Source organism: Chenopodium album, chromosome 10 (genome assembly GCF_948465745.1).
Source record: "Chenopodium album chromosome 10, dcCheAlbu1.1, whole genome shotgun sequence".
NCBI lineage: Eukaryota > Viridiplantae > Streptophyta > Magnoliopsida > Caryophyllales > Amaranthaceae > Chenopodium > Chenopodium album.
Window position 1 is genome coordinate 25,295,038 of NC_137843.1, and position 72,089 is coordinate 25,367,126.

General features: G+C 39.7%; 1 protein-coding gene, 1 non-coding gene and 1 pseudogene across 3 annotated transcripts; 2 read left to right on the top strand and 1 right to left on the bottom strand.

The window, feature by feature from the left end:
- Positions 1–16,465: 16,465 nt before the first annotated feature.
- LOC145563833 (uncharacterized) lies at positions 16,466–21,848 on the top strand. 2 transcript variants are annotated; one of them, XM_081624252.1, is made up of 4 exons: positions 16,466–16,959; positions 17,082–17,140; positions 17,258–17,956; positions 21,480–21,848. In XM_081624252.1, exons 2-4 carry the CDS (start codon positions 17,083–17,085, stop codon positions 21,500–21,502), a joined length of 780 nt encoding a protein of 259 aa, XP_081480378.1. In that variant the 5' UTR covers positions 16,466–16,959; position 17,082; the 3' UTR covers positions 21,503–21,848. The 2 variants fall into 2 exon arrangements, with proteins under 2 accessions (XP_081480378.1, XP_081480379.1); XM_081624253.1 differs by having other exon boundaries at positions 16,467–16,959; positions 17,317–17,956.
- A 607-nt stretch (positions 21,849–22,455) lies between these two features.
- LOC145562371 (photosystem II repair protein PSB27-H1, chloroplastic pseudogene) lies at positions 22,456–23,225 on the top strand (annotated as a pseudogene).
- A 17,498-nt stretch (positions 23,226–40,723) lies between these two features.
- On the bottom strand, positions 40,724–40,829 carry LOC145565826 (small nucleolar RNA R71). Its single transcript, XR_014095198.1, has one exon. It is a non-coding gene; the product is annotated as a small nucleolar RNA R71 (small nucleolar RNA).
- Between the last annotated feature and the right edge of the window lie 31,260 nt (positions 40,830–72,089).

The following is a 72,089-nucleotide window of genomic DNA, read 5'->3' on the forward strand; positions in this document are numbered from 1 at the left end:
ATAATCACCAATCATCTATTCTCTTCTCTCTCTTTAAGCGAGAAGCTTATTCTCTCTCTATTCTTTTTCTAAACCATCCCTCATACAAAATTCCACATTCACAAGTTCTAGACGCACCTAGCCAAGTTCGAAGTTGCCTTCGCCCTAGATGTGAAAGGTTGATAATTTCTGAGGGTTTAGTCCCCGATATCCTATTTCAATTATTTGATTTATTTAGTTTGTTTAATATTTTCCTTGAAGTTACTAACTCGTGTATTTTGTTATTAGAAAGAGATACGAGGCATCCAAGTAAGTGATTTAATATAGAAATCATGCTTTGATTATTTTGATTCCTAGTGCCATATTAGGATGTTTTATTTCTTCTTAGTATCATGTTTAGGGTAATAACTAATATTTCTAATATCATGCATGTTTCTATGATGCTTCCTATTCTTTCTTTCTATCGTGTTAGTATCATGTTAGGGATAAAGATTTGATCTTTAATGTTTAGTGACATGCTAGGATTTGTTATTAATCTTGTTAGTATCATGCCTAGGATCTTGCTAATATTATTATACTTTATTGAGAATATTATGATGATTGTTGTTATGTTGCTTGATATTATTATGATAAAATCAAGAATAATGAAATAGGGAATCGGGAGACGTATATAACATTGGAATATTAATTGATCATCGAATTATATAAATCATGGTATATCTTAATGTCAACCAAGGAACACAAACAAACATTCGAAACTCCCCTTGATTGCAAATAAACCAAACAAGCTCTTGGAGTATTGTCTTACCAACTAATAATCTAGAACAAGCTCTCTACACTCGATTAATTAGTAGCATTAACCACAAGGAAGTAGTTAACTTAAGCCACAAATCTCACTAGCCCGGACTTGTACAACTCAAAGGATTGATAATCTTAGGTACTATGACAAGTTTTAGTCACCAATCAAACACCTAATCACTACTAATGGTATCAACTAGGAGAATTACGGATCACAAGCTAATACTCTAGTCGTCAAACTAGCAAATTATACTAAAGATGGCCGGTCTCAAATATAAGCAACCAGTTCATAATATTCAAGTGGATTATCAAACCAATTAAGAATATAAACATAATACCCAAGAATTACAACATATCAATTCTCACAATCTAATAATCCAATGCATAATTAATCTCCCTACCCCACTAATAATTTAGCCTGACATAACAAATATTGAGGTAACTATAATATAATGCATAAAAATCATAATCAAACTAATTAACAAAACAAATAAATTAAAATAGAACTAATAATTAAATTAATCTAGCAAATTGTATACTAGGTAAGCATACTGTCGCAATCAAGCAAAGATAGCAAAGTGAAAGCACTGACTTTCATTTTTATTCTCCAAAAGCAAAACTAATACTACTACTTATCCAAGATAACCAAGACTGACAATCGAATGAAAAGAAAATGAAAACATAAATACAGTACCAAATCTTCCAGTGAGAATAAGAGTAAACACAAGTTGAACCGAGTCGCCTTCTAGTCCGTCTTGCTTATTACCTGTTTGCTAGATACCGCGCAAAATTCAGATGAAGCTCATCAATTTGCTGCTCTCTGTTCGTTGCTAGATCCCCCAAAATTTCAGATATATTCCTCCATTTATTAGTGAAACCTAGCCTAGAAAAATCCCCAAAAATACGGATCTGATAACTCCCAAGAACTCTTCTCAGAAAGATAAGAAACTAGCCATCGATTCATCTCGGCAGCTCCGAGTATCTCGCTCCAATAATTATCTGATTTCATCTTTTTCTTCTCTACTCTGATTTTTGATACCCACGAAAATCGTTGGTTGTGCCTTACCCACAAGAATATTGAGATGAACTCTTAGCTACTCCTTTTTCTTTTGTGTTGGCTGAGTGACAGGTTGGTATATTTCAAGGCCCACGTGGCTAGTTGCAATCTAACATTGGGCTTACTTCACTTGGTCTCGTAAGCTTTGTTTCTTTTTCCGACCTTGGTAAAATGCATTTTAATGTCATAATCTTCCTTCCTACAAACAAATAAATGAAAATAGTAGTATCTCGTGTCTGGGAAAGAAAATTACTTAATATACTCTTAATTTGTCAAATGTCAAAATTAAATCAAGAGTTTAATATATATAAATAATATACTTTTATGACCCTATCATTGTCCAATGGAACTAGGAGAGTATATTGCAAGTGCTCATCTTACACCACTTGTCAAGCCCGGTGGTGGTATTCGTCCTATAGCTATGGGTATTATTTGGCGGCGACTGGTTTCGAAGGTAGGTGTTGTTATGGTTGGATAGTGTTTAGGAAGTTACTTTGATGGTCTTCAATTTGGAGTTGGGGTTCCTTCAGGTAGTGAGGCAATTCTTTATGCTGAGAATCGGTTGATTGATGATCGTGGTTCTGAGGTTTGTCTTTCTATGTTATTGGTGGATTTTCAAAATGCCTTCAATCTTGTTGATCGTGAGGTCATGTTGCGTGAAGTTCGTCGTCGTTGTCCGGGCATTTCGCGATGGGTTGAATTCTGCTATTTAAATCCAGCTAGATTGTATATGGGGACCAATCCTTATGGTCGTATCAGGGGGTACAACAGGGTGATCCCCTTGGTCCTCCACTTTTTGCTTTGGTTTTACAGCCCCTGATTTGTAAAATCAGAGATGCTTTTGACTTATGTCTTCAAGCGTGGTATTTGGATGACGGCACTATTATAGGTGACACTTTGGTGGTGGGGAAGGTTCTAGAGTTGATAATGGATGTAACACCCCAATAATTCTCTCTTTAAACCTGTGAGTACCCTGAACAATATCCAAGAGAATTACTGACGTGATACCGCCACGTGTTCAAACGTTAAGGCTATATCAGAAATTAGCAGCGGAAAAACTAATTCAGTTATAAATAAGTTTCAAAACCAATAAACAAAACCAAATTAAGTCTTACAACTTGGAACCACTAAGGCCCGTATTCAAAACCTAAACTAGTAAAAGTAGTATAAAATGAAACCGAGTTTAAATAAATTCAAAAGTAAGTAGCAAAATAAGTTGTGAAAAGTAACCAACACTCCACTCAAAATCCCATCACCTTAATGCGAATACTGAATATGTAAAGACCTGTGGTTAATCTGCTCCCTAATATTACAAGTGTAAAAATTGGATCGTCACAGGGTCATTGAAAGGCGAAGGCCATGACCAAAGCAAAACACACAAAAGCACGCAATCAGCAACGCTGAGTACATACAAGCTACGAAATATAATAAGAAATCCCTAGCATGCTACTAATATTCAATCATCACACACAATTAAGTTATAGATTCAACACACAACTCAACTGTCAGTTTTACTAAGACTTCACTAGTTAATAGTAGTAAAATCATTTCATTTTATTCATCGGATTAAGCAATAGACAAGGTTGTCCATCCCATGCTCCATTTGGAACATCAATAAAAGAAAAACCCCATGCCTCCTTTTGGAAACATCAATAAACATCCAATGGCCACGGGCACGACTCCGTTACCATAGCTAGTATGAGATCTCATCTAACTCCTAATCCATTTTTGAAAAGTATTTACAACAAGAGACTCGTAGATTAGACGGCCACTAGAAAAGTGCACGGCTAATACCCCGTGTACCCCAAACCCTGATTGTCATTACTCCAGATGTGCACAAATCCAGAGTTTTATTGCTCATCCATCTTGCACTTTACGTGATTTACAAGTTTAGACTTGGTAATGACTCGTATGCAAAACAACACAATCAATCCAATATCAATTCAATCAAGTAAACCAAGTTTCCAAATTCAATTCTTGATTTATTAGTGACAAGCAGTATTTATTATTGATTCCTTTAACTACCTCGGTGTATAAACACCTTGAGTGCATAAAGCACCCCAAAACCTTAACCTCGTCTTATAAGACTTAAATTCTTCCTTTACTCATTTTATATTTATAATCATGAACGAGTAATAAATAAATCATTCCACGTATTCACGTACCTTTGCCTCTAAGCGCATCTTACAAAATTAATGCATAAATAACACTTGCAAAGTAGAATAACACACAACATACGGAAATCACAATGTATAACCAAACAATTAAGCCCAGTCTTCTCTATACATGATACTAAGTTCTCGATACATCCCTAAACATGCTTCTAAAGGCAAGGTTTTGTATCTTATACGTACCTTGAGTAAATGAATTGGTTGGCCACTTTACCAACTAAAAATCACCTTCTATTAAGTCCTCTCCTAAACCAAACAATAAGATTTCAATCAAACCCAAACAATCAAATTTACAGCTACACTAACTTACTTTAAGACCTTTAAAACCAATTAAACAACACTTTTAAACCTTCCCTTTAATTAAAATCAAAAGTTTATATATAGTTCTTTAAATTTCTTTCATAAAAACCTTAAAATACACCTTTATTCATGGAATTACAGCAAGTTTAAAACTTTATAAAAATCTGAAAATTTATTCTTAATACTAATCTTCAAAATTCAATGCTTTATACTCACAAAATACCCCCAACAATTATTTGTAGGAATTAGAATCATGAAAATATGAAATTACCACAACTAAAACCCAAAATTAAAAGTTTAGGAAATCTGAGAACTTATTTATGATCAAAATAATTGAACTTTAACACAATTTAAACATAATATGATCAAGTAACTTGATTAGCACATTTTAAACCCTAACACCATGAAAAATCAAGTTTTAAACCCTTGTTTTCTAAATTACATAAATGTGAAAATTTATTCAATAGTGTAAGCATAATATAACTCATAAAAATTTAGTCTTTTAGAGTGATTAAACACTATTAAACAACAATAATAACAATTCGAAAACCAAATTAAATAAAGAATAAAGCTTGGAATACTTTTAATCAAAAGAAAAGGAAAGAAGGAAAGAGAGAGATAGCAGTAAACGGTGGGCTGGCTAGGCGGTGGACGACGGCGGCAGCAAGGGGTCGTCGGTGGTGGTGCGGTGGCAGCAGCTTTAATAATTTTTTTTTTTTTTTTGGTTGAGTGCGTGAAACAGGGGAGTAGTAGCAACAATATTTTGGGAGGAGGAATGTATCTACGTGAGTAAAAAAAAGGGGAATAAGGTGCAAGGATTTTTAAATAACAATAAGCTTAAGGGTTCTTCATCCTAATGGAATTAAGATTTCTATTTGGGACACAATTGAATGGTTAAAAGAGGTAGGCTTTATTCACTTGAATTTGGGCTACTATTATTATAACACCATAACAAGTTAATTTTTTTATTTTTTAAATAGTGCTTATTAATTTAACATAGTTCAAATTAAATTTGGCATAAAATAATTTATTTAATGAAAACGAGATAAAATATCTATTTCAATAATATAGAAATATATAATAATTTATTTTAAAAATGTGGGGGATTACAATGGAGAAAGGGCCTCGTTTTGGGTTACATCTCAGTGTGGAAAAAACTGAAGTTTTCTAGCCTTCAGAGGACCCTCGAAGCAAGCTTGTGGGTGTCTTTCCGCCTAATATTGCTCGACCTTCACATGATTTTAAGTTGCTTGGTGGTCCAGCTAGTTCTGATCCCGGTTTTTGAGTGACCTTGTGATGCAGAGGGTGACCAAGACCATTGCTCTAATGGATAGGGTTGCTAAGCTCGATGATCCCCAATGTGAGTTGTTGTTGCTTAGGGCATGTACCGTAGTTTCTAAACTCTACTTTGTTTTGCGTACTTGTCCTCCTAGTACTTTTGAGGTAGCTCAACGCACTTTCAACAAGGCTTTTCGATCTTCCTTGGAGCGTATCGTTACTGCTTTCGGGGCCTGGGTTTGGCGATTGGCAATGGCGGCTTGCCACCTTACCATTTGCGTTTGGCGGACTTGGTGTTTATTCCGCAGGTGATGTTCGTCATTATGCCTTTCTTGCCTCTCGGTTACAATCTGCTGGGTTGCAGACAAAGCTTTTACGGAATGCTGGCGTTGTTGGCCTTAGTCGAGCCTTCGCGGATGCATTGCTTCTGTATAATGGAGTTGTTTAGGGTAAAAATAACCCAGGTACGTGGCCCAATCTCATAGTGACACGTGGCCCAATAAACAGGCGACACGTGGCCCTATGAGAGTGAGACACGTGTCCACTTGTCATGGTGACACCTGTCAGCCATCTCTAAATGCCCCAACGCTGCAATCAGAAAGAGGAAAGGGCCCTGATGACCTCAGGCCCAAATCCCGAGAAAACCTTGAAAGCCGTAAAACGGCGCCCCCTACGACACGTGGCGACCTCTGATTGCGCAGCCAATCATGTCACGAAATTCTAGGGCATAAACCCTAGAGGGGTACATGTTCCCACCCCTATAAATACCCCAATCATTTATGATGGGAGGGGTGGATTGTGACATAACATAAATATAGAGCATTAAAGAGCTCCAACTTCTCTCTCTTTCTCTCTCTAGCCTTTTCCGTTTCCGTTCACTAACTTGAGCGTCGGAGGCGAATATTCCGAACACCGGAATATTCGTTATTTTGCAGGTGTCCGAGTCTTTGTCAGCAGAGCGTGACCAGTATCCGAGGGAATCACAAAAAACCCCGAAACATTTGGCGCCGTCTGTGGGGATACTCGTCCGTCATGGCAATAGATGGTCAGACACCTAATTCTGGACCTCGTCCAGGCGAGGATGGATATGTAGAGGACATACATACTACCATACACTCAAGAAATCCTTTGACTGCCTCATTTGAAGAGGCCGAACAACTTCCTGTCACCCCAGCTACCCTAATGGCCGAGCTGACTAAGCTCCGCAAGGAGTTGGCGGCTACCCAGCAAAAGGGGAGAGGAGGCACTTCCAAGAAAGCCAACAACAAGACCAATGCAACTGATGCTGGTAACACCCCATTCCGTCGTCCGCACGGAAGGTCTCCCCGAGTCCCACGGACCAACTTCTCTAGCCTGCTGGCGAAAACACAGTCGGCTGGGGGGAGGGGTAGACAGCCAAAAAGAGGTGAGACTGAGCCGTCATAACGTTTCAAAGACGCAAGGGATTACATTCGGCATAGGCAAAGGGAGAGGGCCGCATACTCTGACACGGCCTCTACCCCAACCATGCCGGAGGAAGTCTCCAACCAATCTTTCTCCCAATACACCAACACGGCTGCTTCCAGCAAGAGTCATACTATTACTCCCCGTCCAATTCAGCCATTGCAGTATCAGTCCCCTCAAGTACTCAATGGGTTGATACAACCAACTCCCCAAGTTTTTGGGCAATATGGGCCGTATGGTCAGATGTTCGGCCAGACTCCTTACCTGGCTGGAACGTCCGCTTAGCCTTAGCCTATCGATTGGCAAATGCGTTTGTTGAATTTGGGAGATAAGCCGCCTCCGTTTTTGCAAGATATACTAGCATCCCCTCAACCAGCAAAAGTGAAGAGTGTATTAGTGGGTGCCTATGATGGTACGGGCAACCCAGAAGAGCATGTTACCTCGTACAGGAACTTGATGTACTTGCAAAGTGTAGATGATGCTACATGGTGTAGATGCTTCCCGGCCACTCTCAAAGGGGTGGCCCAGGACTGGTTTAACAGCCTCCCAGCCGGATGCATCAATTGCTTTACCACCCTCAGTTTGTTGTTTGTGGGAAACTTCTCATACAACATCCCACCAAGAAAGACAAGCCTCAACTTGGCTACAATTGTCCAAGGAAAGAATGAAGGACTACGCTCGTACGTCCAAAGGTTTAACCAAGAAAAAGCCCAAATTCATAATCTTCCGGACGAAATGGCTTACTCAGAATTTCTCCGGGGATTAAGGCATAATGGTTTTAAGTTTGATTTGGTAAGAAAAAAGATTCGGTCATACGCAGGTGTATTGCGGGAAGCCGAAGCCTATATTGAGGCCGCGGATTTTTGTTCGCTCGCCAAATCAGAACAGCCGGCCAAGGGGGCTGAGAAGAAACAATCTTCTCAGCAAAACTCGGCCGGTCGAAAGAAAGAAGGGAACAAAAGAAAAGAAATCTGGGTAGCTGACGACCAGCAACCCAAGTCAAAGAAAAGCAAGACATACGAGCCTCAGTATGAGTTCAACAAGGATGGTTACTCTATTTTGATGGAGATAAAAGACAAGTTTGAGTTTGAGAAGCCTCAGCCTTTGAGAGGCTCGGCCCAGTACAGAAACAAAAACAAGTATTGTCATTACCACAAGGATGTGGGTCATGACACGAACGAGTGTATCAACTTGAAGAGGCTGTTGGATAAGTTGGCCGACAAGGGTCTGCTGAAACCCTATGTGACCAAGTCCAAATTCACCTTCAAGCGGACCGACAACACGTCCGAGAAAAAGCAACAAAGTGAAAAGAAGAATGACAAGGAAGATGATGGGAATAGCACTGATTCAGGTTTTGTGGCCGTCATATCAGGAGGCTTTGCTTCAGGCGGCCCTACCATGAAAGGAATCAAGCAGGACACTCGAAACCTGTCAAATGTGATGCAAACGGATGTTGTTAAAGCCGAGCAATTTCCTGAAGTGATCATAAGTGAGGCTGACCGTGGTGAGGTCAGAGCTTTGCACAATGATCCCATGGTCTTTGTAATGAAAATAGCAAATTTGAAGGTGGGACGGATATTGATTGATACGGGCAGTTCGGCCGATATCATAAGTCTCTCTGCCTTGAGGAATTTAAGCTTCCCAGAAGATGCTCTCCAAGATATAACTCATCCCTTAGTAGGATTTGGGGGGAATATCATTCATCCAGTCGGACGGAAGGGGGAAGGAAGAGACATGTTCGTTCGTTTCCTTGTGGTAAAAGAGTTGACTGGGTACAATGTAATACTTGGCCGCCCTACTCTCAATGCAGCCAAGGCGGTCATAGTGCCCCATTTGATGTTGCTGAAGTTTGAAAGGTCGGACGGAAAAATTGGAACAATTCAAGGAAGTCAGAAAATGGCCAAGGAATGTAATCAGCTGGCCGTGAAGCCAACAGCACGCGGCCCAAAGTTGTCCGAGATTAAGGAAGAAGGAACCTCACTCCCAGCATACTAGGTCGGCCAGATGCGTAAGGCGACCAGGGCAGAGGAAGCCTAGCAACTAATGACTGTCGGCCGGCCAGATGAGTTGAGGCCCCAGCCGGCCGGCAGCCACCAGGATATAGTGCTTGACTCCAACCACCCAGAACGGATAGTTAGTGTCGGCACTATAGCCTTGGAATTGCTTGGGGATGAGTTAGTACAGCTGTTAAGAGAATTCAAAGATGTGTTTGCATTTGAAGTTGGTGAAATGCCAGGAATAAGTCCTAACCTGGCCGTGCACAAGTTGGCCGTGAATCCTTTGATAAAGCCTGTCCGCCAGAAGAAGAGAAATCACGGAGAAGAGAGGAATCAAGCGGCCGCAGCAGAGATAAAAAAGCTGCTGGACGCCGGTTTCATTCGGCAATGCTTTTACCCAGATTGGGTGGCCAATGTAGTTCTTGTGAAAAAGCCGAATGGGACTTGGAGGATGTGCGTGGATTACACGGACTTGAACAAGGCGTGTCCTAAGGATAGCTTCCCCTTGCCTAAGATCGACCGTTTGGTTGACTCTACGGCCGGACACGCCCTTATGAGCTTCATGGACGCATACTCCGGATTCCATCAAATTCCTTTGTGGGAAGAAGATCAAGAGAAAACAACGTTTGTGACCGAGCAGGGGTTGTACTGTTACAAGGTTATGCCATTCGGCCTCAAGAATGCTCCTGCTACATTTCAGAGGCTTGTTAATACAGTCTTTAGAGACCAGCTCGGCCAGAACATGGAGGCATATATTGATGACATGATTGTCAAGTCAAAAGAGCCGGCCGACCATCTCAAGGATCTACGAGAAACGTTCGCCGAACTCAGGCGGCACAAGATGATGTTAAATCCAAAGAAGTGTGTATTTGGTGTTGAGTCCGGCAAGTTTTTCGGATTTTTGATTGATCAACGTGGAATCGAGGCCAACCCTGAAAAAATTCAAGCCGTCCTTGACATGAAGTCTCCAAGAACAATCAAGGAAGTGCAAAGACTGACCGGCTGTTTAGCAGCCCTTGGAAGATTTTTGTCAAGATCAGGGGATAAGTGCCGTTACTTTTTTCAAACCATTAAGAAGAAAGCCGCGTTCGAGTGGACAGAGGAGGCCGAGGAAGCATTCGTACAGTTGAAAAATCACTTGCATACATTGCCTCGCCTCGTCAGTCCGCTCAAGAATGAGAAGCTATATATCTATCTTGCCATCTCCGAACACTCTCTAAGTGCCGTCCTTCTTGCTGAAAGGAACGGCCATCAGGTCCCGGTGTATTTTATCAGTCATGTACTTCACAATGCTGAGCTGAAGTACCCCCCAATTGAAAAATTTGGCCTGGCCTTGTACATGGCACATTCAATTGTGGTCTATACAGACTAACCCTTGAAGAAGCCGTTCTCAACTTTAGAGGCAAGTGGCCGCATGCTCAAGTGGGCCTTAGAGCTCAGAGGTTTTGATCTTGTGTTTGAACCAAGGAAGGCAATCAAGGGGCAAGCCTTTGCGGATTTTTTGGCTGAAATGACACGGCCTGATCTTCAGCCGGCCGGGGACCAATTTTGGAAAGTGTTTGTGGATGGTAGTGCAACAGCGACCGGGTGTGGCGCTGGTATTATATGTGAATCTCCTGAGGGAGACAAGTATGAGTACGCGTTGAGGTTTCAGTTCCAAGCGTCAAACAATGAAGCTGAGTACGAAGCATTGTTGGCCGGCCTAAGGATGTGTAAAGCGGCCGGGGCAACCAAAATTGAAGTATGCTCGGACTCCCGGCTAATAGTCCATCAGGTCAATGGTGGCTTTGAGGCCAAGGAGCCGGCCATGATGAAGTACATGCAGCTAGTTAAAAATGAGGCCGAAGGCCTAGAGCTTTTTTCTCTCAAGCAAGTTCCCCGTTCAGAGAATCATCAAGCGGACGCCCTCTCCAAATTGGCTTCCTCGGCGTCATGTGATACTCCAAGATCAGTGTTTTGGGAAGTAAAGGAAAAAAGGAGCATTGATGTCGAGCCCGTTCAGATAATAGATAGAAGTTCAACCTGGATGGACGGAATTACTTCCTACTTAAGGGATGGAATACTTCCGGACGATCCGAAAGAGAGTTGGCTAGTGAAGAGGAAGGCGGCCTGGTTTGAGATGAAAGATGGGGAGCTATTCAAAAGAGCCTTTGTGAAGCCTTACCTTAAATGTATAACTCCTGAAAGAGGGAATGATGTGTTGGATGACCTTCATCAGGGGCATTGTGGTTCGCATATTGGAGGCCGAGCCTTAGCTGAAAAGGCGACACAGTTGGGATATTACTGGCCGAGCCTGAAGTCGGACGCCATGAAAATGGTGAAAAAATGTGACAAGTGCCAGAGATTTTCAACCCTTATTCATCGTCCAGCAAATAGTCTATCAGCCATCAGTAGTCCGCTTCCCTTTGCCAAATGGGGCATGGACATTTTGGGACCGTATATTCCTGCATCCGGCCAGAGACGGTATGTATTAGTGGCAGTAGACTACTTCACTAAATGGGTTGAAGCTGAGGCCGTCCGGGGCATTAAATGGACGGACGTGTCAGCCTTCATTTGGAAAAGCATAATCACTCGGTATGGGGTGCCTCAGTCAATGGTGTTCGACAATGGACCCCAGTTTGAGACGCGTCAACTCAAAGAATGGTTGGGAGACCAAGGCATTACCCATTGCTTTGCCTCGGTCGGCCGACCACAAGCCAAAGGTCAAGTTGAGGCCTATAACAAGTTGATTTCAAATGGGATCAAGCGCAAGCTTGAAAAGGCAGGCGGCCTATGGGCAGACGAGCTGGTCAATGTGCTATGGTCCATACGGACAACAACAAAGAGTTCTACAGGGGAGACTCCATTCTTTTTGGTCTATGGAGCTGAGGCTGTACTCCCAATTGAAATGTACGAGCCCACTTTGCGGGTAATGCTTTATGATGAATCGGCCAATTGGGAGGCCATGAAGACCGCCCTAGATTTCCTTCCAGAAGCTAGGGGCAATGCGGCGCTTAGGCATGAAATTTATCGCTTAAGGATGACAAGGGCATATAACCGCCGAGTGTCTAAGCGGCCGCTCAAAATGGGGGATCTAGTGTTGAGAAAAATGGAAGCTGTTGGCCGTGCCAATGAGGACGGCAAGTTGACTCCAAACTGGGAGGGACCGTACAGAATCAGGGAAGAAGTCCGAGACGGCACATATCGCCTTGAGGCAATTGATGGCCGACAGATCCCACGGACATGGAACACTGATAACCTGAAGAAGTATCATGTTTGAGTTTTGTTTCTTTAAGTACTTAGCCAAAAAGCTGTTTATACAGCTAGGTCTACTGACCGAGCCTTGTAATTAAAGCCGTACGGCCACAACAATGTACTTTTGACAAAAATTAATGAAGAGTCAGGCATTGTTGAATTATTTGTTGTTTTTATGATTAAAGGCCGAATGAAATGATTTACTGAGTTGCTTCCAATATAGTAACACGGCTTATCATTCTTTTTGAATGGCCGAGTTAAAAAGGAAGCAAGGTTGCTCCCAATATAGCAACTCGGCCACAAAAAAAAAAAAAAAAAAAAGAACTGATTTAATTCAGAGATCAATGCGTCCGCCCAATTCTAGGCGGACGATTGAGGCAAGGTATTCCGAACTTGTGTAGAAAACAAGTGTCCTTTACAAATAGGGCAAGGGCATACCTAGGCATTTAGCCCGGCCAATCAAGGAATCTCTGAGTTGAGATAATACTTAGGATTTCTAGGGTACGTCCGAGCGATAGATTCAACGGACTACTCGTACAATGATAGCCGAACGGCCAATTAAATTAATTCGGTGCTTCACCTAGCCCAAGGGCAATCATTACTATGATTTGATTAACTTGCTAGCCGTCATACCCTTTTAAGGCATAAAAACTACCAAGTTAATCAAACCACTTAGAAAATGGACTAGGCGAACACCGAATAGAGGGGCATACCCCTAGGAACGTACGAAAAGGCATAATATTGAGACGTACGGAAAACTTGCAAAAAGCAGAAAATTTGCAAAAAACTGCTAAGTATGAAATAGAAGTAAAAGCCGCCAAAAAGGCGGACAAAATTTTCATTAATAAGACCGCACAAAGGCGGCCGAAATGTTTACATAACCGCTCGAACAGGCGGCCTCAGAAGAAGAACAAAAAAAGAGAAGTACAAAATAAGCTAAGTACACAGTAAGCTGAAAAGAAAAGGAAAGCTGAGCAGACGGCTGCTGGAGGACCTGAGCTCTACTTAGCCGTATTATCTGTGGCAGGCTCCTCCGCTGTCTTGGCGTCCTCGGCCGAGGCATCCTTTTCGTCCGCCTCCTCCTCCTCCTCATCCCCGTCCCCTCCGGACTCGGGGGAAGTAACTACTAGTTCTGGAGGAGGCATGCCGGCCTTCCTTGCCTCTTCTTTAAGGCAGACGTACTGAAGCCGCTTCTTGAAGCGTTCCTCGTAATAGGCGGCTTCACCTTCGTCCACCATCAAGTTGAAGGCATCAAAGAAGTATGCCTTAAGCCTGTCTTCAGCATTTTGCTCGATGCGGATGACTTCTTCAACACTGATTGGCCGAGGAGCTTTAAGTTTCTCCTCATAGTCCGCAAGGGACTTCTTTAAGGTTTCCATCTCGGCCTTCAGCGCGTCCGCCTCATCTAGCGCAGACTTAAGGTTGGCTTGGGCCAACTTCAGCTCACTCTTCAGGGCCTCGGACGCCTCGAAGCCCAACTTCCATTTTTCCTTCTCCAGGACGGCCTCGTCCCTTTCAACCCTCATGGCCTCCCTGGCCAAGGACTCCTGTTCGAGTGCCTTGCCCAGTTTGACCAGGTCCTCTGTTTGCCGCGCCGCTTTGTCGGACAGCGCGGTTATCTGGGTCTCAAAGTGTACCCTTTGGACGGCGGCCGTCCCAGTTACAGCATCCTCGGCTTTCCTGATTTCGATCCAAGCATTCTTCAACCGTTCGTTCTCCTTGTCCTTCCAATCTAGGAAGGCGTTCAAACGGAGGAAGAGCTGCGGACAGAAGGAAAGAAACTTAGTCAAAAATATGGAAAAATTGGCTAAGTGCTGGAAAGCAAAAACATAAGGAGATAGAAGTATACCTCGGCACTGCAGTTTAGCATGGGGCCGAGGAAGCCTTCGTTGATCCCCCGCAGCTTATCACGCTGCGCTTGGGGGACCGCGCGAACCATGGCCTCGCGCATGGCCTTCCTGTCCGCGCCAGTCAGTGACTGGCCGGGTACCTTCAACTGCATCTCCTCTGATATATCTGCGGACGACCGTGTAAGAAGAGTTAGCTAAATTTTACAAGTAAACAAAGACTTATAAAGAGTGAGAAAAAAGATGGCTAACCAGTGGAGAAGGTTGGAGGAGAAAGATTGGTGGGAGGAGGCGGTAAAGGAGCTTCCTCCTCCTCCGGACGGCTCCCTTCAGCGTCGCTGGACGGCGGGTTGACCAGCATCGTCCCGATCCAGCGACCGGTCATTTGTTCTGGGGTTAACCTATCCCCACCGTCCGAAGGGACGGACTCCTCACGGACCTGATCAGCAACAGGTTCTATGGGCTTGGAGGCCCCGCTTTGTGTCAGCCGGGGTTGTTCTCCTTTAGACTGCGTTGTAGCAGTCTGCGACTTTGCCGTTGCCGCTGCTTGAGAAGACGGCTTGGAAGCAACCGTCTTTCTCCTCTTGGATGCGTTCGCATCAGGAGTGGACGTGGCCGGCTGCTTCCGCCTGGCCTTCGGGGTAGAGGAGGAGGTCTGCAAAAATACCAAGTTAGAAAAATTTGATGGCGTCCGTGCGATTTGGGAAAGGAACTCCCTTCCAGCATGCGTGAACGGACATAAAGCGTCCGTGCAAACTCAGGAAGTAGGTTCCTTCCAATATAGCAGAACGGACACATTAAGGAATGAGAAATTCAAAAAATAAACTAAGTGTTTACCTCTTTGAGTTGCTCGTACATCTTGAAACGAGCCTTGTATCTGGCCAAGTCCACCTCGGACATCTCAACCTCTGCTTTTTGGGCCGAGTCAAGCATAGCGTACGCCTCCGCTGCAAAAACAAAAAGCAAAAGTGTTAGAATATTTTTCTGAAGAACTCTACGTGCGTACAAAAAAGTTTATATATCTAAGTGTCCACCTTGGGGCATGTTCTGGTACAGGCCGTACACAGACATGAAGAAAGGGTCCCTAAGCCAATTGGCAAGAGGAACCCAATGGCTAGGGACCCGTTCAGTTTTGTTGCCCCGCCTGACTCGATTAACTTTGAAGTACTCGAGCTGGTGTTCGTGGCTTGGGTGGATGGGCGGCTTGTCAGGCTTGTGGTCTCCGCGTCCGAGCTGAATAGGCTCTGGACGGCACCTGTTCATGCGAAGGTTGAACTCCGCGTCCTGAGTTTTGACACGGTAGAAGCGGTGCTTCCAGTCCCTCCACTTACTGACACGGTCGACCACGACCATGTAATCCCTGGTTGCACTCAAGATGAGCCAACCATCCACCTCCTTTTCCAGCCGGGTGAGTGAGTGCATCTCACAAAAGACCGCAAAGTATGGCGTAAATTTCTTAGCGATGCACGTCACTAAGTACCCAAAGATGTTCAACCAACTGTTTGGCGTCAGTTGGAAGAGGCCGATGTCGTACTCGTCCAGGACAGTCCGGACGAATGGGTGAAGAGGGAAGCGGAGCCCCACATCCAAGGCGGCCCTGTAGACGCAAAACGCTCGTTTGCGCGGCTTCTCCTCATCCCAGGTAGGCACAACAATGGCCTTCCTGGGGACTTGAATTTCGAATCCCTCCCCCAAATGGAGGGACTCCTTATACTTCTCAAAATCCTTCTTTAGAAACTTCAGGGCTGTCTCCCCAACTGTACAGGCGTACGGGTCCCTGAAGTTATCAATGTTGGCGACAGTTTCTTCGGCCGCCGCCTCGCCTTCGGCCGTCTCACCCACGACCTCTTTCTCAACTTCTTCCTCTTCCACTTGGTGAGAAGGGGCACTCCCAAACTCCGAAGACAGCACTCTGTCCAAATCTGTTGCCTCGGCCGAGCTTCGGCCCCTTGAGCTTAGAACGCCCATTGAAGAAGGAATGTCCTCCTCGAACATTGGACGCTTGCCTTTATCCTTGGCAGCGTCCGCCTCATTTCCCGAAGGAGGGGCGTTGCGAATAGGCAGGGCGGACGGTTCGCGGATTGAGATTCCTGTTAAGGGTCTGTCCGCCCCACCCAGTTGAGGCCGAGGTTGAGAAGAAGAGGGGACGGACGAACCAGAAGCGTCCGCCCCAGGATTGGAAGGGTTGAGATTCCTATTAAGGGAAGTAGTTCAGTTCGGCTCCAATCAATTCAGTTCAGAAATTCAATTCAATAAATCAAAACAGATCCTTATTCCTTTCTTTACTAACCATCTCTATTTTTACTCTTATTAGGGCCCACCAATAGAGTATTGTAAATTGAAGTTGATCAAAAGAAAAACACAAGTCCTAAGTTTTAAACTTTAACTCGAAAAAAAAAAAAAAAAAAAGTCTAATCTCCACATGCAAGTGAAGTTGAACTCAAAGTCGAAATCCCATCATTCATAGCCTCTGATTCCTCAGCGCGGGATTCACAGACATTCACCCACACCTAGAGAGAGAAAACTCCTACAAGAGAGAGAAAATGTTAGAGTGAGACTGTGAGAGTCATACTCTATAAGATCAACAAACACAAAAATTAGCGCTACATTTCCTGCAATTTACTCACTCAAACCCTAGAATTTCCATTCTTAGGGTTCCTCCTTTTCTTTCAATTCAATTTTGCTTTCTTCCGATCTTTTTCTCAAGTTTTTTTCAACTTTTTATTGTTGTTCGATTTCTTCGAATTAGGTCAATTCCTGCAGAATTCACATCTAGGGTTTGATTCGTTGTAAGTTAAGGTGCCTGTTTTTGAACTGCTGACCTGCAATTTAGCTCAGAATTTTGAGTTTTTCAGGTAATTTTTTGTTAATTTTGTATAGAATTGTTATTTCTAGCTTCAATTTTACCTGATTTTTTTCTACTGTAGCGCCTGATTTTTGTATACTTATTTTTTTGGGTGTAATTTTCTGGGTGAAGGATGCCTGAAAAAATGTGTAGAATGTCGGATAAAGAAAAGAGTAGAATTGCTGAAAAAAGTAAGTTATATTTCCTCTTGCTGTCATTGTTGTGATTGTTTCATTACTTTGTTATGTCAAATTTATTCCCATTTTTTTTTTTTTTTTTTTGAAGTTTTTTGTTTGATTTTGTTTCAGTGTCTGAATTCATATTGTTAATGGGGTACAATGCTGATTTTCAAGTTGTTATTGCGAAGGAACTTGGTCGGCATATATGGATGAGTTCAGAAAATCTAGGTAGAAAACAATGTAGAGAGCTTTTGTATCTTTTGTACATGGCTGATAGCGTGACATTGTTATCCTATACGGTTTCCTTGGGGAAGATTATTTGGTGTAATCATTTGAAGGCCAAAAGAAGGGCCCTCAAAAGGAAGCTTTTGGAGAAGATAAAACAGCGGGAACTCGGAAGAGAGAAGAGGAAGATGAAAGGAAGGGTGAGGTTAGTGGTAATAGTGAGCAGGGGAGGGAAGAAATGGAAAGCAGGCCCAGGATTGTGGGCTAGGATAGGATTTCACTTGAGGCCTAAATTTGTGTATAGGAATGCAAGGCGTAGGGTTGTAAAGCGCAATGTAGCGGTTGGTAGTCGGGTATACAGGCTTGCTCTTGCTATGGGTTTTCTGTCATTCCGTAATCTTTGTGTCACATCCGAGTGGGAATTTTGGGCTGTCTGCCTTGTTCAGCAAGTCTTTGGCTTTTGGAGGAGTATTGCGATTGGAGGAGGGTTGAGTAGTTCTTATACAAGTGTTGCTCATGAGTTTGGGTTGGATGTGGTTCCATGTGATGTTTTTGAGCGCCTTCAGAGCTGTTTTCGATGTTCTTCAACTACTCGCTATCCAGGTAATCAACTCTTAACAGATTTTGTGGATATATGTACTGATATAGTCAGATGCATCTATATTACGGTGCTCTTGGATCCTTTTCATTGTTATGGAATTTGTATGATGGCTTACATATGTTCATTTTGAAGTGGCTGTGTAGTGTTCTAACTCTTCTAAGCTGCATCTGTTATTTACCAAACAATTCATGCATTGACCGTATATCTCTACTGTTAGGAACTGTATTTGAAATTTTGTGTGGTCTGATGCCTCCTGCTTTGTTGTTTACTGTCATATGTTCTGTGAATCAAGTGTGCTTGCTTATGGTACTTGTTGGCCTTTTCTGTGTCTACTTTGCGAATGAATGGATATGACTTCAAACTATCCAGTGGAACGTCCTTCGGTCCTTGTTCCAAATCTCTTTTTGCATGGGAATTAGTATAAATGACTTTGTGTTATCAAATATGATTTTTATGGTATGAACTTGTTGAATATAATTAATCTCCAGAGTCTTTTTTGTTAAGTTCATGGAGAATTTTTTGGAAATCACTTATGTTTAATTACCACAACACAACAAAAGTTGTGGTAAGTTCTTAGCCTGTTCCTGCTTTAGAGATGGCAGTTGACTCTTTCTTAGTTTGTCAATATTAGAACAGCGTTCATAAATCCAGCTTTACTACCTTGGAATTACTTCTTGTTTTATGCTTTTGAAACATACCCAGCCCTTTTCAGATTGTTTGTAGTGAATAATGGAATTGACATTGCTGGCATTCTGAAAGATATTTTGTGGGCGTAGGCATTGTCCAAGTCTTGACTAATCAGATCATATGATAGATATACATATTTTAGAATTTTATTTTATGGGAAATTCTCAATGGTAGCCTTCTACTTTTGCTTATTTCCAATGGTAGCCAATTTTTTTTCGGATTCTCAATAGTAGCCTTCAACTTTTAAAAAGTTGCAACCGTAACCTTATTAAGTCTAAATCGTTAAATATCTATTAACTTAAACTGTTGTCATCCATTTTCTCTCTCTTAACCATTTTCTCTCTCCTTCCATTCATTCATCTTCCATGGCAGCCACCTCCAACCCCAAAACCCTCCACCCGCAACACCCTTCCCACTCCAACAACCACCACATCTTCGTCCCCCCTTCCACCGCAACAACCACCACATCTCCATCCCCCTTCACTCAACCGCAATAACCTCCCACAATCCCACGAAATTGGCCTCCAACCCCAAAACCCACCACAAAATCAGCCACCCACCAAAAACCCACTCACGAAAACACCCCCATGGAACTGCTGCCCACCAAAACCCCACCCAAGAAACCCGCAACACACAATGACCACCTACACCTACCAAAACCCCAACCAAGAAAACCCCACCCACCTTAACCCCTCCTAAGACACCCCAAACCCAGGAAAATCACCACCCATATATTGAAATCCCCATCCACGAAAATGAAGAACCCTAGAAATTGATTGAAAGAAAAAGGGGAGAAATAGAAGAGCACTTTAGAGAATTAAACAATTAAGAGTTTTGAGGTTGATGGACATTGACACATTTATCAAATAATGGTGATGAAGGTGGAGAGGTAAATCCTTGGAGTTTGGAGGTTGAAGAAAGAGGAGAGATAGAGTATGGAGGTTTTTTTGGGAGTTGTTTTTCTGGTTTTTTTTTTCTTTCCTTTTTTTTTTTTTTTAAATATTGGAATAATTAATTTGTTTATTACTCCGTGGACCGTAGTAAGTTAGATTTAACGGAAAATCAACATTAAGGTTACAGTTGTAAAAATTTGAAAGTTTAGGACTACCATTGGGAATCCGAAAAATAATTGGCTACCATTGAGAATAAGCAAAAGTAGAGGGCTAGCATTGAGAATTTCCCTTATTTTATTTTATTTTATTTTTTTTGTATGAAAAAGCATCTTATGCACAACCAACATTTCATCTATTTTTATAGATGATGGTGGATAAATTGAAGATGCTTTAGCCGGGACTAAATTGTGGATAGACTGTTTAATTTTGGGATGAGACCTGTGGTTCATAGGATCTGAATTTTGGCTCATTTGAGAAACCATATCTTAACCATTACTGTTGCTCAGAAATACTAGTTCTTCTGAGAGTTCAACAATCTTCATAATATCTCAGGTTAGTGAAAGATGAGGCTTCAAAAAGGGATTTTCAAAAGCTTTTCCTAACTCAGTGCTAAGCAGTAGTTTCCTGTTTCCTTTTACCGTGATTCGTGCATTTTAGATTTTCTACTTCCTAACTCTATCTAAATGAGTACGTAGCATTGGAATTAGTAAATCATTTTCTTAACTTGTTCACTTTAAATCATGAATCAGTTGATCATTAGTTCTGATAAGTTGATGACATCGCCGATTCGTCGCTGTAGTTCACAAATCTCATGTAGCCTTCATTTGGTAGTTAGTTTCTCTGTCAGTAGTCAAGATTAGCAGCCCATTGATAATTTGAGTCTTACTGTAGCAGCAAATGAACTCTGGATTTCCGTTCTGTTACTTTGGTTTCAGTGACACATGATAAGGATTGATGTATCCATGTTTTTTGAACCACAATTAATAACCACTTTTCTTCAAGACCCCTTTTCCTAAGAGTGACAAAAGGGGGTGGGGGGTCATGATCCGTGAACCAATTTTCTTCTAATTGTCAATTCCCAATACTATTTATTGTCTTGCTGCCTTTTTTCTCCAAGATATATTCCAATTGCTAACTGTAATTATGCTGAATGCTGCAAACTTCTAATACTACCTCCGATTTTTTTTAGTTGCAACATTGGGGTATTATTTGTGAGATAAAATATTCCAAAGTTGCAACCAAAAAAAATCGGAGGTAGTATTTTTTTTGATGTTCAGCATTGTCTTCAAAACTGAATTATAAGTGTCACCTGCAGATCACTTGTCTTTTCCTGCTCTGTATTCTGAACCTCTGATGTCACCTAGTTCTCTCGCTGATGCTTCAACATTTTATTTAGAGCGGTCCTGTTTCATGTCATTTCACTCTATCATTGACTCATGGCTTTTTATGTAGTTATGATACACAGAGTTGTTTCATGTACTTTGCTTTGGCAGTTTCTCCCTACCCTAACCTATATTCTTTCGTTGCATTATCAGCTATTTTTTTCCTGGACAAATTTATTGGACTCACTTACAAAGAATATGTAAATCTTACTAGTTCACTTGGACATAAATAGATTAATTAGAATTCCACCGTCTCTCTCTCTCTCTCAGTCTCTTAGTGGTTGGTTGTGTGTAATTGCTCAATTGTTGTATTTTTGTACGACTGTGCACTTTTCCATATGGAAGGGTGCATATACTTTGCTGTGAAAATCTTTTTAATTGTTGTGAATTTTGTTGTTAGCTGGAAATTTTATATAAATACAAATTGTGATATAATATGACTATTAAACATTGGCCGTGAGCAAATTGTGATTTAGTTATCTTGTAGCTCAATCATCTCGAAGGCCTGTCTGCCTTCATTCTGTTTTTTTTCCTTTATTGAAGATGATCTTGTTTAAATGCAGGGTATGGAAGAGAATTTCCATAGGGCTGGAGATATGAGCTTGTGAAGGTTTTCACTGATGTGGATGTAAAGGGGCTCCTACTGGGATGCATTAGTCGTGTTTGTGTCTGATCTGACTGGATAACTGAAGAAAGAGTTTCCTGCTTTTCATATTGAGGATGCGGCATTTTAATGGCATAACTAATGTAGGTACTGGAGAAACCCTGCGCTTTGTTGGTTAGGATTAACTGATGTAAATATGATACACAAGAATGAAGTACATGAGATTGAGATGGAAGAGCTTAGATGTGAAATTGTAAACATAATCTTACTATTCAGTCTGAATTGATACATACTGTATGAAATGCAAAGCCTGTATTAAATGTGTTCAGCTGGATGAAGATTTAGTTACTTTGTAGGTACTGCCTTTCGGTGGGAAAGTGAAATGCTGTCCTGAATCTTATGTAGGTCATTTTTGGTTCCCTTTATTTTTGTGTTGGTGAGAGAGTTCTTCTCAGGTCTTTTTCCAGGTTAGTCACTTATATGTTTACTGCAAGGGACGGGTCACATATTTTTCCATGTCAAACATGCATTGTCTACATAATATGGTCTAATTGAGATGGAATTTCCTTTTTGCATGTTGAAACTTGTAGATTTTGAGTTGATAGTTTTAGAATAAAAAATACTCCGTAAAGTCGTAGGCATAAATACGCGAAATACTGAGTTTTCAAGAATTGCGTCTATGGAGCATGGAGGGATGAGTCTTGTAATTTTTTTTCTTTTCAGACTCACTTGAGGGGGGAGAAGAAAAATTTCTTGAAGGAGCCGAGTTATGTGATTATTGGGTCAGGCTGTTTTTTCATTATAACTTACAACTGTCTCATTTTCGTAGTTTTTGGTTGGTTTTCCATGTCACTTGAAAATCCAACATGTTAACTTCTCTCATCCATAAACATCAAATCTTTTAGATAAGACGATAAGCCCACGTTGCACAAGAACTCACACACTTATGCCTTTTCCCCACTAATAATCTTCTTTCCTTCTCTTTCTCTCTCTTCTCCTTTCCTCCATACACTAGAGTTAAACCATGGCAGCTTCTACTTTGATCACCCCAACTTCCAAGCTGAAACCCCTTTCCCCAACGCCAATCAAGTCCAAGCTCACGACCTCGGTTGCCCCATCAACGTCCGCCTCCGCCTCTGCCTCTGCTCCCACTATCCTAACCCGGCGACAACTCACCATTACTGCAGTCACTGCTGCCATTCTTTCTCCTCTAATCTCACCCTCTGCGCAAGCCGCTGCAGATGAGGAATATGTGAAGGAGACCCAAGAGGTGATCAGCAAGGTTCGGACTACGCTGACTAAGGATAAAACTGACCCTGACGTGGCTGATGCTGTAGCAGACCTCAGAGCCACTTCCAACTTCTGGGTGGCTAAGTATAGGAAAGAGAAATCCCTTCTAGGCCGGCCATCTTTCCGGGATATGTATTCCGCCCTCAACGCCGTCTCCGGCCATTACATTAGTTTTGGGCCTACTTCTCCAATACCTGCAAAGAGAAGAGCTAGAATCTTGGAGGAGATGGACAGTGCAGAGAAGGCTCTACTAAGAGGAAGATGAGCTTCTTTTTCTTATTCTTTTATCCACCTCCCTTTTGTCCTTTATTTGTATTCATAATTTTACCATAATCTATGTACCGGAAATCTATATTTGAGGTTAAGGTGAGATGTGAATTGTTACGAGTAATATATGGATTCTTGCAATCGACCATATTCGTGGCACAACATTGTTAACTCTCAGCTAACTTAGCCAAGGGTAACCAGCTTCCCATGTGGACCAGTGGTAAGAGAATTAAACCTCTGAAGTCTAGGTCTAGGGTTCAAGCATTGGTACCACCTCTCTTTCTCTCTTCTCTCTAAAAAACTTAGCCAAAGGTAACACATTATTCACTTAGTAGTCTATTGGTTATACTTTTAAACATGATCTATGTCCATAACTCGCCCTGTCGCATACTGACGGACTTTGGAGAGAAATTGTTATGATGCATATTGTCAATGTTTGTGTTCCTCATGCCTTCATTTTCACTTCCACCATGGCTCGAACGTCTATGAATTCTTTTATATTTCACAATTTTGGTAAATATGTTACCCCAATTACTCTTGGTATAATTGAAAATTTGCTACTCTTAAGAGTCATTACTCTATACAATAATAGATGAGATTATATATTGAGTAGACTTATGTTGGAGTATAGTACATAGAGGAAAGGTAGTTGACCATTGCATTCTAGCCCGATCAAGCGCGGGTATAACTGCTTTTTGATATGTTTGTCCGGTCAGGCGTGAGTATAAAGTTGATGCCCGACCTGGTGCATGCTCGCCCGGTCGAGCACGTATGTAAGTTGAGATTACGTATCACTTTTCTCTAGTCGGGCACCCAATTGGGAGTAGGGGTGAAACTAATTCGGTTTAAAACCAAACCGAACCGGAAACGAACCAAATTAGAAATATGGTTTGATTTTTTTTCCTTAAGTGGTTCGGTGTGGTTTGCAAAATCCAGAAACCAAAATATTATGGTTCGGTTTCGGTTTGAGGAATTGAAAACCTGAAAAACCGAAATCGAACCGAATTTTCGGCCCAAACCCCAAATGAACCCTAAGCCCTTCTCTCACTCTCTTTCTCTCAATCTCTCATAGACTCAAACTCCACTCAGTTCCTCACTCCACCGACAACCGTCCACTGACCAAACTCCAAAGGTATGCTATTAATCTTTATAACTGCGATTCAATTGCAATTTCGCCTATTTGCCAAGCTCAATTGTTCAATTCGCCTATTAATTTATGTATGTTACTGCTTTGTCTGCTTTGCTGAGTTGCTGTATTGATTTGTGTTTTTTTTTAATATGTCCTAAACCAATGGCAACCAATGTGGAAGGTGTTCCTCACGAGCCTCAAACCGAACCCGAGACTGACCAAGTATCTCAAAATCTGAAAAAAAGAGGGAGCAAAATTTGATGCGTTTTTTTTTTTTTTTTTTTTTTTTTTTTTTTTTTTTTAAGAAAACCGAAATCTAAGTGGTTTAATTTTGTTCAGTTTCAAAGCCAAAATGGTGCGGTGTGGTTTGCAAAATCCAAAAACTGAAATTTTGTGGTTCGGTTTCGGTTTGGGCAATAAACCAAACTAAAAACCGAACTTTCACTCCTAATTGGGCACGGATGCACGTCAGCAGACCAACGACTCTTTCTCTTCCTCTTCCTTTGTACCCCCTCTTAACACCCATAATTAATGGGGTGTTTAAGAGATTGTTAAACCCCCCTCCCTTTTACTCTGATTATGGATCCATTCATTTTGGCCTCCTTTAACCTCTTGAATTTCCATGGTTGTTCATAAATTCCATGGAAAGAAATTAGATTTTACACACACAATAAAAATTAGCTAAACACATCTGGTCTTTGAGTTTACTTTAACTCCACTTTTTACTTTGACTTTAACTCCACTTTTTAATTTAAAGTGTCTTATTGTAAGAGTGATGTGTAACCTTATGGAATAATCCGACGATTATAATTGTTTACCCCGGTTGCGCTGGAATTCGTTTTCAAAGACAGTGATATGTCACACCAAACCAAATTTCCTCTATTATATTGTTCTTGTTTGTTTTTGTTGACTGTATTGGACTCCAATTTTACGACAACTGAGAGTCTACTCACAGGTCACAATGCTCATAATTCGAATATCACATCAGCATGTCCTTTAGGCTTAAAACAAACGAAAGTAATATAGAAATTGAATGTCTACTGTGAATTGCGATCTTTATCTTTTGCGCATTTTTTTACCAATAGCGGCTCTAATACCATGTTAAAGGCAAGAATATTGTGGAGAAAATGGCTTAACCTTTGTATTGATATTAATCATATATATTTACAGCACTTGGTCAAGAAAGGAAGGGCGCTTAATCAAAGACAACACTTTCGTCCAAGTCTTACTTTTTGATAAACCGTTCCGACAAAGAAGAAAAGCTAAGAATAAAATGGCAACCCAAGAAGAAGTTAATGAACTAAGGCAAAACATGGCTAGCTTGACCGAGATGTTCAAAACTCTCGCTCTTCAAGTCAATGACCCTGCGAAACAACAACAACTAGAGCGAATGGAAGAAAGCTTGAGGAAAATCTCCAATGACTACAAGTTCCAGGGGATTAGCTCACACGAGGTCTCAGTGGACAAGGAATTTCTTCCACAGAAATGCAATGCCAATGATATCCCTAGATTCAAGCCAACTACAACCCTTACTTTCATTTAAGAGCTTTCGAAACAATAATGAATATTAAGGGAATTGATAGGAAAGCTTTCCATTCGTTGTTCTCACTATCTTTAGAAACCGTTTGTCAACAATGGTTCTTCTCCCTTGATAAAGAGAAAATCTCCTCTTGGGATTCTTTAACAAACGCTTTCATTAATAGATACAAGTGCAACATTCAAGTTGAAACTGACCATAGGAACTTGAGATGTTGAACAAAAAAAAAAAGGAAGGATTCACTTCCTTCTTCAACAAAGTGGAGGGAAACTTCCGCTAAAATGGTTGAAGTTCCTACCGAAAAGGAATCTGTGAGGTTGTTCATCAAGAACCTCCAAGAAAAGTACTCAAAAAATCTCAAATACCAAAGCAATTTGAGTACTTTCAAGGCTGTCTATGACATAGGAATTGACATCGAAGACGACCTTGCAAAACAAAATGCTGGTAGCAACCCTAACAGTGGCTGGAAAGGAAAGAAGAACGCCAATCTTTCTTCTTCAAAAATTACCCACTCAAATAATGTTAGCACATTTAACCTAAACGAGGCCCTAGTTATGAACAATTAAGGACAAAAGAAGACATTTAGGAGAAACTTCACGCCTATTGGCATGAGTTATGACACCGCATTTGATCGCCTTCATGCTAAAGGTCTCATAACTCCTATTGGACCATTTGGAGATCCACCAGTCGAAAAGAGGACGGCTAGTTGGAACCCTAGGGGCCATCTCACTGAGGACTGTTGGAAGTTGAAAGAAGCAATTCAAGATCTAATCGATAGCAATAAACTTCCATTGCCTCTTGTAAGCAAGGAGCCAAGTATCTATAGCGCTCCACTTTCAGACTCCTTGACAATTTCTGACGAGGAAGGTCACGTTGACCAATTACTCCTCATCAAACCAATCGAAGAAACTCATGACATCGAAGAAGAGGAGGAAACCTTTTTCGATGCCATGAGCGATTACCCCATAGGAGAACAACCTGCCACTAAAGAGGAGGTATGGCTCCTTATAAACACAATGAGGGAAGCAATAGACCTATGTCGCGAGGCCCTCGATCATGCAAAGTCGGTTCAAAACAAGCGTGTCATTGAAGAAGTGATGCCCACAAAGATTACTAAAAGAAAGCCATTTTCTTTCAATGTAATCGAACCACCCCTAAAGAATAATAAGGAATATACACCTATTGAGACATCATATGCAAACATGTTCCAAATGCTCTCCGAGAATGGGAAGATCAAACCTCTCGAGCCAAGATCATTTGAATCGCTGAAAAGGACAGATAGGTTTTTCTGTCCATACGATCAATCAGGAGGACATACCATAGAACACTGTTTTAAATTCAAGGACTTAGTCCAAGGATTAATTGACAGTAAAAATTTGGTTCAAATTCGACCAGAGAAGGATGTTAGCATCAATTGAGTGTGGGAAAGTGATGATGAGGTTGTTTACCTCAAAGATATAGAAGAAACTCCACTTTCCTCAATTTATCCGGTCGATGATATTTGGGATAAAGAAGGCGCCTCTATCGACGTCCTCACTAGATCAGGGAGAATGCAACCTCCCATCACAACGCAACCCATTCCTACCACTCAACAAATCCCCATCCCAATTATAGAAGACAACGATGTTGCAAAACAATTGAAAAAGACTAAGGTAGAAATGAACGTATGGAAACTCATAGCTACATCCCACAAGAATAGGCTCGCAGTAATGGATTCCTTAGCTAAGGTAGGAATAGATTCAGAAACCTCACCTGAAGGTTTAGCTAACTTCCTTACCAGTGATCTTCCTAGTCCCATCGAATTGATCACCTTCTCTGACAAGGATTTACCTGCTGAAGGTGATAAGCATAATAAGGCCTTGAACCTCACAGTGGTTTGCAAAAGAATGAACGTTCCAATGACCCTCGTGGATAATGTATCGGCAATTAATTTTTTCCCACTTCGAACCGCGAGAATGTTAGGAATAAGAGATGAGGATTTGTCCCCATCAACATAAGGCATAAGAGCTTATGATAACACTCGTTGTCAAGCTCTTGGGACTGTTACTATGAATGTCACGACAGGATTTATTGAGCATGCTACCACTTTTCAAGTGGTAGATATTAAAGTCTCTTTTAACCTATTGTTGGGACGCCCTTGGCTTCACGACTTTAAGGCCGTCCTTTCATCCCTTCATCAATAAGTCAAGGCCATAGTTGAAGGAGTTCCTGTCACAATCGATGCTTCCCCTATGAGGATCAAAGCAATTGATAAACCACTCACAAATGTGGAGCATGATGAGAATGATGAAGTCTTATGGGGCTTCCATGCCGAAAAGGTCTCTTTCATCGAGGAAGATGAGAAGACCCCTCTTCGCTATGACCACCATTCGAACATGATAGTTAATGACATTCTAAGAAAACAAGGACACTTTCCTGGAATGACTCTAGGAAAAAAGAAGGGAGTAGCGACGCAAATGGGATTGTCTGGCCTTCCTAAATTAGATACTTTTGGACTTGGTTTTGAACCGACTCCGAAAGACTATAAGCAAGCTCGGGAAAAGTTCAATGCACGGAGAAATGCTCGTACCCAAAAGAAAGAAATCCCAATGGATCATTACTATAGACACCCAAATGTGTCTCCCCAAAACCAAACCCAGTGATGAATACCTTTCGCGTCATTTGATTATCGAATGAGGTGAAGGTGTGGAAAGTCTAATGATGAGGATGTTTTTATTAAAATATTTCTCTTTTTGTTTTTAAAAATATTTCTTTTCGCACTCATATTTTATGAAAAATAGTCAGTCCAATTTGGTTTGGTCCATAATAAAGGTCCAATAATAGTGTAGTTGGATTGGGCTCGAAAAGAGCTTTCCAATGATATTTTAGGCCCAATTCCGATGACTTATGAGGAAGTTATGGTTTAAATTAGATTAGGCCTAATGATTTTCAAAGGTTGCCCGATGATCTAGAGGAGGGCCTATTAACTATTATCTTAAAAAAGGATGTTTTTATTTAGAATAAAATATATTAAATCTGATTTCAAAAACTGCTCGGACGCTTAATTACCTGCAATCGGTGTTGAAGGTAATTACACGTGGAAAAGCGCGTTGACTTTTGGACCAGCGCGAGACGACAGCGTCGTCGCCAGGCCCTGACCTTCGTCGCCTGGCGTTGGCCTTCGTCGCCTGGCAACGAAGCTCGTCGTTTGGCGGTGGCTCCTGTCGTTTGCAACAGGAAGAGTTTTATTCCGAATATGATTTTATTCGATCCCATGCTATTTTTCTTATAAATAGGGGTCGTATCTCCCCGTTTTTCATCATTCACAACCATAATCTCTTTCATCTCTCTCTACAGCTAATAGCTTTCTCTCTCTTCTCTTTCTAAACCTTCCATCTCTCAAAATTCCTCATACACAAGTTCTAGACACACCTAGCCAAGTTCGAAGTTGCCTTCGCCCTAGACGTGAAAAGTTTAATATTTCTGAGGGTTTGGTCCCTAATCTCTATTTCCATTATTTAATTTAATTGTTTGATTTATTATTTTCCCTGAAGTTACTAACGTGTGTATTTTGTTATTAAAAAGAGATACGAGGCATCCAAGTAAGTACTTTAATTGTTTTATTGATCTTTTGATATAGAAATCATGCTTAGATTATTTTGTTGATTCCTAGTATCATGTTAGAATGTTATATTGCTTCCTAGTATCATGTTTAGGGCTAACTAATGTTTCTAATATCATGTATTATTATGATGCTTCCTATTTCTTTCCTAATATCATGTTAGTATCATGCTAGGAATAAAGATTTGATCTTTATTGTTTAGTGACATGCTAGGGTTTTTTATTAATCTTGTTAGTATCATGCCTAGGATCTTGCTATTATTATTATGCTTTAGTGAGATTGAGATTATGATGATGATCATTATTTATTATGTTGCTCGCTGATTATTATTGTTATTGCTTGATCACGCCTTTTATGCATGTTTAAAGGGAATTTGTACTTGTAATCACGCTTAATAAGATAATTAATAATCTTGTTAGGACTAATATGACTATAATTCAAGTGACCTCCAATAATAGTCTTATTTGCGCATTAAATTCAACCAACATAGTTAAACAGGTTTAGGTAAACCTATTGATTGTATATTAGTCAGAAAGTGCACATGAATACGAGAAGAATAAAGTAGAGGCCTATTATTAGGGCAAGTTCAATCTCTTTTAGGTTGGATTTGTACCTTCATCCCCGAACTTCCAGTCATGGTTCCAGACCTATTGGAGTTAACGATCTCCTAGATCGTTAAGGGGTGTAACCTTCACCCTGTGAACGGTTTACAAGTTTCTAAAACTTGTTGTTGACTTTTTTACTCTGGCTTCCTTCCCTTTGGACGCCACCATGCTTAAGTGTATGATCACAGTGGGGCTCAAGTGTGGGATGGCTTGAAATATTCCCTACAATTACCCTCTCACTTTAAATGGACAATTCATAAAAGAGGGGGAAAATTATCTATGCTACGAGTTTCCTGAGCCCTTTGTAAAAAATGGGGTAAGAAAACCAGGTTCGAAATCTTTTTGGATTACAACTTCCTAGATGAAATCCCAACTCCCATTCACAAGGAGAGAGCACCCCCATGCTTTGACTTTAATGTCATGGGACTCCTTTTTGGCTACGAAAAGAATGAGCCTACACGTGTTGATGAGAACTCCGCGCTTATCCAAACGGTATTACAAAGTGAAAACTTTAATCCCACGAAGCTCATTACTCCAGCAGAAGGATTAGTCTGAGGATGACGAAAGACTGTGAAGGTGACTACACCAAGGGTAAGAAAGATCTCCATAACAACAGGACAAGGACCAATGTTCGATGAGTCTGAATCGTCTAAGTCTGAGTCTGAGTCTACGTCTGAATTCAAGTCTTCTGTAGTCGAGTCTTCTAAACCTTCCGTAGTTGCGTCTCCTTCTATCCCTTCTAGTTCAAAAACCTACTCCTAGGATTGTTAGTAGTCAAGTCCCAACGGACGTTTCTTTATTTAATGTAATGATTTCCGAGTTCAATAATATGTCTTCATTTGCTTACTCTTCGTGTCATTCTCTCACCCAAGATGATGAGCATTGCTTAACTAACAATGAAAGTGATAAAGAAATAATTAAAGCAATGGAAACACTTGAAAATAAAACACCAGTAATTGAAGACACTGAAACAGTTGATATCTCAAAAGATCCCACCATTAAAAGAGAGGTTAAAATTGGTTTAACTCTTAACAAATAAGAGAGAACTGATTTAATTAATCTACTAAAATAATTCATTGATGTGTTTGCTTGGTCATATGAAGATATGCCAGGAATAAATAGAGAAATAGCTCAACACACAATACCACTAATTCCAGGAATGAAACCTGTAAAATAGAAGTTACGTCGAATGAAACCCGACGTAGCTCTTAAGATAAAAGAAGAAGTTCAAAAACAAATAACTGCAAATTTTATCAAGGCATCCAAATACCCCGAGTAGGTCGAAAACGTGGTACCAGTTCCTAAAAAAGATGGAAGGGTAAGAATGTGTGTCGACTACAAAGATCTAAATAAGGCAAGTCCAAAGGATGACTTCCCTTTACCACACATCGACATTTTAGTAGATAACACAGCGAATCACGCACTTCTCTCGTTTATGGATGGGTACGCAGGGTACAATAAGATTCTCATGGCCGAAGAAGACATGGAAAAGACTACATTCATAACACCTTGGGGCACTTACTGTTACACGGTGATGCCATTCGGTTTGAAAAACGCGGGTGCCACTTACCAAAGAGCAGCGACTGCCTTCCTCCACGACATGATGCACAAAGAGGTTGAAGTATATGTTGACAATATGATTTTAAAATCAAAAGACCGTCCATGACATCAAATAGCCTTAAGAAAATTCTTCGAAAGGCTAAGGAAATACAACATGAGGTTAAATCCAACCAAGTGTGCTTTTGGAGTCACCTCAGGAAAAATCTAAGGCTATGTCATTAGCTTTAGAGGAATAGAGATAGATCCAACAAAGATCAAAGCAATCATGTCAATGCCGCCGCCCAAGATCGAGAAACAGATTCGAGGAATTATTGGCCGGTTGCAATACATAAGTAGGTTCATATCTAAGCTAACTACAGTATGTGAACCAATATTTAAGAAACTGAAAAAGAATGTGCTAGTTATATGGGACGATGAGTGTCAAAAAGCCTTTGATAAGATTAAAGCCTATCTCTCTAATCCTCCTATATTAGCACCTGCGCTTCCAGGAATCCCTCTTCAATTGTACCTAACAATCACTAAAGAAACAATGGGAGCTATGCTTGTATAAGAAGTAGAAGGTAAAGAAAACGCCATCTACTACTTAAGTAAAAAGGTGCCCGAGTATGAAGTACGTTACACACCGCTTGAGAAATTGTGCCTCGCATTAGTGTGGGCAACAACCAAGCTAAGACACTACATGCTCGTCCATACAGTCTATGTAGTATCTCGAATGAACCCACTTAAGTATCTATTCTAGAAATCTACACTCAACGGGCGAATATCTAGATGGATAGTCAACTTAGCCCAAGTCGACGTAAGGTTTATGCATCAAAAAGCCATTAAAGGATCAGTGGTCTCGGACTTCTTAGCGGACTTTTCAATAGAAGATTCGACACCAATGCATGAGAACGATTTTCCATACAAAGATTTGATGGTTACGGAAGATGATACTTGGACATTATAATTTGACGGAGCCTCCAACCAAAAAGGATGTGGTGTAGGAGTATTATTGGTATCACCTAAAGAAGAACACGTCCCAATCTCAATAAAGTTAGATTTTGACGTTACCAACAATGCTGCGGAACATGAAGCATGCGTGGTAGGCCTCGAAATAGCTTTGGCATTGGGAGTAAAAAAACTTTGAATATTCGGAGATTCTTCCTTAATCATCAACCAGATTTCCAAAAGATGGAAAGTAAGGAATGAAAGCTTGGCTCCTTACCAAACATATCAGGAAACTCTTATCGATCAACTCGAAAAGGTAGAATACACATATCTACCAAGGGAAGAAAATCAATTTGCTAATGTCTTGGCAAGACTAGCCTCGATGGTTAGAATTCCTAAGGAAATTGAGCAAATGCCTCTAACAATAGAAAAAAGGCATAAACCAATTTACATCCAAGCTATAGAAGATGATGAGGTAATTCAAGAAGAAGAAGAGGAAGAGGAACCTTGGTACACTGACATCCTCAACTATGCCACCAAAGGAGAATATCCACTTCACGTTGACAAAAGAGCAAAACGAGCTCTAAGACTTTTGGCTTCCCAATACGTGCTCATAAATTATGAGCTACATAAAAGGGTACCTAAAGGTAGGGCTCTCCTATGTGTAGGCAAAAAGGAAGCTCAGAGGGCAATGAGGATAATCCACGAAGGAACATGTGGAACTCATATGAATGGCGAAATGCTAGTCAAAAGATAATGCGCCAAGGATATTACAAGACTACTACGAATAGGGATTGCCATCAATATGTAAAAAGATGCCCTAAATGCCAAATATACGCTACTTTGCAACATGTTCCTCCATCCCTCCTCTATACTTATACATCATCATGGCCCTTTTCAATATGGGGAATAGACATTATTGAAAAAATCACCCCTCCTAGGACAGGAAACCACGAATACATTCTTGTCGTAATTGATTACTTCAAAAAATAGGTTAAAGCAGCATCATATGCAAAACTCACCGCAAAACATGTAGCACTTTTCATCAAAAGGAACATTATATGTCGATATGGAGTCCCACATGAAATGATAAGTGACAATGGAACTCACTTTCAAGCGGAATGTGAAGAATTGCTTCAAAAATATGGCATTCAACATCATCACTCTTCCCCATATAAACCTCAAGCAAATGGCGCAGTAGAAGCAGCCAATAAGAACTTAAAAACTATTATTGAAAAATGACGGAAAACTACAAGGATTGGCCTGACAAACTCCATTTCTCTCTTTAGGGTTATCGCACGTCAATTCGTTCATCCACAGGAAATACGTCATTTTCCTTAGTCTATGGAATAGATGCCGTACAACCTGTAGAACTGGAAATACCTTCCTTACGCATCGTGTTGGAAAGTAAACTAGATGAAGTTGAATGGACTAGAGTGAGATATGAAGAGCTAATTTTACTCGATGAAAAACGACTAGAGGCTCTACACAATACTCAGTGCTATCAAATTCGCATGGCTAGACACTTTAATAAGAAGGTCAAGACAAGAAACATCAAAGTAGGAGACTTGGTGTTAAAAGCATTAAGGAAAAATGTTCTAGACCCAAGGGGCAAATTTAGGCCTAATTGGTCTGGACCATACATCGTCAAAACTATCCTATTAGGAGGTGCCGCAAAACTAACTGATATGGATGGGAATGAGTTCTCGAATATGACAAATCTTGACCAACCTAAGAAATTCTACTCATGATAACTTAGGTAGTATACTCAAAAGAGCTACGTTTGGCCTGATTCCTAAGGAAAGGATACGTAGGCAACCCTTTACGGGGTGGGGCCGCTTTAATTTTTACAAATCTCGCACTTCTGCATCAGCACGCCAGAGCAGAACGAACATCGCGCAAAATACAAGACCAGCACGCCACAACAAGGTCTATCGCCACATCACAGGATCATTGCGCCGTGATGGGTTCAAATTTCCAACGCTAGGTGCTTTTCGGCGATCTGGGAAAATTTCGGTGTATTTCGGGAATTTTTGACTTCCGTACTCGAACTATTTTCGAAATTTACTCAAGTTTTTTTCATTGCTTTAATAAAATAAATTTTTTATTTTCAATATAAAAAGTTAATTTAATTTGAAAAGCTGTAAAATTGCATTAATAATTAATGAAGTAAAATTACATTATTGATGGAATTAAAAGAAGGCTTAAAAATAAAATTAACTCGAAAATAAATAAAAAATGTCTAATAAATTGAAAGAAAAGAAATTCTCTAGTCGGTCTTCTCTTTTCTAGCCCTCTTCCAGTTCTTGTCTGCCTCTTCTTCATCATCCATCTCTTCCACCAATAAGGATCCCTTAGATGACCTACAAATTGTAGAGATAGTTTCTCCGTTGGCCATTACACCAATCTTCTTTTCAACCCATGCTTTCTTTTCTGCAGAGTCAGCTTTTCTTTTTTCTTTGCCTTTTACAAAACTATTTTTCTTAGGCATAATAGGAGTCTTGAATTCAACTCTTGCACCTAGGCGATCTTTAGAAGGAATTTTCTTATCTCCTAGGAGTTCTTTAACACTAGTTTTGTCTTTAGTCATGTTTTGGACTTTGTTCTTGTCCTTTTGAGATCTACAAAGTAGCCATTGCTTCACGTCACTAGATAAAGGAGGAGGAACTTTATGGGTAACAACTTCCCACAAAGGTCTAGCACACCAATAGTCATCAAATCTTTTTACATCTTGTGAAATGGGAAATTCATAAGGGCGACTAAGATCCCCGGAAGGAATGGTTTGAGCAAGGCCATATTGTCTCCTTACTCTAGAAGGATAGTAAAAAGTTAACTTGGACAAACTTGGAAGACGACAAAAGAGTTGAGTATTGACGCCAACCATCTTCTCGATTTTCCACCAAGGAACAACCCATTTAACGGAGAAGTCGCGAGTTTCAAAGATTCTACTTCACTCCTGACGGCCCATCTTTATGGAAAAACGTTTCTTCCTTCTTACAAGACAATTTGGTGTATACTTTTCAATGTTGTTAGGAGGGCTAATTCATTCAAGCCTTTCCATTAGCCAAATCTGCAAAAATTCAAAGCAAATAATTAGTATTACTATACAAAATTAAATATTTTTAATTTCTGTAATTTAAAGTATTGATTTTCTACTTGTAATAAAATTAGAGAACCTCGAAGAGGTGCTTTTGGATCCCTTTTTAATTCATCTAAGCTAAGCATAGTTTCTCGAACAATTAATGGCATTGGATTTCTCCCTAAGTCAATTTGCTCCATGACAGATACCAAAATTGATTGATCCTCATGAATATTTTCACTAGTAAGGAGATATTGACTAAACATGCAAAAGAGGAAAGCCCTCCTCTTATAACATGGAAAGACTGAGAACGTGGTCTATCAAAATAAAAACGTGCAAACTCTTTTAAATTGATCACATTGCCATGCACTATATCTTTCAAATCCCTATCCCTAAGGTTAAGAAAACGCTCAAATATTTATAGTAATCCTCGATCACCTTAGGAATTACCGCAAGATTTAAAGAAGGAAAGCCAAGAATAGCACCAAATTCTTCCGGTAAAGGGCAAATTTCATCATCACCTAGTCTAAAACAATGAGTATTTGAATCCCAATATTCTAAGGCGATATGAATAAAGTCTATGTCAAGATCTACCCCCTTAATGCCATATAAACCCCCCAAGTGGAAAAAGTCAAGCTCTATCCTCTCCTTAGCGGTCAAAGACCGACACCACTCACAAGTAAAATCACTAAAACTCTTAGCCATGACTATTTGATTGAAAATTAAAAGCTAAGTATTTTAATCTGCTCGAATTATGCCAGAATCGGCAGATTTGGGGGCTATTTATAAACAAAAGTTGACACAAACTGAATCCTAAAGGAATTCGTGAAAGGAATGGTGTCCTTCGAACAAGTGTATTATTCCGATAGAGGGTTCAGAGCTATTAGAAAGCTAATTATTTAGTAAGTTCAAGTGATCAAAATGCCTAGGTGGAGGCCGCTTCCGATTGGTAATATTAATGCATAATTAATATTACAGCTTAATCTTGACTGAACCCTTCGGGTCACACCCTAGCAACTAACGATCCGACACGACGAATTAATTTGGAAGGAATTAATGAGTCGCTCGAGCAATATGAATTTAGACGTCATAAATCGAGCTAAGAACGTCGAGATCGAGCGTCGCAAGTCAATTCAAATTAATAAAAGACGAGACGGTAAAATCAATAATTAATCAACAAGTTACCAAAATACCCCTAGCATCGGAATGCCCCGAGCAAATCGAGTGTTAGGGGCCAATGGTGCTAGCATGCGCACCGCACCAAGGAAATGGTGCTAGGTGCGCATGGCTAGCTGGCTGCTAGTGCATAGCTAGCCTAGCTAGCAGCACCAGCCGCACGCACGCAAGCAGCATCCCGCATTGGTGCGTGGCGTGCTGTGCGTATGTTCGTGCTTGGTGTGCGCCATGCTAGCAGCGCCTAACAGCTAGCATTGTACTAGCATGCAAGCAGTCAGGCGCGCATGCCTTGGCCAGCAGCCCGCAAGCGTGCGTGGCTTGCTGGGCCAAGGGCAGCAGCAGCAGCAGCAGTCCAGCCTTGCACAAGGCCGCTAGCTAGGCTCGCCTTAGTGCCCAAGGCTGGGGTGCCACGTGGCGGCATAAGAGGGCAGCCGAATATGGGGATGCTTGGGGAGGAAGGCATGGTCCCCTCCCCTTGTGGTCCTTACCTAACCTCTCCTCTTAGAATGCCACTTGTTGATTAATTAGTTGTTGGCTATTTTCTTTATTTTTGATTTAAAAATAATAAGGGAAAATTGTTGGGAGAATGCCACTCTTAGAATGCCACATTGATGGGAGAGTGGATTTCTCACTTGAGTTTCCCTATAAATATCCCACTTGGGAATTGGGAAAACTCACTTGAGTAGAGTTCAATAAGGCATCTCCACTTGAGAGAAAACCTTTAAGCTCATTAATTACTCGAGTAGTGTTTTGGTCCGACTTAGCGAACCTCCAAGTAAGAGACCTGTCGGGGTCGCGTTGCGGGTGGATATCGTCGGAGGCCGTTGCGCTTGCGAGGCTTAAGCTTTCTCAAATAAGAGCTCCATTTGTTCGATCAAAGCACGCTATAAGGGTAATTTAGTCTTTTCTCTAATCTTGTTGTTTATGCATTTTGGTTATATTAATTGTGAGTTTTTCCTTTGGGCTCAGGTTTTATTTTCCGCGGTGAGTCGGACTCATTAAAACCCAACAGCAGTATCGGAGCCTTGCTCATTTATTTTTATAACTAAAAATTTTAAGGTGTTTTTATGATTTTATTTTTCTGGTTTTATGTTACTAATTAGATTAGTAGCTCGGTTTTATTAATTTTAATCCCGTTTTAATGAGATTTTTGGCCCCGAACCCAGATTTTCGCCCAAAAATAGTGAATTTTGGGTGGAAACAGAGTTCTAGAAAGTTTTCAATCTCTGAGGAATGTGAAAAAGCAAAAATCCGACCAGAAATGCCTTTTTCGAGGGTTTTTTCGTTTTTGACGAAATTTTTTAAATATTTTAACCTTGAATCTTAATGGCATATTTATGGTGATTATGTATTTGGTTCTTTCCTTAATATTTTTGCAATTTTGGACCTCTTTAAGCATGGTTACTTTGTAGTAACTAGTGCTTGAAAGATTGGTTAAATTTTCACATAATTGCAAATCCATTGCATTAAGTGTGAAAAATTTATTATTTGAGGCTTCTAAGTACTAAAGATCCAATTAGAGCTGTCAATTCTGGTAAACAGGTCGGGTTTGGGACGGGTAAGAGTGGGTCGGGTCAATTCGGGTTAACGCCGTAACCTATGTAGGTCGGGTCATACCTCTTATCGGGTTTGGGTCGGGTTTAGGTCGGGTTAAGAACAAGTCGGGTTACATTTGGGTCGGGTGAACAATAGGTCGGGTTTAATTCGGGTTTTCATGGGTTAAAACGGGTTAAGGTAATTATTGGGTTCGAGTCGGGTTCGATTCAAGTCAATAATTTGCGGGTTAGAATAAGGTCGGGTCATTCTCGGATTTGAGTCGGGTTCGGTTCAAGTCAATAATTTGCGGGGTTGATGAGTGACATTTATGGCACTCATTTGGTCCCTTTTTGGATGAATTTTATTTCATTTTATCTCTCTTTTCTTTAGTTTTCCTTAATTTTATTCTAGTTTTCTTCATTTCATGCTTTTTGTAGTTAGTTTCTCTATTTTATGCATTTTCTAGTTTACTTGCTATTTTTCCCTTTTATTTGCCTTTTATCCTTTGATTGTAGGTTGTGATTGATTGTCCAAGGATTCCCGAGCTTCCTCTCCATGGTCTTCCATTGATTTTCATGCCTAAAGCTTATGCAAGAAGTTTCAAGTCAAAGGGGGATCCAAGGAGCATGCTTCAAGGCCTTGTTTATGCTCTTTTCATGGCTTATATTCTTCAAGAAATTCAAGAAAGTTCCTGCCTACCTTGTCCTCCATCACCATCATCTAGGATGTGTGCACCGTATGAGCTAGGACGAAGAAGAAGAGAAGGAAGCAGCAGCGATGTGCGGGCGCACTCGAGGAGTGTGCGGCCGCACATCTGTCGCGTGCGGCCGCACACTAGGTGCGTGCGGGCGCACCTTTCTGGGTGTGTTCCCGTGCGCGCCACTCTCTCTCCTCCGAGCGCCCGCACCGACGTGGGTCTATTTTTGGGCGTCAATCCCAACTTCCTCTTTGTATTGATAGTTATTTCTTTCCTTTTAAGGAGAGAGAAAGAGATGATCTAAAGGAGAATTAGATTAGATTAGATTTTAGAGAGAGAAAAACACTAGTTCTTAGCATTTTTAGAGAGAGAAAATGTGGGTTTGATGATTGATGATTGATGATTGCTACATTTGATTTGATTTCTATCAAGTTTGTAAGGATTCTTTACTCTTTAATGCAATCTAATGTTTGATTTCATTAGTATTGTTGTTTGATTTGGTTAATTGATAGTTTGATTGATTTTGATTGAATTTGTTGGCTTCAATTTGATTTCAATTGATGAATTTTGGAATGATGATTAGTTTAGCTTTAATTTTGATGTTCTTCATGGATTGTGAGTAGTTTATTTGCTAGGGTAGTGGTGAAGCATGTATTGATAATGAATTGAGATTAATTTGGGGAAAATTGATTGAGTTGATTATGTGATTAAATTGGTTGATTGATTTTGTGCATGTGTGTGCTTGATTAGGCTTGATCACCCTTGTTATTCACACTAGATTGCATTGTGAGTTCACATAGATACGGACCATTGATTTGTGGCTTACATTTACTCGATTGAGATATCTTGTGATGTTTTCCTAGCTAGTGTTTGATGTAGTTGACGCTAATTAGACCTCTAGGAGAATAGCTTGATGTACTCTCTTGGTTGCAATTTCGGTTTTCCCTGACATTGCTTGACTTGATTGGTTGAATCCCCAAGTTGATTGAACTTCATTGTTGATGCATGTGGATCCATTCCCCTAGTGCCTTTGCATTTGATTAGTATTTTTGCATTGCCTAGCTTAGCTCTAGTTTCTACCATAAACCCCTAATAGACTTCGGAATAGCTTGACTTAGGCATTGTGCATTCGACCTTCATTCCTTTGGGTTCGACCTTGACTTATCACTACACTTTATAGGGGTTAGTTGAGTTACAAATTTTGTTTGATTGGGTGGGGTGGTAGCCCAACGACCTACCGTTCTTCATCCCATGAAAATGGCGCCGTTGCCGGGGAGTGGTGCTTTGAGTGCATGTTGTTGTTGAGTCTATTCCACTCTATTTGCAAAATACAAAAAGATTTTGCACTTTAGGCTACACTTGTAGCCGTGCTACTAATATTTTCTTTGAGTTTTGTGTGCATAGATCCCAAGCCATGGGAGGAAATTCAAGAGTTGCCTTGAAGGAACTAGGAGTGCCCGGTGCATATAGGTATGAGAGCGGCATAGCTCCACCTACAACACCGGAAATTGACTTTGAAATTCGGCCGGCAATGATCACCCTAATTGAGAGGAGACAATATAGTGGGGCAAAGAATGAGAGCCCATTGAACCATCTTAAGGAGTTTGAAAAATATTGTAACACAATCAAGGTCAATGGAGTATCTCAAGAGATTATCCGTCTTAAGTTGTTCCCTTTCTCTCTCATAGGAAGATCTTTGGAATGGCTAGATAAAGAAGTGAAACCCAATTCTTTGAGAACTTGGGATGATGTCACCAAAGCTTTCTTGTTCCGTTTCTATCCTCAAAAGAAGACGGCGGAGGCAAGAGCTTTGATTCAAGGGTTCAAGCAAAAGCCAAATGAAAGTCTATATGAGGCATGGGAAAGATTTAAGGATTATCAAAGGGAGTGTCCACACCATGGGATTCCTACCTATCAAATCATACATATCTTCTATGGTGGGTTGAGTTCTCATGGGAGAGCAAGTTTGGATGCCGGAGCCGGAGGCCCAATCATGAACAAAACGGAAGAAGAAGTGGTAGATGCAATTGATGAAGTGGTTCGTCATTACATGAATTGGCAAGAAGTGGAGAGAGAACCAACAAACAAGGGTTACTCAATTGAACAACTTAGTGCCATCAATGATTTGACTACTTTGATTGCGGATTTAGGGAAAGAAGTTATGTCTCTCAAAGAAAAGCTTGAGAAGCCCCCTTCCCAAGCTCCAATTCTTCCCTCCCAAATTAAGGGGAGAGGTACATCTTCTAACTCTAACTCTAATCTTTCTTCTTGTTGCATGATTGTGGAATGTTGGCCTTGTGAATTGTGTGGAATGAATAATCATAATGCTTCTATGTGCCCAAATGTTCCTTGTAATGAATGTGATGGAAGTGAAATGGAACATGTGAATTATATCAATAATCATGTTTGTGAACCTAGAATTAATGTTCAAAGGAATGTTGGAAATAGGAATTATCATATGAGTCATGATGATTATAACCAAAATGGAGGTTGTAGAAATCATGGATACCAAGGGATTCATGGTAACTATAACCATCATGGTTGTAATGGTCATGGTCATGGCCGTAGACATGGAGATCATAATCAAGGTTATGATAACCATGGTCGACAAAGGAGCCAAAATCAAACTAGGGGATATTTTCAAGAAAATTTTCAAAAAGGTTCCCCAATTGATTTAGTTCCTACTGCTAAAAGGTTAAGTGATAATTCCTATGATCAATCATTTTCTTCTAGGGAATTTTTGGAAAGTGTCATTGAGAAACAAGCCAAAACTTTGGAAGTTTATATGGCCTTGAATGAAGAGAATTTTAACTACATGTTGGCTTATAACAAGGATTTAAGTGAAAAACTTTCTCACTTGACTAGTGTGTTTAAGGAATATGCAAACTCTTCTTCTTTGACTCCACCTAACCTAGATTCTAGGAACCCAATGGATGCCATAGTTACTAGAAGTGGTAGGGTCCTTGAGGGAGGTGTGCCTAAGAAGAGTGTTGCTAGAGAGAGTACTAGTAAGAGTCCCATTGAAGTTGAAGGTGATGAATGTCCTTTGAGTGAAAATGTTGATGTGGAACGAGTAGAGAAAGTGATAGAGAAAGAGAAAGAGGTTTGCAAACCAAGGCTTCCCTATCCCCAAAGATATAATAGATATAAGTTGGATGAGCAATTTGGGAAATTTGTAGAGATGCTTAAGCAACTTCATCTAACTCTTCCTTTCACCGATGTTGTTGAACAAATGCCAAACTATGCTAAGTTCCTTAGGAGATTTTGAGTGGAAAAAGGACTTGTGATATGATGGAGACAATTAGCCTTACCGAACATTGTAGTGCAATTATCATGAACAAGATGCCTCCTAAGTTGAAGGATCCCGGAAATTTTTCTATCCCTTGTGCCATTAACAAGACCCAAATTGATAATCCCTTATGTGATTTAGGAGCTAGTGTTAGCCTTATGCCATATTCGGTTTATCAAAGATTAGGTCTAGGAGAACTTTTACCTTCCAAGATTACTTTGCAATTAGCCGATAGGTCGATCAAGATTCCTAAGGGAAAGGTAGAAGATGTGCCTTTAAGGGTTGGGAAATTTGTTATTCCGGTTGATTTTGTAGTGTTGGATATGGATGAAGATGCTACAATACCTATCATCTTAGGTAGACCTTTCCTTGCTACATCGGGGGCTATGATAGATGTTAAAAGTGCTAAGATTTCTCTTAAGATTGGAGAGGAGGTAGCTGAATTTGATTTGAATGAAGGAATGAAATATCCCTCTTCTTCTTTTGAGAATTACATGAGAGTTGAAGTGCTTGATAATATTGTGAATTCCATGCATGAGCACTTGCTCACATATAATGATCCTCTTGAGTGTGTTTTGTTGAATAAGGAAAAGATAGGTATCCCAAGCAAGGAAGTGCAATTGTATGAAGATTTGCTTGATGGAGGCAATATAGGGAGTGAAGAAGAAATTTGTATGGGGATATCAAGTCAAGATGCTTTGCAAGTGGCCTCAACCAAAGAAGGTAAAGGTGTTCCCATGGTAGAGCTCAAACCTCTACCATCACACCTTAGGTATGAATTCTTAGGCCCTAATTCTACATATCCCGTTATTGTTAGTGCATCCTTGAGTGAGAGCCAAGCTCAAGCGTTATGTGGTGTTTTGAGAAAGCACCAAGGTGCTTTAGGGTACACAATTGATGATCTTAAAGGCATAAGCCCCGCCTTGTGTACACACCACATAACACTTGAGGAAGGCACCCTACCTTCTATTGAACGACAAAGGAAGCTACATCCCCAAATGGGAGAAGTAGTCAAGAAAGAGATCACCAAGCTTTTGGATGCGGGAATCATATTCCCCATTTCAAGCTCAAGGTGGGTCCCCCCCGTGCATGTCGTTCCTAAAAAGGGGGGTATGACCGTAGTTGAGAATGAGAAAGGTGAACTCATTCCAACTAGAACGGTCACCGGTTGGAGGATGTGTATAGACTATAGACGTCTAAACACATCAACCAAAAAGGATCACTTCCCTCTCCCTTTTATTGACCAAATGCTTGAAAGGTTGACTAGGCACAAATTCTATTACTTCCTTGACGGATATTCGGGATTCTTTCAAATTCCTATTCATCCCGAGGATCAAGAAAAGACAACCTTCACATGCCCCTATGGTACTTTTGCATATAGATGAATGCCCTTTGGATTGTGTAATGCTCCGGCGACCTTTCAAAGGTGTATGATGAGCATTTTTGGGGACATGCTTGAAGAAGAAATGGAAGTTTTCATGGATGATTTTTCCGTGGGAGGTGTTTCATTTGAGGAATGCCTCAAAAATCTTGAAAAATGTCTTGAGAGATGCGAAAAGGTCAATTTGGTGCTTAATTGGGAAAAATGCCACTTCATGGTGGAAGAAGGGATTGTGCTAGGCCATAAGATTTCTCATAAAGGCATTGAAGTTGACAAAGCTAAGATTGAGGTGATAGAGAAGTTACCCCCTCCGGTTAATGTGAAAGGAGTAAGATCGTTTTTGGGTCATGCCGGGTTTTATAGAAGGTTTATCAAAGACTTTTCTCTCATTGCTAAGCCTTTAAATGATCTTCTCCAAAAGATGTTGATTTTGTCTTTGATGATGCTTGTTTGGAAGCTTTTAATAGATTGAAGAAAGCTTTGACTTCTACTCCTATTGTCCAAGCCCCTAGATGGGATTTGCCATTTGAGCTTATGTGTGATGCAAGTGATACGGCCATAGGAGGTGTGTTGGGTCAAAGAATTGACAAAAAGCTCCATGTCATCTATTATATGTCGAAGACCCTCAATGGTGCTCAAAGAAATTACACAACAACGGAAAAGGAATTCTTGGCTATTGTTCACTCTTTTGAGAAATTCCGTTGTTATTTGTTGGGGTCTAAGACTATAGTCTTTACCGATCATGCGGCTTTGAAGTATCTCTTTGGAAAAAAGGAATCCAAACCAAGGTTGATTCGTTGGTTCCTATAGCTTCAATATTTTGATCTTGAGATCCAGGATAAAAAAGGTGCGGAAAATGTTGTTGCGGATCATTTGTCTAGACTTGAGGATTTTCAAGTTCGAGATGATGGGTCCCCTATTGAGGACCGGATGTTGGATGATTCATTATATGTTATCAATGTGAAGGAGCTCCCTTGGTTTGCCGATTTGGTTAATTTTCTTGCTTGTGGGGAGTTCCCTCCCTCCTTAACAATCAAAGGAGGAAGCTCAAGAGAGAAGCTAGGCACTATGTTTGGGATGAGCCAATATTATACAAAAGAGGTGTGGATGGATTGTTGCGCCGGTGTGTGCCAAATGAGGAAATACCAAATGTTTTGAAGATGTGCCACTCGGATCCTAATGGTGGTCATATGGGTATTTCAAGAACGGCCTCTAAGGTGCTTCAATGTGGATTATGGTGGCCTAACCTCTTCAAGAATGCTTGGGAGTATGTCAAAAGTTGTGACCAATGCCAAAGGACCGGGAATATTTCAAGAAAGAATAAGATGCCCCAACAACCAATACTTAAGTTGGAAATATTTGATGTTTGGGGTGTAGATTTTATGGGTCCTTTTCCATCTTCTTATGGAATCAATATATTCTTGTTGCCGTTGACTATGTGTCAAAGTGGGTGGAAGCCATTGCTTCTCCAACTAATGACCATAAAGTGGTGATGAAATTGTTCAAAAAGATAATATTCCCTAGGTTTGGCATCCCCAAAGCGGTTATAAGTGATAATGGCTCCCATTTTGTGCACTATGCTTTCCGGAAGATGTTGAAGAAGCATGGAGTGAACCAAAGATTTGGTCTTCCTTATCACCCTCAAACCAATGGGCAAGTTGAGGTATCAAATCGTCAAATTAAGTTGATTCTTGAGAAGACGGTTGCAAGGAGTAGGAAAGATTGGGCAAATAAGCTAGATGATGCTTTGTGGGCGTATAGAACGGCTTTCAAGACTCCTATTGGTACCACTCCTTATCGTTTGGTTTATGGGAAGTCTTGTCACCTTCCGGTTGAGCTTGAGCACCGCACTCATTGGGCTATTAAGAAAATCAATTTTGATTTGGCTAGTGCGGGTGAGCAACGTTGGTTGGACTTACATGAGTTAGAAGAGCTTCGGTTGGATGCATATGATTGTGCTAGCTTGTATAAAGCTAGAACTAAGGAGGTGCATGATAAGCTCATTGAGAAGAAAGAGTTTGTTCCGGGGGATAAGGTGCTCCTTTTCAATTCCAAAATGAGGCTTTTCCCCGGAAAATTGATGTCTCGTTGGACCGGTCCTTTTGTTGTTCAAGAGGTGTTCTCAAATGGCTCCATTGAAATTTCTCCTTTGGACTTTTCGAGGACTTTTAAGGTTAACAGACATAGGCTCAAGCGGTATTATGATGGAGTATTTGTGGGGGTCATCCATGATATGACCCTCTATGATCCACCTTGAAAGAGGTGGAGGATGTCTAGCTTAAGACTCTAAAATAAGCGCTTCACGGGAGGCAACCCGTGTTTTCTAACTTTTTCTCCTTGTTCTTTTGATTTTTCTTTGTGTTTTGATGGAGTTTTTGTGATTTAATCTTGTTGTGTTTGATGTTGTAGGTCGGTTTGAGTTATTTTCCAACAATTTTGATGCCAATTTTGAGGTAAACTTGTCCCAATTCTTAGGTTGGAAAAGTGGGCAAGTATGGAGGATGGTGAGTACTTGTGTTTATTTTCATGATTTTCATGTTTTTCACTCTCCAATATGAAGTGTAGCTACTGCCTATATGGTTCCCCATGACCATCATAGGGGGTGTGCGCACTAGGTGAGGGAGGATGAAATTCGGAGGAAAAACTGCAGTATCTGTGCGGGCGCACATCAGCTAGGTGCGGCCGCACACGAGCTCTGTGCGGGCGCACATCTCCCATGTGCGGGCGCACCTAGCTGGGTGTACGAGGGTTTGTTTTCCCTCCTCTTTTAAGCCCGATTTTCCTTCTCTCTCTCCCCTACTTCATTCTACTTCCTTCATAGATCTATTGGGGTTGCTCATAGTTATATTTCATCTTCATCATATTGTTTTTCATCTTTCTACATCAAAGTCTCCATAATTCTCACTACTTTGATACCCAAGTCTTCATTCTACTTCACTAAAGGTAATATTTTCTCTCTCCTAGTTTGAAATTTTGGGTATTTTTCAATTGGAACTTGTTGGTATGATTGTTGGAGATGTTTATGTGTAGTAGTGTTTTCTTGCTTAATTCTTGTGATCTCCTATCAAATGAGAGTATAATTGCATGTTTTATGTGATAAAGTTTCAATTTTTATACCTCATGAGGCTTTGAGCATGATTAGTACTACCCTCACTCTCACATCACCATTGTTACCACTACTTGTTCTAATGTTGATGTTGGTTTTGTGAAATTTAATTATGATGATGATATTATTTGAGCATATTATGAGTTTTGGCATGAATTTTGTTGGATTTTCATATGATTAGTTTTAGGGTATTTTGTTGATGTTGATGGTGATAATGGAGATAATAGTTTGTTGGTAATATAAGTATATTGTTGCTTCTATTAATTGTGATTTGGGGTAATATTTGTGTCAATTGTGATGCTTTGATTATGCATTATTCAACTCTATTGAATTTTTGCTTCATTCTTTGAATATCTTACACTTTATTTTTCCCCATATCCATGATTAATTTTTGGCATTCTATTCCTATTTTTGAAACCATTCTCTTTGTCCATTATTTTGTAGATGGGTGGTTCAAGGCAAGCAAAGCGTACCAAAGTTACAAATTCAAGAGGAACCATTGATCCACCCTCCACCATCAAGGAAACATATGGCATCAAGTTTAAGGTCCAAAAGCATTGGGAGCGATTTGAGAGTCTATCATCAAGGAAATTATATTCTACGAGATTTTATGATCATGATACCACCACCCTTCTAGGGATCGACGATGATGTCCGAATGTTAGCTCGAAATTTGGGCCTTGAGCAATTCCTCGATCTTAGTGCTCCCACATTTGCAAGGCTCACATATGAATTTCTATCATCTCTCGATGTGCACACGAGTAACAATGACAATGATTATCCCACACTATCTTTCCAAGTGTTCAATGAGGATTATACTATTCCCCTATTATTCTTCAACAAGATGTTCCATTTCCCGGAGCCGATCTAGGGTGTGCCTTTGATTTATCCAGTTTATGAAACTCTTCATAACGACCATAAGTACGACGAAGATGATTGGTGGGATAGCATTTCTAATGAAGACGCTTATTGTGCTCAATCTTCAAAGTCGGCCTCAATAGTCCATGGTGCGATGCGTTATTTTAGTCGCATCCTTACTTATGCATTTTTCTCCAAGGAATCTCTTGGAGCCATGTCTCAAGAACAACTAAGTTGGTTATGGTTGGCAAGTCAACCCAAGGATGATGAAGTGGAGGTGATCGACTTTGCAAGGCACTTGCTCGACCGTTTCATCGACATTAGGGACGGCTTCTTTCTCTCGGGGAGCATACAAATAGGGGGTATGATTACCATCATTGTGTTGTCACTTAACAAGAAGTATGCATCCAAGATTGGGAATCTTAAAGAGATTAGGGACCCAAGAGAGAAGTCTTCGTCTTGCTTGTTGGGCACGTTTGCCTTGATCAACCAAAAGTTCATTGAGCGCACCATCATGGATGATTTGTTCATTTGGAAAGTGTCAAGGACTACCGATTGGTGCCTTATCCCCTACGACGGATCTATGGTGAGGGACAAAAATTCATCCTACCCTTGGAAGCCGCCCAAGAGAGATATTCCAAGTTCTTTTCGTCGAGTTTCCAAGCCTTCTTCGGGAAATGCTCATCCAAGGTTTAAGGCCTCATCATCTAAGGGAGGTAACCCTAGTACTTCTTCTCCTACTCCTTTTTCTCCTTCATCTCCTTCCTCGCATGACTTGTCTAGCTTGCATGAAAAGATTGATGCCCTTACTTATGCCTTATCTTCTTCCTCTTCTATGGGGAATGGTTGTTTGGAGGGTAGCTATGATTATCATGTTAGGAGGGTGTATGATTATCATGTGTTCTAGGGGGGATATTGAGCCTTATGTGAACTACCCATACCTCCCGGTCCAAGAGGGCCCTATCCCACAGTGGGAGCCTTACGACAAGGCGGTGGGGCCCCGTCTCTGCTATCCCTATTGGGAGGGCCCACATATGGCACATAGTGCCATTCGTGGGACCTCTAGGGGGGATTATGATTACAAGAGGCCGGGAGGGTGTGACTGGACTTATGATCCAGCTAACCCTGCTCCTTTCCCTTCCCCTGAGACTGAGGGGAGGTGGGGTCGTTCGGGCCCCCCGTTTTGGATGATTGGCCCTTAGGAGGTTAGGTAGGGCTAATGGTAAGGAGGTTGTTTCCATGGGTGGGGGGAGCTCTAGTTCAACCCCCTACTTTAGTGCTGAGTGAGCCATGTTGGCCACCCCTCTCCGTTTGCATGTTTTATGACTGTGTTTCATGTTTGCCCTATGGGTGGGTTTAGCTTGGGGGAGGGGTAGCTCTTTCTAGCTTGGGGGGGGGGGGGGGGGTTGGTTTAGGTTGGTTGTGGTTTGCATGTCTTTCTCCTTGCTAGTGGTTCATTTCGCATTTTTCCTTCTTAGCCTCCATGTCCTCTTTCTGATCTGATGTCTCTGTGATATTTTTCTCTGCTGATTTCTCTGATGATGACTTACTCTATTCCCTATCTATCTGCTCTGCTGTTATTCTGACGATTCTTGTTGATGATGATGTTTCCTGATGTTTCACTGTCTCTGATATATATTTTTCATTTCCTGTCGTTATGCTGCCGAATTTTCGGCTGATTTCATTTGGAAGTTACTGACAATTTTCTTTGTATATAGATTCTTTTATTTTCTTTTTCTCACTTGGTTTCTTGAAGAAGCTTTTGTTTTTGGAATACAACGAGGTGGTTTCTACTTGCTTCGTTTATTTTTGCTAAGCTTGGAAGCCCGGTGAGACCTTTCTTATTTTTCTCTTTATTTTTCTTGGTTGCATAGAATAAGATTAGTTTAGGAGAAGTTGAATGGTTCGAGGATGGATGCTTGTTAACACGTAATGTGTTTGGGATCGATGACGTTGATGTCGATCGATCACTTGTTTGTCGATTGGGAATTTTATGTGTTTAACTCGCTTTCTAGTCCATTGCATGCTATTTCTCCTATATTTCCTTTTCTATGTCTCCATTTCTTTTCTTTAATTTTCTTTTATTTTCCTTTTTCTTTTACTTTCCTTTATTTTTCTTTTCATCTTTGATGTGATTTTAAGGCTTTATTTTTCACTTTTCTTATGACATAAACTTTGTACATTGGACTTGTCTTTTGCATGATTTTCTTCCTAGGTCGTAACGGTATGCACGGTTTGAGACTATGTTCGGTTGACTCTAGGATAGGTGTATGCTAGGGTAGTTGGTTTGAACTAGGAGGATCATGCAGCCGGATTCTACTTGTTTGTGGCATGTTGGTAGTTGCTCCCTATAGTCAATTTGACACCATTAGTGAGTTTTTGCCGCATCCTTGTGAGGTTACTTGTTTTTCAAGCCTTCAACATTTCTTGTATGAGCGGCGTGGATCCTTGACTATGCAAACCTAATCTAATAAAGCTTGATGTATGATTCTCAAACCCGAGACCGAACTATCTAGGAAGGACAAAGGCACATTTTTCGGGGTGGTATTTTTCATTTTTGTTATATTTTATTTTTTTCTTTATTTTTGGGTTTACATTTGCCTTCTTGCAACCATTTGAGCCTTATCCCTTCTTTTCAAGCCACATCTTTAGCTATTTGACCTTTTGTTTCATTTTCTACATTTTCTTGGTTTTTGTGAAGCAATATGATCATTTAAGATGGAGTTTGTGGTGAATAGGTTGGAATTTTGGTTTCTATGAATGCAAGTTTATGATTTCATTTTCTTTGTGAATAATGGCAGATGTTTGAGAAAAAGCCGTCCTACTTCATAAAAGGCATGGATTAATGAATTGCATAATAGAAAAAGCCTTCCGAATTAAGTAAAAGGCATGGACATTGCAAATTCAAGAACAAGCCACACAAAACAAAAACAAAAAAAAAAATTGAAAAGTGGAAAAAAAAAACAAGCATATTTTGTTGTATTCTTTTCTCCTTCTAAGCATTGAGGACAATGCTCCATTTTAGCTTGGGGGAGACGCGCATACGCTTTTTGTGTATATCTTTGTGATCTATAGCTTTGAATAAGCTTGGGGGTGTGAGTATTTTTGTTTGGATTGGTGTTTCCTTGATTGTGATTCTAAGAAAGGGCCCGTTCTTTGCTTCACTATTAGGAAAACCACCAAATTTCAAATTTTTAGCCTACCTTCACCCTTATTGCCTTACGTTACAACCTTGGGGAAAGACCTTTCGACCTAGATAGTTGAGTCACTATTTGGGGGAGGGCATCATGGGTCATTGCCTAAGGAAAGGGGATGCATAGTCAAGATTGTCGAGTAGCCTAAAAATAATTCTTTTTCCGGTTCCTTCGAGGAATCATTAGGACACTCACTAAGGGGAGATTTGAGACTAGTGGGGAGAACGCGGTAAGATTGTTTGGGATGAACGTGGATTGTGATGACTAGTTCCTACGCCTAGCATACCCTATGTTTCAATCAACCTTAGATATCTTGAAAAGTGCATACCTTAACTACTTGAGAAAGATTGTCATTCATTTGCATTATAGTCTTTATGTTATTTCATTTCGCAAAGGTTTGTTTTTCATTTTATTTTCCTTCCTTTTTATGGTTTTCCTCATTGATGTTTGGTGGAGAGTTATGGGTCAAACTCTTAGGATACCCTTGCGAGACCTCACTCGTCCTCATAGGCGACTTTGGGGTTTAAAGGGCTTGTTATAGCTAAAAACAACCGTGATTCCTACGACAGTGAGTATTAGTGTATATTTTTATCTTGAGTCTTTCTTTTTCTTTTTCAATAAAATTTTCATCCTTTATCTTTCTTGCTTTGTTTTGCTCGAGGACGAGCAAAAGTTTAGCTTGGGGGAATTTGATGAGTGACATTTATGGCACTCATTTGGTCCCCTTTTGGATGAATTTTATTTCATTTTATCTCTCTTTTCTTTAGTTTTCCTTAATTTTATTCTAGTTTTCTTCATTTCATGCTTTTTGTAGTTAGTTTCTCTATTTTATGCATTTTCTAGTTTACTTGCTATTTTTCCCTTTTATTTGCCTTTTATCCTTTGATTGTAGGTTGTGATTGATTGTCCAAGGATTCCCGAGCTTCCTCTCCATGGTCTTCCATTGATTTTCATGCCTAAAGCTTATGCAAGAAGTTTCAAGTCAAAGGGGGATCCAAGGAGCATGCTTCAAGGCCTTGTTTATGCTCTTTTCATGGCTTATATTCTTCAAGAAATTCAAGAAAGTTCCTGCCTACCTTGTCCTCCATCACCATCATCTAGGATGTGTGCACCGTATGAGCTAGGACGAAGAAGAAGAGAAGGAAGCAGCAGCGATGTGCGGACGCACTCGAGGAGTGTGCGGCCGCACATCTGTCGCGTGCGGCCGCACACCAGGTGCGTGCGGGCGCACCTTTCTGGGTGTGTTCCCGTGCGCGCCACTCTCTCTCCTCCGAGCGCCCGCACCGACGTGGGTCTATTTTTGGGCGTCAATCCCAACTTCCTCTTTGTATTGATAGTTATTTCTTTCCTTTTAAGGAGAGAGAAAGAGATGATCTAAAGGAGAATTAGATTAGATTAGATTTTAGAGAGAGAAAAACACTAGTTCTTAGCATTTTTAGAGAGAGAAAATGTGGGTTTGATGATTGATGATTGATGATTGCTACATTTGATTTGATTTCTATCAAGTTTGTAAGGATTCTTTACTCTTTAATGCAATCTAATGTTTGATTTCATTAGTATTGTTGTTTGATTTGGTTAATTGATAGTTTGATTGATTTTGATTGAATTTGTTGGCTTCAATTTGATTTCAATTGATGAATTTTGGAATGATGATTAGTTTAGCTTTGATTTTGATGTTCTTCATGGATTGTGAGTAGTTTATTTGCTAGGGTAGTGGTGAAGCATGTATTGATAATGAATTGAGATTAATTTGGGGAAAATTGATTGAGTTGATAATGTGATTAAATTGGTTGATTGATTTTGTGCATGTGTGTGCTTGATTAGGCTTGATCACCCTTGTTATTCACACTAGATTGCATTGTGAGTTCACATTGATACGGACCATTGATTTGTGGCTTACATTTACTCGATTGAGATATCTTGTGATGTTTTCCTAGCTAGTGTTTGATGTAGTTGACGCTAATTAGACCTCTAGGAGAATAGCTTGATGTACTCTCTTGGTTGTAATTTCGGTTTTCCCTCACATTGCTTGACTTGATTGGTTGAATCCCCAAGTTGATTGAACTTCATTGTTGATGCATGTGGATCCATTCCCCTAGTGCCTTTGCATTTGATTAGTATTTTTGCATTGCCTAGCTTAGCTCTAGTTTCTACCATAAACCCCTACTAGACTTCGGAATAGCTTGACTTAGGCATTGTGCATTCGACCTCCATTCCTTTGGGTTCGACCTTGACTTACCACTACACTTTATAGGGGTTAGTTGAGTTACAAATTTTGTTTGATTGGGTGGGGTGGTAGCCCAACGACCTACCGTTCTTCATCCCATCAGGGGTATAATCAGGTCGGGTCATATTCAAGTCGGGTCATTCTCGGGTTCAAGTCGGGTTCGGTTAAAGTCAATAATTTGCGGGTTATAATCAGGTTGGGTCATATTTAAGTCAGGTCATTCTCGGGTTCAAGTCGAGTTATGTTCAAGTCAATAATTTGCGGGTTACAATCAGGTCGGGTTATATTCGGGTTCAACTAACTATAAATAGATAATTATCATTTTTATCAAGCTAATTATTTCCTTTGACTATAATATATATGACAACATACTAGGGAATTATAGTCTATAATTTAGGAAGATAATTATCTCCTTTGACCATACAACAAATATATACTATATTTAACTCTTAAATTTGGGGATGATGCTCCTTTCTTTTGCTGGCCTGAACCGACTTGGTCTCCCAAGACAAAATGCTTTGATCAACAATAATAAGGTGGTCTAAATTGAATTTAAGATGATTTGAAATCGGGTCAGGAACAATTTGGGTTGAATTTAGTCGGGTCAATAACAAGTCTTGTTGATTTCGAGTCAGGTTAGTAACAGATCGGGTTAAAATTTTGGGTCGGGTTAGTAATAGGTCGGGTAAAATCGGGCCGGGTTAATAATAAGTCGGGTTGAATTTGGGTCGGGTCAATAACAAGTCGGGTTGATTTCGGGTCGAGTTTGTAACAGGTCGGGTTAAATTCAGGTTGGGTTGAATTCAAGTCAGGTTGGTAACAAGTCGGGTTAAATTCGGGTTTTGACGGGTTAAAACGGGTTTGGGTCAATTTCAGTTCAAGGGGTTCGGTTCAGGTCAATAATTTACGGGTTACATTCGGGTGGGGTCATCTCCAGGTCGGTTCATGTTCGGATTCAGGTCTCACATACCCGGGTCTAGGGTTGGTTTCAGGTCGGGTTTGGGTCACCATTTTTTCGGGTTCAGATGGGTCGGTTAATAATCGGGTTCGGGTCGGGTCAACTTTTGACAGCTCTAGATCCAATCTTTAATTGTTTTAAGTTGTTGGAACTTTGAGTTACTAAATTCCATGAATTTTTGTTGAACTTTTTGATTTAATCATTTATTAAGTTGATTGGAATCATAAAGTTTCAATCTTGTGATTGAATTTTAATTCATCTTCATATTGGAAGATATAATTTTCAAGGATTCACAAGTTAAAGTTGGAATCTTTATTTGAATATTTATGTGTTAGGTTTCGATGAGTCCGACCCATCGCGGAAAGAAACCCGACCTCAAAACCAAACTCACAATAATTATAACTATAATGCATAATTAAAATAAACACAAGACTAAGTAAGATATTATTACCATTATAGCGTGCTTCGCTCACTTAATTGAGCTCTTACTTCGAAAGCCCTTTAGCTCCGCTCATACGGAGACCTCCTTCGAAGTCCATCCGCAACGCGAGCACCGAACTCGGTCTATTGCCTTGGAGTTAGCAAGGCCCCACCTCAAAACCCGAGTAATTAGTGTTCAAAGGTTTTCACACTGTGATGCCTTTTTCAACACTTACTCAAGTGAAGAATCCCAACACACAAGGTTGGTATTTATAGACAAAGGCTCTCAAAATTCTCATCATCTTTCCATGTGGGAGATTTTGATTTTATTTATTTTATTTTAAATCTAAAATAAAATAAATAAGCAAGCTACTAATAAATCAACAAGCGTCGAGCTCACATAAGAGGTTAGGTGAGGACTATTTGGAGAGGGGGGGACCAAACTTGCTCCCCACTCCTCTCCTAAAAACCGCCACCTCACACCACTCACTCTCTCTCTCTTGCTAGCCGCCACATGGCAGCCCCACTTGGGCACCAAGGCACCCAAGTGCACACTTAGTGTATAGCCTTTTTCCTATGTCACTTAATGTCTCTTCATGAACTATAAGGTAAGATTTATTCGCCATCCTTATTTTGTCCAGAAGGGTTTCTCGATCCCGAGTCCGACTGTCAATAAATAGATGATTTCTAAAATCCATCTGAGCACGGCCATGCATTTTACAGTCTCGCTCTTCGAGAGGCCTTGTAAACAACAAAGACATCTTCCCTATTTTTAGTAGGGGACATTCCCAGTCTTGTAATGTAGCTTCTCCTACTGAGAGGACCTAGTTACCCGAGTGTTGCCGTTATAATCCCCTATTACGGCAGACGTTTGACAACATCAAAGCGGACTAGTACTCAAACAAGAGAACTCACAATACTCATGGTCGAGGAAATAGGTTCCGATAGCCATAATGAGAAGTATACTTTTGACGATTTTTAATCTCTTAAAGTATTCTCATAGCTCGATCCAGTATGGTTCTAAACCAATACTTGTGCAAATGATTTATGACGATCATATCCTTGTACCACATGAAACGGCGCTATAAATCAAACTACACACTAATCTCAAATGGTCATTAATCGTCCATTGTTTAAATGACCTCGATTAGGGATAATTTTCGATTATAATATTCAATGTTCACTTAATAGGTGTTTCCTTACCAAGACTGGTCTTGATACCCTATTTTGAATATTCTCATAATCGAATGGACTCATTATTTAATCCTAAACCACAATTAAATAGCAACCGGAGCAATAAAATATTGCATGAAATTTATATTACTCCAAAAACTTGAATGGTTTTTCTTAGTGTCTTACATTAAATGTTCAAAATTAACTAAAACACTAAACAGGGAAATCAAAGCCAGTCTCCAACGTGCCTAATTCCCATTGCCTCAACGTGCTTGTTGTGCTTCACTTGAGGCAAAGGTTTAGTAAGTGGATCGGCCACATTGTCATCCATTCCAACTTTGCAAATTCTGATTTCACCTTCTGATTTCCATTCTCGAATCAAGTGAAACCGCCGCTTGACATGTTTGACCTTCTGATGTTCCCTTGGCTCTCTGGCCTGAGAAATAGCTCCATTGTTGTCACAATAGAGGGCTATTGGACCCTTGATTGAGGGTACAACATCAAGTACACCAACGAACTTATGAATCCAAACAGCCTCCTTAGCTACTTCAGCAGCTGCTAAGTATTCGGCTTCAGTTGTAGAATATGCAGTTGTGCTCTGCTTGGCACTCTTCCTACTAAACGCTCATCCATTCAGACAAAACCCTTATCCAGATTGCGATTCGAAATCGTCTCTGTCTTTTTGGAAGCTCGCGTCGGTATAACCTTCAACAACTAATTCCTCTGATCCACCATACACCAGGAATTTATCCTTGTTCCTTTTCAGGTACTTTAGGATATTCTTGGCCGCAGTCTAATGGGCCTTTCTTGGGTCTGATTGGTAACGGCTCGTAGCACTCAAGGCATACGATACATCCGGCCTAGTACATATCATGGCATACATGATCGATCCAATAAGCGAAGCATATGGAATCTAATTCATTCTTACCCGCTCATCAGGTGTCTGCAGACACTGCTTCTTGCTAAGGGTTATGTCATGTGACATTGGCAGGTGACCTCTCTTGGCCTCCTCCTTGCCAAATCGAGCAAGTACCTTATCAATATAAGTACTTTGACTCAATCCAATCATCCTTTTTGATCTATCCCTATAGATCTTGATGCCTAGTATGTACTGAGCCTCTCCCAAGTCTTTCATTGAGAAACACTTTCCAAGCCGGGCTTTTACAGACTCTAACAACGGAATGTTGTTTCCAATGAGCAATATGTCATCGACATATAAGACTAGGAAGGCGATGTCACTCCCACTGACCTTCTTGTAACCACAAGATTCATCTAGATTCTTGATAAAACCAAACTTACTAATGGCTTCATCAAATCGTAGATTCCAACTCCTGCTTGCTTGCTTTAGCCCATAAATGGACTTATTAAGCTTACAAACCTTCCCAGCATTGTTTTGGTCGATAAAACCTTCAGGCTGTGTCATATACACAGTTTCTTCCAAAATACCATTTAGGAAGGTGGTTTTGACGTCCATCTACCATATTTCATAATTGTAATATGCAGCAATCGCTAGGAAGATCCGAACGGATTTAAGCATTGCGACTGGAGAAAAGGTTTCATCGTAATCAATACCATGAACTTGTTTGTAACCTTTTGCTACCAATCTAGCTTTGTAAATGAATACATTTCCATCTTTGTCGGTTTTCAACTTGAAAATCCTCTTACATCCGATAGGTGTTTAACCTTCGGGTAAGTCAACCAAGTCCCAGACTTGATTTTCAAACATGGAATCCATTTCAGATCTCATGGCCTCTTGCCATTTAGCAGAGTCGGTGCTTGCCATCGCTTGCTTGTAGGTTGTCGGTTCATCTCCATCCATGATCAGGATGTCCTGATTCTCGGTTGATACTAAACCAAGATATCTATCAGGTTGAGATCTCGGCCTCTGAGACCTACGTAGGGTAATGGACTGAGAATTTGCATTGTCGGTTTGACTTTGCACATTTTGATCATTTTGGCCTGCGTTAACAGATGTTGTTTGAGCACTTTGACTGTCATTTGGACTTTGTTGCTCATCCTCACGAACTTCGTCAAGTTCGATTTTCCTCCCACTTATCATTTTGGAAAGGTGCTCCTTCTCCAAAAAGACACCATAGCGATCAACAAAATCTTTGTTCTCTGATTTGTTGTAGAAATAATAGCCTTTGGTTTCTTTTGGGTAGCCCACAAAGTAAACCTTGTCAGATTTGGGATGAAGTTTATCAGAAATCAATTTCTTGACATATTTTTCGCATCCCCATATCTTTAGAAAAGATAACCTAGGAGGTTTATTCGTCCATAACTCGTATGGAGTATTTTCCACAGCTTTTGATGGATCACGGTTCAGTGTTAGTGTCGCAGTTAGAAGTGCGTGTTCCCAGAAAGAGATAGGAAGATCACTAAGACCCATTGTTGATCGTACCATGTCTAACAAGGTTCGATTTCTCCTTTCAGATACTCCATTCCATTGTGGAGTGCTTGGAGGTGTCAATTCTGAAAGTATACCCTTTTCTTTCAGATGGTCATCGAATTCTTGGATCAAGTATTCATCACCTCGATCCGCTCGAAGGGCTTTTATTTTCTTTGGCAAGCTGATTCTCAACTTCACTCTGAAATTCTTTGAACTTTTCAAACGATTCAGATTTATGCGACATGAGGTAGACATAGCCATATCTACTATAGTCGTCTGTGAAGGTGATAAAATATCGATGTCCGTTTCTTGTGGCGGAGCTCATTGGTCCACATACATTGGTATGCATTAGACCCAATAAGTCTCTTGCCCTTTCTCTCAGCTTGGAGTATGGTTGCTTAATCATCTTGCCTAATAAACATCCTTCGCAATTCTCAAACGATTCTAAATCGAAAGAGTCAAGAACACCTTCTTGTAGAAGTTTCTTGATGCGTTTGATATTAATGTGGCCAAGACCACAATGCCACAAGTACGTTTTATTTGACTCCATGGTCTTAGCCCATTTGGAGATATCATTCACATTATAAACTTGTTTGTCTAAAGAAATCACATAAAGACCATTTTCAGAATGTGCAATACCATGTAAAACATTATCGAGGTAAAACGAACATTTATTGTTCTTTACTCGAAATTCAAATCCCTTGGCGTCTAAAGCCGAAATTGAAATAATGTTTTTGGTAATGTTGGGAACATAAAAACAGTTTTCAAGTTCCAAAACAAGCCTAGAGGGCAAAGACAAACTGAGAGTTCCTACAAATACGGCTGCAATTCTAGCTCCATGGCAGACCCTGAGATTTGGAACAAAGGTGTGAGCCACATCCGCTGTCTAATACCCATGATGTTGCGCTAGTGAAGTTTAAGTCTATAACGAATATACCCGATTCAGAAGCAACGGTTCCATTCTTCTTATCTTCCTTGAACTTGAGGCAATCTCTCTTCCAATGTCCCTTCTTCTTACAGTAGAAGCATTCGGAATCAGATTTAGAAGACGCTACCTTCTTCTCCTTGGTAGCTTTAGGCTTAGGCGGAAAGGTCTTTTTCTTACCCTTCCCCTTAAAGCCTTTCTTCTTCTTACCTGAGAATTTGAACGGCTTTCCCCTTTGATCATGAGCATATCATGCTTCCCCTCATCCTTTAGCGTTTTCTCGGCTTGCTTCAACATACCATAAAGCCCGGTGAGGGTTTTCTCCATGCTGTGCATGTTATAGTTCATCTTGAACTGATCATAACCTTTGTGCAGCGAGTGGGGAATGATGTCAATTGCCATCTCGGTTGAATACCCTGCATCAAGCCTTTCAATGTTCTCAAACAATCCTATCATTTTGAGTACATGTGGGCTGACTGGCTGTCCTTTCTTAAGGTTACTCTCAAGGATCTGCCTGTGGGTTTTAAACCTTTCAGTTCGGGCCTGCTCTTGGAACATGTTCTGCAGCTCAGAAATGATCTCAAAAGCTGTCTCCTTTTCAAAGAAAATTTTTTGAAGCTCGGGAGACATTGTGGCCAACATGATGCATTTGACATCCTGATTGGCACTTTGCCATCGGTTTAGGGAAGCCTGAGTCACCTCCTCATTGGGAGTCTCGGGCATTTCCTCATCAAGGATATATTCCTTTTGCTCTTGCATGAGAACTATACGCAATTTCCTTTGCCAATCAAGAAAATTTGGCCCACTCAACTTCTCCTTGTCGAGAATTAAGCGTAACGAGAATTGGTTGTTTGAGTTATTTGAAGACATGATTCTACAATTGAAAGAATTTGAAATGAAAAACCATTCATAATACTTAAATAAGATTGAAATCATGCATTTTAATCAAACTTATTTAAACGTCTTATTCACACATTAAAATTGTCCCCATTTTGGTGAGAATAAGTCGATTCCAAGATCCAAAGAAACAAAGAGTGGTTAAGCATGCTTTGGCTTTTCTTAACACTCAATCTCATAAGGTAAGCAACGCTTTGCTAATGGCTCCAAGCCACTCTTGGCTGAATAAACCGTCGCATCTAATGCTCTCTCAACAATTTATTTACTTTGCCACGACATGTTAGGACTCCATTACTCATATCGTTGAGTACAACCAAAACCAACTTGCATACCCGTTATGCCTTACGTATCCTAGGGAGTAATAGTGATGCCTCGCTTTGGCGTAGCCCATCACTACTCTCAATAGGTCGATAAGTGTTGTTTTGGAATGGCAATTTCACTCAATATTTTAGGGACCTAGGGTTTCTATGTTGGTTGATTTAAGTGAACTTAATTAATCATCACAACATTCGAAATCCTAAACATGCATCTAACATATAATTCATATATAAATACTCATAGATATATATCGAAAACATAAATCAAGATGTATTTGGCAACTAGCATGACTCCTTAAATCTTCAAGTCTTCAAGGGACGGCTTTTGCAACTTCAAGGCTTCGTCTTCCAAGAACCTCTGTCTTCAAGACATGACCATAATTATGCAAATACTAGTATCTAAGATTAGGACTAATCTAAATATTAAGGTACAAAAATACTCAACGGTTTGCAGACCGCATTTAGATTTACAAAAATACATCACGGATCGCAGTCCGTATTTTCTATCCTAATCGGGCCCTACTAGTTGCCATTTTATAAAACCTGTGAGACATTCTATTCATCCATTCACTATTTGTGAATGGCCCATGCATTTTACAACGATAAAACAAGTAACAATGCATAAAACACACGTAAACTAGTAACTAATTTAGGTCGTTAATCCAATTAACATGCCTAATTAAAACTAGTCAAAGTTGTTTAATTAATTATGTAATTTAACGCAATTAATTATTGAAGCTCCCACTAAATTCCGCATCAATCTTAATTAATCCAATTAATTAAGCCGGTAAACCTAATTATTTGCCAAAATTAAATTTTGCAAATACCGCTAAAAAAACCGGGGCCTAGCCTCCAACATTTATTAAAATAATTAAAACCAAATTAAATTAATAAAATAATTAAGACGGCAAAATTTCATATCCTTAAAACGAAGCACAAGCGTTAAGTGAGGGGTTATGCACACAGCCGTGACTCATGCCTAACGTGACATCCATAGCATAGAATACCGCATATGCGTCGACTCTTCTACGTAGCGTGCTTGCGACACAAGCCATGAAGGCCACGCAAGCTTGCTACTGTGCGCATCGTGCCACAAGCACGTAGCACTCCCACACACACACACTCAAGCCACACCAAGCATCAAGCATGCACTAGCTGCCCACGACCCGCCCATCACACCAGCCCGCACGCACGCACGGCCATAGCAAGCTGCTGCTCAGCCTGTGCTGCTGTGCGGCTGCTGTGGCTAGGCACACACATCCACGCTTCCATGTGTGCCGCGCACCATGCAGCCCACCTCGGCAGCCACATGCGGGCTGCACAGCAGCCCGGCTAGCCGAGTGGTTTTGCTTGGTTTTGCGTGCCACACTCGGGATTAAACTCCGAGTTTTTGCATGACTAATTATTAATTCTAAATTAATTTTTAGAACTAATTTAGTGAGCAAAAATGAAAAATTAAACAAGTCCAACTTTAATTAGAATTTCACAAAAAGTGCACACAACCAAAATTATTTCCAAGAACCATTCTTTAATAAAATTGGTTTAACTTGGTGCAATAAAATAATAAGGGCAATTACTCACTATTAATTTAATTAATTTAAATTAATCATGAGATTTTGACAAAATAAAAGGGAGTTGGAAAAATGAACACAAGTTCAATAAAATTCCAACTTTAATACTTGTGAATCTTTGAAAAATTATATCTTCCAATATGAAGATAAATGAAATTTCTATCACAAGTTTCAAACTTTATGATTCCAATCAACTTAGTAAATGATTAAATCAAAAGTTGAACAGAAAAATCATGGAATTTAGTAACTCAAAGTTTCAATCACTTAAAACAATTAAAGATTGAATCTTTAGTACTTGGAAGCAACAAAAGACAAACATTTCACACTTAATGCAATTAATTGCAAGTGAAAAATAAAACCAAACTTTCAAACACAAATTACCACCAAGTAATCATGCCTAAAAGGGTTTAGAATTGCATATAAATTAAGGAATGAACCAATTACATAACCACCATAAATATACAATGAATTTTCAAGGTCAGAAAGACTTAAAATTTTTCGCCAAAACGAAAAATCCCTCAAAAAATGCATTTCTGGTCGTTTTTTGGCTAAAAACACAATTCTAAGAGGGGAAAACCATTTCCAAAACGCCTTTTCAACCAAAAATTCACTATTTTTGGGCAAAAATCTGGGTTCGGGAGCTGAAGTCAGCTCTAATACGGGATTAAAATTAATAAACCGAAATACTAATCTAATTAGCAACTTAAAACCAGAAAAATTAAGCCATGAAACCACCTTGAAAAATATGATTATAAAAATAAATGAGCAAGGCTCCGATATCGTTGTTGGGTTTCGGTGAGTCCGACCCACCGCGGAAAGAAACCCGACCCCAAAACCAAACTCACAATAATTATAACCATAATGCATAATTAAAATAAACACAAGACTAAGTAAGATATTATTACCTTTGTAGCGTGCTTCGCTCACTTAATTGAGCTCTTACTTCGATAGCCCTTTAGCTCCGCTCACATGGAGACCTCCTTCGAAGTCCACCCGCAACGCAAGCACCGAACTTGGTCTATTCCCTTGGAGTTAGCAAGGCCCGACCTCAAAACCTGAGTAATTAATGTTCAAAGGTTTTACACTGTGATGCTTTTTTCAACACTTACTCAAGTGAAGAATCCCAACACCTAAGGTTGGTATTTATAGGCAAAGGCTCTCAAAATTCCCATCATTATGTTCATAATTCCAATTCCCCTTTATATTTTTTCAAATCTCATGATTAATTTAAGTTAATTAAATTAATAGTGAGAATAGCCCTATTCATTTTATTGCATCAAGATGAACCAGTTTTATTAAAGAATAGATCTTGGAAATAATTTTGGTTTTGTGTACTTGGATGAATCTATTAAGTTGGACTTGTTATAATTTTCATTTTGCTCATTAAATTAATTCTAAAATTAATTTGGAATTAATTAAACAAATCATGCGAAATTCAGATTTAATCTCGAGGTTTTGGCACGCAAACCATGGCAAAACCACCCTTGGCTAGCTGGGCTGCACAGCAGCCCGCATGTGGCTGCCAAGGGGTGGCTGCTTGGTGCGTGTAGCCAAGCGTGGCTGCTGCTTGCTGACCAGCAGCATGGCGTGCCACAGCCAGCAAGCCAGCAGCAGCATGGCGCAGCAACAGCTAGCATGTTGTGCGCGCCATGCGCGCTGCTGTGTGTGTGTGGCTGTGCAAAGCGTGTGTGGTTGGTGCGAGCATGAGCATGTGTGTGTGGTGCTTGGTGCATAAGGGAGGTTAGTGCACGACTAGCCGAAGCTTGGTGCCTAGCAAACCAAGCATTGTTGCTTGGTGCTAGGCACACGAAAGCGTAGGGGCTATATTTGCGTTTTGGCCGTTTTAATCATTTTAAATATTTTAATTAATTTTATTAATTTTAACTAAAATTTTGGAGGCTAGGCCTCGGTTTTGAGCGGAAGTTGCAAAATTTGATTTTGGCAAAATTTTTGGTTTACCGGCTTAATTAATTAGATTAATTAAGATGGATGCGGAATTTAGTAGGAGCTTCAATTTTAATTGCGCTTAATTACATAATCGGTTAAACAACTTTGACTAGTTTTAATTAGACGCGTTAATTGGATTAACCACCTAAGTTAGTTACTACTTTATGCGTGTTTGTGCATTGTTACTTGATTATTGTTGTAAAATGCATGGGCCATTCACATATAGTGAATGGATGATTGGAATGTATATTCTCTCACAGGTTTTATAAAATGGCAACTAGTGGGGCCCGATTAGGATAGAAAATATGGACTGCGTTCCGTCGTGTATTTTTGTAAATCCAAATACGGTCTACGAACCATTGAGTATTTTTGTACCTTAATATTTAGATTAGTCCTAATCATAGATACTAGTATTTGCATTATTTTGGTCATGTCTTGAAAATGAAGGTTCTTGGAAGACGAAGCCATGAAGTTGCAAAAGAAGACCCTTGAAGACTTGAATACTCAAGGGGTCATGCTAGTTGCCAAATGCATCATTTACTTATGTTTTTGATATATTTATGATTATACATATGAATTATATGTTAGATGCATGTTTAGGATTTCGAATGTTGCGATGATTAATTAAGTTCACTTAAATTAACCAACATAGAAACCTTAGGTCCCTAAAATATTGAGTAAAATTTGCCATTCCAAAACAACACTTACCGACCTATTGAGAGTAGTGATGGGCTACGCCAAAGCGAGGCATCGCTATTACTCCTAGGATACGTAAGGCATACCGGGTATGCATGTTGGTTTTGGTTATACTCAACGATATGAGTGATAGAGTCCTAACATGTCGTGGATAAGTTGTTGAGAGAGCATTAGATGCGACTATTTATCTAACTAAGAGTGGCTTGGAGCCATTAGCAAAGAGTTGCTTACCTTAGAATATTGGGTGTTAAGACAAGCCAAAGAATGCTTAACTACTCATTAATTCTTTGGATCTTGGAATCGACTTATTCTCACGAAATGGGGACAATTTAATGTGCATGAATCATGTCGACATAAAGTATGCATGATTTCAATCTTATTTAAGTATTATGAATAGTTTTTCATTTCAAATTCTTTCAACTGTAGAATCATGTCTTCAACTAACAACGACAACAACCTAATGTGCCTGGAACTTCCCGAAAAGTTACCATTTTCCTTGAACTTGGTGAACTTTAAGGAGTGGGAAGAAGAAACCTCTGAAAGACCCTCCGAAATTGCTACCTAGAGCACATTCTCGACATACCCATCCCGAGTTTTTACTCAAAAGGGGTTATGAGCGATAAGGCTCACGAGGAATGGAGTTGGAATTGCAAAAGACACTACTAGAAAATCCGTTCTATTTGGACGCTTTTAAAGCTATTTTTCGACGCTAAAAAGCGTCGACAATATTTTTCTCGACGCTTCAAAAAAGCGTCGAGAAAAAGCGAGTCGAGAAATTTAGGCGTCATCAAAAAAGCGTCGCAAATCTCGACACTTTATTCTGTCCAAATTTTTATACGAAGCGTCGAAATTACAAGAGTTGGCGCACTTTCTCAACTTTAGGGACGCTTTTTTGTGTTTAAAATCTTCAATTAGGTGACACTTTTTTGTGTCTAGAGTTTCACAGATTTGATTTTTTCTTTTTTGTTTTGGCAACACATTTTTCTATGTTGGGGACATTTTTTTTGTCCGTATTTTTAAAAAATATCTAGAATACATTTACCAAAAAAATATTTCACACTGAAAAATTATTACTAGTATTACCAAAAAAAATTAGGCCAAACTTTTTTTTAATGCATATAAATATATTATAGTATATGTACAATATCTCATAGTAATGATTTTTCTATTACAACGAACATAATTCCAACTCATACTTCATTAGTGACTAGTAGTTGAACAAATATTCTCATTTCTTCTTAAAAAATCTTCGATCAAATCTTCAATTTAGCTGCTCCTTAAAATGCTTCCAAGAGGGCGTAAAGCAAAGTTCAAATTGTGACCAATAATTGCTGCAATCTTCAATCAATCTCCAATTTAGCAGCTCCTTAATCTGCTCATTTCCCTCTGATGTTCTGGATCCCGAGGCAGGAAATTTTGATTAGTTACATCACAACATTACTACAAATTATATGCAAAATATATCAACCTTGAATTGAAGAAGCACCAAAAAGTGATTGTGTTGGGCACATCACATCACTTTTTTGATGCACTATTGAACTCTACAATAGCATTTTGGAATACTCGGATACTAGCACAATCAAGCCAGAGTTTCTTGTAAGCTATAAGTTGTAAGTCAATTTAGTCACACAGGGAAACTTAATATATACTGCACTTATGCTCTTTTCCTAATATAATTTAATACTAGAATCTGTTTCACAAAAAGGTTAAACACCACAAATATCGATATAATATACAAGCTAAGAAATGCAATTTACCTTAGTTCTTCAGTAAGGTACGTAGATTAGAGTTTGCTGCCTACAATTCTATGTTAGAAACCTACCTCTACGTTAAGAAAACCTTCAAGAGTTAATATAGCAGCAAGTAACAGTGTCGTTCTCAAGATGTAACACTGATGGCATGTCCAACAGATCACACTAACATACAAAACACACGCATTCAATTATTTAAACTGAAGGCAAATATTGATATAGTACTATAAATGCTGATCAATTGTGATGATTAAAAAAGAAACTACACCTAAGACTTGAAGCCACACCCTTCGTTCAAAATAAGGGAATTCAAACATAAGAAACCAGCAATACAAAAAATAAAAAATAAAACATTTTCACAAAGTGTATCATCATCCAAGGCAATTAGTGACTCAAAACTACACTAAAGTAAGCTGAAAGTAGAAAATTTTACCACAATATTGAAATGTTAAAACAGGAATAAGACACTTATGCTTAAAAATGTTACCTACCCAAGAACATAAATATCTCTAGATGTGACGAAACTATGGCTCTGGTATTCTTCTAGTTCACAATCTACAAGAAACTCAGCGGCGCGATAAGTCTGGCGCGTCATGATGGCACGTGGCAGCTAGCGATAGCCTTCTTTCCTCAGCGATGCAATTCCTTAGGCCCCATATTGGTTTATGTGGACCTTATTCAGCAAATTGGGTTCCTTGGTACACCAGTTAGCCCCTATAAGCAAAATTGACATGATTAATAATCGGCACGATTACAATTGCAGTAAGTGATCGACCTGATGATGATCGTCTCACTTAGCTTAAGCGCCTAAACAGTGGCTCATCGCAAGCACTAAGATATTGGTTCACAGCAAAATTAAAAGCAACAACACAGCAGACATTCAAGCAAAGCAATAGCAAACCGAGGATCGTTACAAGCAGAATGGTCTTCAACAATGTTCCTTAGGATGTGGACGGATTGTCACAAACAATTGAAGATGACTACAAGCAGAGTCACCTTTGACGATGAAAGGTTGTCATAAAAACTGGAGATGGCTACAAGCAGAGTTATCTCCGATAATGTTCCCTAGGATGTGGAGAATTGTTATAAAAACGGGAGATGGCTGCAAGCAGAGTTATCTTTGACTATGTTCCCTAGCTTGCGGAGGATGGGCACGAAACAGCAGAAGGTCGCAACAAGTGGAGCAATCTTCGATAGTGTTTCCTAGCTTGCGAAGGACTATCACAGCAAAAAAATTGAAGACAACTACAAGCAGAGCGGTCTTCGGCGATATCCCCTAGCTTGAGGAAGGTCGTTACAGCAATAAAATGCAACAAAATCGGTTACCCCGGAGACGTGTACTCGACGATGCAAGATACGCGTTTCTAACTATCTTGTCTGTTTAAACTAACGCTAGTTTGCAGGTATCGACGTTACAAGAATGATTTAGGATCGCATAATGTTCTGAATCATTCTCCGTCCATATCGCTACTTTGATTTTTGTTTTCGAAACTTACGTTTCTCCAAACTCAGTCAAAGTGGGGGATTCTGTAGACACCTGATTGTGTCTCCCCAAAAACCAACCCCAGTGATGAATATCTTTCACGTCGTTGATTATTAAACAAGGTGAAATGTGAAAGAGTCTCGTGATGCACTTGTTTTTAATAAAAATACTTCTTTCTGTTTTCCAAAATATTTCTTTTCGTACCTTATTTATGAAAAATGTCCAGTTCAGTTTAGTTTGGTCCATAATATCGGTCTAATAATAGTGTAGTTGGATGGGGCTCGAAAAAGAGCTTTCTAACGATATATTATAAGCCCAATTCCGATGAATAATGAGGAAGTTATGGCAAAAATACTAAATTGGGCCCAAAATGATTTTATAGACGGCCCAATGATCAAGTGGAGGGCCCATTAATTGTTATTCCTAAAGCTATTAGGATTGACTTTAATCTTCTAGAATAATCTAGAAGGTTCTTTTAAGTTCTAGTGGAATTAGAATTAATAATTGTACTTTTATTTTATTTAGAAAAGATAATGAGTTTAATTGGGAATAAAACAAGTGTTTTAATGATAAAACTGATTTTAATTGTGATAATTACGGAGTCTAATTACCTAATTATATTGGTAAAGGACTCCGTACAACATTTTTATCATATTCACACCATCGCGCTGCGAGGAGTCTATTGCATCGCAATAAAGCCATGCGTCGCGATAGCTTTGTTGCATCGCGATAAGAGCAATTTTACTCCGAGTTGATTTCAAACTCTTTTCAATCGTTCTGGATGTTTTTCTCTATAAATAGGAACAATTTCCTCCAATTTAATTCATCAACAATCATCTATTCTATTCTTTCTTTCTCTAAAAGCTAGAAGCTTATTCTTTCTCCCTTTTCTAAGCCTAGCCTTTTCAAACACCATTCGGCATTCACGAGCCTTAGACGCACATAATTAAGCTCGAAGTTGCCTTCACCCTAGACGTGAAAGGTTGATAATTTCTGAGGGTTTGGTCCCAAATCCCTATTTCAATTATTTAAATTAATTGTTTGATTTAATATTTTTATTATAGTTACTAACGTGTGTATTATTTTGATAGAAAGAGATACGAGGCAACAAAGTAAGTAGTTTTAATTGTTATATATCTATAGAAAGCATGTTGATATTATTTTAATTCCTAGTATCATGTTAGGATGTTATTTACTGCTTTCTAGTATCACGTTTAGGTTGCTTCCTATTTCTTCTATCATGTTAGTATCATGTTAGGGCTAAAGCTTTGATCTTTATTGCTTAGTGACATGCTAGGATTTGTTATTTATCATGTTAGTATCATGCCTAGGATCTTGCTAATAATATTATTATGCTTTGAGAGTATGATGATGATTTGTTGTGTCAATATTATTATTTTACTTGATATTATTGTTATTGCTTGATCACGCCCTCTCTTGCAGGTTTAAAGGGAATTTGTACTTGAAATCACGCTTAATAAGATAATTAATAATTTTATTTAGGCTAATATGATTTTAATTCAAGTGATCGCCAATAATAGATTTTTTTTGTGCATTAATAATCAACCAACATAGATTAAACAGGTTTAGGATTGATATATTGATTGTAAGTTAGTCGGAAAGCGCACATGAATATGAGAAGAATAAAGTAGAGGCCTATTTAGGGCAGGTTCAATCTCTTTTAGGTTGGATTTGTACCTCCATCCCCGAATATCCAGTCATGGTTCCAGACCACTATGGAGTTAGCGATCTCATGGATCGTGAAGGGGTGTAACCTTCACCCTGCGAACGGTTTACAAGTTCCTTAAACTTGTTGGCGACTCTTTTGCTCTAGCTTCCTTCCCTTTGGATGCCACCATGCTTAAGTGTATGATCACAGTGGGCCTCAAGTGTGGGATGCTTGAAATATTCCCTACACCCACCTTGGTTGTTCCTATTGTTCTGGAAGTTATTACCTTGGTGGTTATTAAACTTCTACCTCTTAAAGTTATTCTGGTTCCTAGATGGTCCAGAACTAGTCATAGACTCCTTTCTTTTCTCCCTATCTTCCAATTCGACCTTTTCAGCTTTCTTCTTCAACTCTAATGCATGTAAATGTGCTGCCCTACCGTACAACTCATCCAAATTGTCAAACACTTGTCCTGATAACTTCCCTTGGAGAGAAATAGGCAATCCTCTCTCAAACCTTCTAGCTTTCTGCCTGTCAGTAGCCACAGTATCCTCAGCAAATCTAGACAACTCGATAAACTTAGTGTAATACTCAGTCACCGACATATTCCCTATCTTAAGTTCCAAGAACTTATCAGCTTTCTGCTTATGCAAGAACATTGGGTAAAACTTATCCCTCACTTGCTCCTTGAACACATTCCATCCAAAGTTAGGTAAAGCTCTCACAGTTTGTTCATTCTGCTGCCACCATAAATCTGCCTCACCCCTTAGGTAGTAAGTTGCACTACTCACTTTGGACTCATTAGGACATGCTACTGTCATAAACAACTTATCAAACTCTCTCAACCAGTTCTCAAGGACAGTTGGGTTAGGTTCTCCCTGATAGGTAGGAGGTTTGCTTTGGGCTATCTTCTTAAATAACTCTCCAGCAGGGTCTAGATTATTATTGTTCCTCTCAGCTAACTGTAGAGCTACAGCAGCTAATTTCCTTACTACTTCATTCAGATCATTGTTATTGTTGTTTCTTCCTGCCATTCTAGATCTCCTGAATAAAGAAATGACTACTATTAGGTAGGTCACAACTCTCTTGCAGCTAAGAAATTATTATATATACTACTTGAATTCAAGCATACAAGCAGTCATTTTTAAATTATAGTAGAAGCAACTGCTCAACTCTCTTACTAATAATTCAACACATTGTATTGGTTGTCATGTAACCCATTTCACTTAAATAAACACACCACAAAATATTTTTGAGTCATTTCCCTTGGTACCAGAAAACAATAAATAAAAATTTAATGTTTGATAAGCTTATATAAAGAGAAGGGATTAATTGAAAAGAAATTATAATAATTTTATTGAAATATGAAAAGAAATGTTTGAAACATCCCAATTGTAGCTTTGCTACTTATTTCTCACACAACTTTGTTAAACTATAACTATGAATAAAGAATAAATCTCAAAACGCAAAAGAAAAGTTAATCTATAATCCTCAGATATTGACATTGTCAATATTGTCTTTGATCTCTCTGTACTGCTTTGGATTATACTCAGGATCACTCCCATTGTCACCATCATTGCCATCATCATCATCATCATCATCATCATCATCTTCATCTTCCTCAGGGTCTTCCTCAGACTCATCGGTTTCTAAGTTGACAATCACTGGAGGACTTGGAGGATTGGGATAAAAAATAACTTCACAAGAAGAATCTCCATACTCACTATCCTGCTCCATAGGTTCACCTTGGTTCTCATAACTCTGCTCAGGTTCTGACTCAGACATGGGATCATCATTTTCTAAAGAGTAATAAGGCGCATATTGGTGTGGAATTGGATCACCAAAGTTATGGCAAGGAGGAGGTTGAGAAGCATATTGAGGGTTAAGATGGATAAATTCCTTGTGAGCAATGTAACGGTATAAATATCTCCAATCTGCTCCCCACTGACCATTAGAATCCTTATACTTAAAAAAGTTAGCTACACCATTAGGCAAGTGGAAATCACAAAATCGACTCTTAATAGCCTCATAAGGTGGATAATTAGGTAAACAATGAACAATAATGGCTGAGACATAATTAGGTTGGTCTAGGTCACGCTCCCCAAATACATCAGATCTATAAGTACAATAAAATCGAATTCTGCGAATATAATCCCAAACATGCTCATAGTATTTCTTGACCAGAGTACCCATGGAAGAAAATCTACTAGGCAAATCAAACATCCTGCAAAGTATTTCAGGTTATGACTCAATAAAGAAAATTCTTTATTTAATCAAGTACATAGTTCTTTGCAAAAATTTAAGTTTGGTGTTCAATCATATAATTTCTGTCACCACACATAAACATGCTTTCACATAAATACATATTATCATTCAACATGCTTGAACACCTCATATAAATAAAATATGCACATAGGAAGACATACAATTCTAGCCTATATGCCTTTAAAAAATTTTCGGCCCTCCTTTAAAAAAAAAAAAATTCGGACCCCCTCAATATAAAAAAAAAAAAAAAAAAAACTTTATAAAATAATTTCAAACTTGTTAAAATAAGCACTTGGCCAAGTTTATTAAAAAGAAATATAGGTACCTAGAAAAATATATTACAGCTTTAGTGGTAGTAAAATCCTACCAAAGCTCTTAGATACCACTTTGTAATACCCCGGAAATTCCCTTATTTTAAATTACTCTTTTTATTCTAATTAAAACTATTTTAAGGAAATAACCAAAATATTAACGCCAACGTGATAACGGCTAAGGCTATTTTTCAAAGTCACACAAGCGGAAGTCTAAATAAAATAAACCAAATTTTAAAATAAAAACTTGAGTTCACAACCTCAAAACAAAATTAAAGTAATTAAATCACAAGTTGGAACCATTCCAAACATGGCCCTTTTAAAATCCAACTTTAAATA

What these genes read in the sequence shown, in the direction of transcription:
- LOC145563833 (XM_081624252.1), top strand. Translation starts at nt 17,083, where the DNA reads ATGCCTGAAAAAATGTGTAGAATGTCGGATAAAGAAAAGAGTAGAATT. An exon ending in GAGTAGAATTGCTGAAAAAA is followed by an intron (nt 17,141 to 17,257) that starts GTAAGTTATATT and finishes ATTTTGTTTCAG; the next exon opens with TGTCTGAATTCATATTGTTA. An exon ending in TTCAACTACTCGCTATCCAG is followed by an intron (nt 17,957 to 21,479) that starts GTAATCAACTCT and finishes GTTTAAATGCAG; the next exon opens with GGTATGGAAGAGAATTTCCA.